General features: G+C 49.1%; 3 protein-coding genes and 2 long non-coding RNA genes across 5 annotated transcripts; 3 read left to right on the top strand and 2 right to left on the bottom strand.

Annotated features, from left to right (window-relative positions):
- Positions 1-13228: 13228 nt before the first annotated feature.
- On the bottom strand, positions 13229-13687 carry LOC136523662 (uncharacterized). The gene has a single exon (XM_066517270.1). It carries the CDS (start codon positions 13685-13687, stop codon positions 13229-13231), a length of 459 nt encoding a protein of 152 aa, XP_066373367.1.
- Positions 13688-23461: 9774 nt separating this feature from the next.
- LOC136521355 (urea-proton symporter DUR3-like) lies at positions 23462-28180 on the bottom strand. Its single transcript, XM_066515086.1, has 5 exons — positions 28049-28180; positions 27781-27979; positions 25783-25890; positions 24985-25647; positions 23462-24898 (listed from the first exon to the last, which is right to left on the bottom strand). Exons 2-5 carry the CDS (start codon positions 27970-27972, stop codon positions 23669-23671), a joined length of 2193 nt encoding a protein of 730 aa, XP_066371183.1. The 5' UTR covers positions 27973-27979; positions 28049-28180; the 3' UTR covers positions 23462-23668.
- A 10671-nt stretch (positions 28181-38851) lies between these two features.
- LOC136523111 (uncharacterized) lies at positions 38852-41349 on the top strand. The gene is made up of 4 exons (XR_010776101.1): positions 38852-38926; positions 39596-39736; positions 39998-40075; positions 40876-41349. It is a non-coding gene; the product is annotated as an uncharacterized lncRNA (long non-coding RNA).
- Positions 41350-41742: 393 nt separating this feature from the next.
- On the top strand, positions 41743-42751 carry LOC136523110 (uncharacterized). The gene is made up of 3 exons (XR_010776100.1): positions 41743-42181; positions 42426-42516; positions 42688-42751. It is a non-coding gene; the product is annotated as an uncharacterized lncRNA (long non-coding RNA).
- Positions 42752-59070: 16319 nt separating this feature from the next.
- On the top strand, positions 59071-59547 carry LOC136523660 (uncharacterized). Its single transcript, XM_066517269.1, has one exon. It carries the CDS (start codon positions 59071-59073, stop codon positions 59545-59547), a length of 477 nt encoding a protein of 158 aa, XP_066373366.1.
- The last annotated feature ends 12120 nt before the right edge of the window (positions 59548-71667 follow it).

The raw sequence follows: 71667 nt of genomic DNA, 5'->3' as shown, positions 1-71667 counted from the left end.
TTGTGATAACTCCAAATCTCATGAGCGGTCTTCATGTCAATGATCTCACCAAATATGCTATCATCCAAAGATCTATACATTATGTCAATAGCTTGAGTGTCGAGATCTAGGCATTTCTCTTGTGCTTGAGTTAGATTATTTTCATCCAACACATGAGAAAAGCCCACATCTACCATCCACCATATTTGAGGGCAAATAAACTTAAAATTACATATCATCCAATTTTTCCACCGAGCAAAGTGTGCCATAAAAAATATGTGGACAATCAACATCTAGCCCATAAGTTGCCATCCTCTCGGGTCGGTGAAGACCACAAATGAGAGACCTAGCTCCGATACCACTTGAAGGGTCTAGACGCTAGACTAGAGGGGGGTGAATAGTCCTTTCTAAAACTTAATTGCACCAGCTAACCGAAACAAGTGCGGAATTAAAACTATCGGTCTAGCCAAGACTACACCCCTCTATCTATGTTCTCTAGCACCTTGCAAAGATCCTAATTAAGCAACTAAGGTGCCAAGCTAGCTAGAGCTCACCTATCTAATTCTAGGAGCAAGGTCACACAAACCTATGCCACTAGTATTTTGCACATCGGGGAGCTCCTACACAATTCTAGTAAGCAAAATCACAAAGCTCCTAAGCTCACTAGCAATGCTCAATAAAAAGGCAACTAATGCCAAATTAGAGAGCGCAAATACTTAGCTACACAAACTAAGCAATATGACTAACAAGGTTACACAAATCAAATTAGCCACGCAAGTGAGCTACTTCTATGCTACACAAGCAAGAAGATAACTAGTGAGCTACACAAGCTAACTAATTGCAAGAGCAACTACACAAGCACAATGTATATGAAAGTAATTACAAGCTTGTGTAAGGGGATTGTAAACCAACGGAAAGAACAATGTTGACACGGTGATTTTCTCCTGAGGTTCACATGCTTGCCAACAAGCTATGTCCCCGTTGAGACAAGCTCTAAGGTTGCCGCCGGTCCTCTTGCTAGTAGTGACCCACAAGTCACACTCTCCCACGTGGAGTGCTTACCACAAGCTCTAGCACTTGACCCAGTCGGACCACTTGTCGCCCTTCGCGTCTCGCTCTACTAGAGTTGCTCTTCGTGGCTCCCGTGGGGCGAGCACAATGCCCCTCACAAAGCTCTTCTCTAGAGCACCATACAAGCTTCTTGCGGGCTTCAACAGAGACCACCACCAAGTCATCTATGAGGTGGCAACTTCTAAGAGTAACAAGCACCACCGGCTTGCAACTTGATCACCTAGTGCCACTCGATGCAACCTCACAATGCAATCGCGCTGGAATCACTCACTCACTCGATCGGATGAACACTATCAATCTCAAGTGAGTTAGAGGGCTCCCAAGCACTACCACATAAGCCACCAAGGCTCTAGTGTGCTTAGCTCTACTAAGCTTATAGCCAAAGGCCGACCAACACTTCTATTTATAGCCCCACGGGCTAAAATAGCCGTTACCCCTTCACTGGGTGTTTTTTGGGACGACCAGACGCACAGGTTGTGTGCACCGGACGTGTCCAGTCACTGCGTCCGATCGTAGCCTAACCACCACGTGTCCATTTCAAATTGTTTAGCCATTCGCGCCAATCGTCTATCACTACGCACAATAATACCACATGATCGGACACGCCGTTAGAAAACGACTAGAAGCGGGAGACATAGCGTCTGGTCGAGTCTAGGGAGCTCCTAGAGCCGCTCTGGGCCGACCGGATGTGTCCGATCACATCGGACCAGATGCTCCCAGTGTCCGATCAATTATAGCACTTAAAACCTGAGACTTACTAGTTCACACCGGACATGTTCGGTGTGGCGACTGGACGCATCCGGTCGCTATCTGCAATCCTGTTTCGAGCAATATCACTTTGACCTGACGCTAAACAGTAAGTCATCAGCGTCCGGTCACTACACTAAGCCAGAGTCCGGTCACCTTGGCAACTTTGCCTACACCTGGCCAGAATACCGGACATGTCCGGTATCTATATTGGACACGTCCGGTCACGTCAGGAATACTGCCATTGAGACAGATACCGGACGCATCTGGTATCTCATATCGGACGCGGACGTGTCCGGTCACCCCGTGACCAATGCATTCAACTCCTTTTCTTCACCAACATCTTCTCCTTTGCAAATGTGCCAACACCACCAAGTGTACAACATCTTGTGCACATGTGTTAGCTTTTCACAAACATTTTTCAAGGAGTTAACCACTGAACTTGTCGCGCCACTCTATCCTAGCAATGATGCAAAGTTAGATCACTCGAGTGGCACTAGATGACCGATATGCAAATAAGTTTGCCCCTCTTGATAGTATGGCCATCTATCCTAAACCCGGTCATAAACTTCTCTACATACTTATGACCGGTGAAATGAAACGCCCGAGGTTATACCTTTGCCTTGCGCATTCCATTCCATCTCCTCCATTGTTGATGCAACACATGCACCAACCAATCACCAAATGATATGATCCACTTCATATCATCTCGTGACCGTATTGGTTCATCGATCTTGACTTCACTTGCTTTTCACCGTTGCCTTCATCCATCGGTGCCATGTCTTGCTCAAGCTTCACTGCCATGTGATCCATCACTCCAAAGCCTTCAACTTGCCTTTCACGCTTGCAACCGGTCCATCAAGTCAAGTCATGTCTTGATCTTCTCCACCTTGATCACATGACTCCATGTCATGTCTCATGTGCAATAAGCTCCTTCATCGTCACATGTGTGAGCTTTGCAACATCTTTGAGCCATCATCACCGCCATGGTATATGTTGCTCACACACATGTACCTATGGACTAATCACCTGTGTATCTCACATAAACACAATTAGTCCACCTAGGGTTATCACTCAATTACCAAAACCAAAAAAGGACCTTTCAGCTAGCCGTCTCGCACATGGGCCGGTGTCGTGTGGGCCGCGCGTGTGGGCCCCGTGGACAGAGTCGCTTTTCGATTTCGTAAGGAATTAGAAATAGTGTTCTAATTTAATTTCTAAGCTAATCTTTGATAATTAATATAAAATCATGTAGGTGTACAAAAATTATGAAACAAATTTTGTTAGGTTCCTAAAATTATGCTCTATCTATTGGTGCATTTAGTTCATGTTTATATGTGTTGACATTAGGGGCTATTAAATCATTTGAGGATGCTTAATAATATTTAGTTAATTATTGAATGAATTTTTGTGGTAAATTGGTGATAGCTTTAGTCCTAAAATTTTTATAGTAGCTTCATTGTATTATTATGTGCTCACTGTAATTTTTACCGGCGAGAGAGGGAAATGATCCCAAGTCTCTGGTGAAAGGAGTGAACAGGTGCTGAGAGCTCGATTGCTGCTCAGCCAAGTGTTCGTGTCATGCTCTTGTGTGGATTTGGATTGATTGGGTCTCGATGATCGATGGATCAGTCCCTTTCATGGGGCGCCCTGCTTTCCCTTTTATAGGCCAAGGGAAAGCGTGGGTTACAATAGAAGAAAATGAGAAGAATCAAAGAAAGAAGAAGGCCTTTAGGATCGCTAGGTCCTTCTTCTTCTTCATGCGGGCCCCGTCGATCCTATAGATGTCAACAGGGACGGCTCCAAGTCATGGCCCTGCTCGTCGCTGACGCCATGCGCAGGCATCGTCTACCGATCATGGCATTCCATTCTATCTCGGTGGACCACATGGTGAACTAACACGCCTGTCATTGTTCGTACGAGGGTTAGGCAGAATAGCACTGGCACACCCAACGCTGTTCTTGATGTGAATTATGAGGTATGGCCCGTCATGGCCATGGGTTACACCGAGTCATGCTAGTCTCTTCCTCGGTGTTAGAGCTTTAACCCAGGCCCATATGCTTGGACCTATAGTGGTTTGGCGGCGGTATGGGTCCCTATCGAGCGAGGCGAAGCCCATGCACCTAGGGTCGGGCGAGGCGGAGCCTGCCCCTAGAGGTCGGGCGAGGCGAAGCTCACCCCTAGAGGTCGGGTGAGGTAGAGCCCACCCCTAGAGGTTGAGCAAGGCAGAGCCCACCCCAAGAGGTTAGGCGAAGCAAAGTTCATAGTCTCGAGGTCGGGCAAGGCGGAGCCTACCCCTAGAGGTTGGGTGAGACGGAGATCGTGCCCTTGAGGTCGGGCGAGGTGGAGCCCACACCCAAGGGGTCGGGCAAGACAGAGATTGTGGCCTCGACGTCGGGCGGGTGGAGCCCACCCCTAGAGGTCGGGTGAGGCAGAGCTCACGCACCTGGGGGCCAGTTGGAGCTGTAGTCGCATTCTTGACTGCTAGAATGAATCAATGTTGATGACCATTAGCTCCTTCTCTTTGGGTACCCTAGTATTGGTCCCCGACAGTAGCCCTCGAGCCTACGGAGGAGTAGAATACTCCTTCGGAGGCTTTTCTGAATAGGAGGACTCTAAGGGCCTTGGCCTTCTTTTGTCGTCCATGGCGTGTCCTAGGGATGGTGATTCCCTTTTGTTGTGATTGGACCCCTCGAGAGTGTAGCCATGAGATTTGGCGGGTCTGAAAAAAGGTCTCTCCTGATTTCGACCCCTACGGGGGTCTATCATTCTACGACCGTGCATTCAGTCTCCTTGCGAGTCCAACTTTCCTCGAGCCCCTACCTATAGTAGGGGTCCGATCGAGGGTCAGCTCATCTTTGTGATCGTCTTCCCTCAAATGTTTTTTTCTGATAAAAATGGAGGGGCTAAGCCATGCTAGGATTTTTAGCTCCATATCCCTCTTACCTGTGACGGGTCGTGGCTTGTTCAAGGAGGCAAAATGTCCAGCATGTTTTCTGAGGGGATGGCTATAGGTTACGTGCACATGCCCCATGACGATACATGGTGACAGGTCATGGTAGACATAGAGATCTTGGTGTGTGGTTGGTTTCCTCGCACCCGTTGCCCCTATAAAACCAAAGGGTTAGCCCTCTGTATTTCATACGCACGTCTGTATCCTTACCTCCGTAGCCACACCGCCGCCACCTATGCTTAGGTTTCTTGCCTTCGCATCTCCACCACCATTGAGCTCACATCCATTCGCCTCCACCTCTAATGGATCCGTGGTGCTGTTCTGACACCACCTTCTAGTGCATGGAGGGCATCATCCGTCATGGTCTTCTCTACACGCAGACCTCGGCTAAGGAGTGGTTGGTGCCCGGCAACGAGGATTTGCCATCGCCACCCGATGGCTATGTAGTGTCATTCGCCCACTTCCATGAGCATGGGCTTGCGACCCCCACCCATAGATTCCTCTAGGGGCTGCTGCACTTCTACAAGATTGAGCTACAGCATCTCAATCCTAATGGGATCCAACACATGGCAGCATTCATCATGCGGTGCAAAGGATTCCTGGGGATCAGCCCCCACTTTGACTTGTGGAGGTATTTCATTGCCATCAACCTCTAGAAGAAGAGGGAGAAGGGCAGAAAGCAGGAGCTACACATGCTGATGGGGTGAACCAGCTTCCAACTTCAGAACAATTGGGTCAACGAGTACCCATCCATACGGCTCTCGACGTCCAACAAGGGGTGGCACTCGTAGTGGTTCTACCTCAAGAATGACGCTGCTGCCCCTCTACCGGAGTTCACCGGGCGCTTGATCGAAGAGGCCTCGGAGTAGTGGAGGAAGTGGGGCATTCCATAGAAGGACAAGAAGAAGATCTAAGACCATATCACTGCCATCCACATCCTAAAGGAGAACGACCTAAAAGGGTCGGGCATCATTGGAGCTTACCACGTGAGGAGGGTGGCGCCGTTGATGACGCACGTGCTCCCACTATACGCGATGGCACCCGAGGCATCGTTCGATGGAACAACGCTTGCCGATGGAATGCTCCACGACTCTGAGATTGCGCAACGCATCAAGAAGGTGATGGAGCCTTTGTGGGACAACATGGGTGCCACCCTCGACTTCGTCTACCCGATGCCGAGGCATCCTCTGATGTGGCCGGAGCTAGGCTACATTGTCCTTGTAAGTTTCCCTTTCTCTTGCCTCCTCTTCAATTGATTTCCCGACCCCATGAGACTAACTTTGAGAGAGGGGGGACCAACCAAGGGACCTCATCCTCATGGATCACCTGGCACCACTGCTAAGGGATTCAGCCGTGAGGGTGGTGAATCACGCTGAGGGCGAGCGGCTAAGGAAGGCGAAGGAGGACAAGAAGAGGAAGAAGCAGTGGAAGCTACGGGTGTAGGAACGAGGGGAGGACACTAACGATGATGATGATAATGATGATGGTGACGATGATGAGGTGATGGAGGGAGAAGAAATGGTAGCTATGATATTGAGTGGAACAACCTAGAGAACGAGGATGCATTGACAGGCATCGATTCATCCTTGCAGGCGTCGAAACTCTTCCTGTTCCATGGAGGGGAGGGTATGTTTAGGAGCCTATGGAGGCAGGCTGTTCCGACGACACCCTAGGAACCGATGGAGGTAGGACATACCGTCGGTCTGCCCTAGGATCCAACAGAGGTGGGCAGCTTTGTTGTAGCACACGAGGTGCTAGCAGAGGCGGGTGGCTCTGCTGTCATGCCCCAAGAGCCAAGGGGAGTGAGGTGTCCTGCCAATATGCCCTAGGAGCTGCCAGGGCTGAGCCCCTCTGCCCAGGAGCCAGGGGCGAGCTTGAAACAGCCTTGTTCTGATGAGGCAGAGCAAGGGTTGGGGGGTTCATCCCCCAAACACATCTACCGCCTGATGGCGCTAAGGTGAGTTATTAATTCCCTAGTTTTTTGTTTTAGTTAGATTTCATCGTGACTTATGTTTTTTGTCCCTTGCAGCGTTGGAAGGCATCGGAATCCTTTGGCGCTGGCACAGAAGAAGAGCATCACCCTCCAATCAGGGCGGCGGCCATTGGCTGGTGTCATGCCCGTTTTGGGCGGGAGTGGTGATAGCGTGACCACATCATCGGTCGATCGAGCGTGGCCCATGATGGTGCCTGTGCCCTCGGCGGGACGGGCAGACACGGGCATTCAAGGGGCGCCTTCGGAGGTCATGGAGTAGCCAATGATGGTCGTGATACCGCTGCCGATGGTGGGGTGGATGAGGCTGCCAACTGCGCTCATGGTGCCGATTGTAGTAGGCGTGACATAGCCAGTCGTGACCCGTCAACGTAGGTGGAGGTGGCGGCGGCCATGGTAGATGGTCACAGCCGAGTGCAACCACAATGTCACCTAAGGCATTGGCATGACCCATGCCATCGGTGGCCTAAGCGGTGGTGCCTAGCATGGGCCAAATAGAGGGGGACACGGCCAAGGGGTCCCCGGGAGACAAGGTGCTAGGAGAGAGGTTCGCGTCCGTACCACTGACCCCTTCCGTAGTCGGAGGGGGTGTTCCGGCGGGGACATCATGGTGAGAGGGGTCGGCGACACTTGGGGAGTCATCCCTGACCCTGACATCAGTGGGCAATGGCTCCCCCGCATAGGACAAGCCTCTGCTCTAGTGGACGGATCCGTAGGATCCAGCGTCGTCGCTTTTTACCCTTGACGATGCCAAATAGAGCATGGAGTGGGAGAGCCTCGACGTAGGGATCGTGTCCGTGCTCGAGGCCTTGGACCACACCACGGGCGCATTCCATGACGTTGTTGTTTGCTCTGGCTGGGTATTGTTTGGTCCTACTTCTTGCCCTTTTCTTCCTCTATATATTTTTTGTATTCAGACCATCGTCTCCCTGTAGTCCCTTATAGCTCGCAGCCGAGGGAAATCTTAGTTCCTTCGTCAATAGAAGGAAGCCTAGGACCACCTCGTTGAGGAGGTGATAGCTCAGCTCATTGCTGCCTAGTAGAGGGTGGTGGAGCTAACTCCCCTCGCCGAGGAGGCAGTCAATCTTCGATCACGGGTGGCCAAGGCCCATCGGGATGCTGATGAGGCCAATAAGGCGTTTAAGGCCCTATCGGTGAGGTCACGGAGGATGACGAAGAAGCCACCAGGGTCAGAAAGGAGTGGGATGAGTTGCTCCAGAAGGACGCCGAGACCCGCCAGCATATCCTTGACCTTCTGGGCGAGGTTGAGAAGGAAAAGGATCTGAAGCTGGGGGTCGAGGATAAGCTCACAACCCTAGGAAAGAGGGCAAACCTGGATGCCGTGGTGGTCGCTCGACTGTGCAAGGAGCGAGATGAGCTAATCTAAACCACGGAGAGGCTCCCCTCAGAATGCGGCATGGCTTGTGAGGAGCACGACTAGGCTTTCCGTGAGTGTGACCAGGCCTACCAAGAGCGTGATGATGCGTAGTAGAAGGTCAGTTCCCTCTAGGCTGAGCTCAAAAGGGAGATGACCTGGAAGCTGGAGGCTGAGCGCGTTTCTGTTGGGCTGGCTGTGGATCTCACCGAGGTGAGGAGAAATCTTTAGGCGGAGAGTGATGAGCTCGGTATCCTAAGCGCCACCCTCTAAATGGTCTACGATGACCTTGAGGTGGTGCGGTCGAAGGGGACTAGCTCGCTCATGGCTCGTGCCGTCAAGATCATGGCTTGGGTGTGCCAGCTTGAAAGGAATGCCCTTTGCGCCAGGGTCAATTAGTCCTTCATGATTGCTCATTCTCATTATGGGGACAACATCGATCTGGAGGCGATGAGCCATGGCTACGCGCTCAGCTATGAAGTCCATGAGCTAGAGGAGATGGAGACGATGATGACTCCCCTTTTGCAGGACCTAGAGGACAGGATAGAAGGCATAGTTCTCCCCCAGAGGGGCTAGTTAGTTAAATAGGCCAGGCGGTTATTTTTGTAATAAGCGGACAAGTTCTGATCCTTCTGTTTTAAACGAGCTTGTCATTTTGTTTCGTTTGAACGAATTTGTTCTTTCCCCTTTTGATGTGAAAAAGGGTTGATGTGTTCTAGCCCTTCTTATTGTTAAGACTATAGAGTTCGAGGTGTGGGCAGGAAACTCTGATCACGCTAGTAAGCAAGAGTTCCATAGCCGCTAGGGTGTAGGTTTCTTGCAGTCTGACTAGCCTTACTCAGTCGTTCGTTTCCGCAAACCTTGCCTCTAGGTTTTTAACGTGAGGAAGGGGTTGGGCATGGCGACTATTTTAGAAAGGGTATATATATACCCTTATCAGCCCTCGAGTGAGACCTGACCCCTTATTGTTGTCGGGGTCGGCTTTCATGAAAGATTGAGGTGACGATAGCGAAACTGGTAGGGGAAAGCTTTTTTTTGTTTTAGAAATGTTATTCTTAGTTTTCATTCATACCCCTCCCTAGGATCCAAGCCATCATCCTATGACCACGCATTCATTCTCCTTGTGAGTCCAACTTTCCTTGAGCCCCCACGCGTAGCGGGGGTCCAATCGAGGATCGACTCCTTTGTGATCATCACCCCATCCATGGTTTCCACAATCAGAGGGGTTTGACTAATGCCAGTTGACTCGATGGCTCGAGTGTCGTGCTTGGTGAGCTTGCTAATGGGTATGTCCAAGTGGAATCTGGGTCCGTCATTCATGACGGGGTCAACATAGCCCACATGTGGCAAACTACTCCTTAACCCACCTCTTGGCAGATGCCCGAGTCATTTCGGAGATCGACTTAGGTGGCCCATTGGCCTCCCCTCGATGGAGATTCTATGGGCATGGCTTGAGGTTAGGATTGAATGAGAAGGTCAAGATGACCCTATCCACTTCTAAGCGGGTTGGGCAAAGGCTGCTGGGGCTCATCTGTGTTTTCTCTCCTGGCTCTGTTCAACATGAGGTGGCCTCAAGCCCTTCGTGGGTTAGCCTTCAAACCTCGTTTGGTCAGATTCCTGAGTTAGGGTCAGGTGACTCGAGCCCCCGAGCCCAGTTGGGCTCATTAGGGGTTAGTCAAGTTTTATGCATCGCCCCGTCTGTGGTTTCCACAACCGAAGGAGTTGAGCTAACGACACTTGCCTTGATGGCTCGAGTGTCGTGCTCGGCGAGCTTGCTAACGGGCATGTCCGAGTAGAATCCGGGTCCATCTTTTTGTGATGGGGTCAGCATAGCCCTCATGTGGCATTCCACTCCTCCTTAACCTGCCTCTCGGTAGATGCCCAAGTCGTTCTAGAGACCGACATAGGTGGCCCACTGGCCTCCCCTCGATGGAGATTCTGTGGGCTTGGCTCGAGGTTAGGATCGAACGAGAAGGTCAAGATGACCCTGTCTACTTCTGAGTGGTTCGAGCAAAGGCCGCTGAGGCTCATCCGCATTTTCTCCCTGGCTCTGTTTGACACAAGGTGGCCTCGAGCCTTCGTGAGCTGGTCTTCAAACCTCGGTCGATCGCCGCTCATATCGAATGAGACGACTACCGCTTCGTGACGCGACACAAAGCGTTGTGATGCAATAATTGCATATGCGATGTTTGGATGTATGAGAATGGATGAATGAATGCTCATACACTAGAAAAGTAAAGTTACCTCGATGGCTTCGAGTGATGGGTTTGGGGAGCTCTTACTAGATATGTTCAAGTGGAATCTGGGTCCATCATTCGTGATGGAGTCGGTCTAACCCACATGGGGCATCCTCCTGCTCCTTACCCATCTCTCGGTAGTGCCCCGAGCTGTCCGATTGACTTAGGCGACCTACTGGCCTCTCCTCGATGGACATTCCACCGGTGGGCCCCTCTAAACCCTTCCTGGGAAGGTAGAGGCTAAAGCTTGGGGTGCAGGCAACAAACTCTGATCACGCTGGTGAGCAAAAATGCCATAGCCTAGGGGCGTAGGTTTCTTGTGGACCGACTAGTTTTACTCAGCATTTGTTTCCACAAACCTTGCCTCTAGGTTTTAGCATGAGAAAGGGTCGGGCATAGAGATTGTCTACTGAATAGACACTCTTGCCAGCCCTCGAGTGAGGCCCGACCCCTTGCCATTGCTAGGTCAGGTGTCACTTAACAGCTCCTCCAAACCCTTCCTAGGAAAGCGGAGGCTAAAGCTTGGGGTGCGGGCAACAAACTCTGATCACGTTGGTGAGCAAAAATGTCATAGCTGCTGGGGCATAGGTTTCTTGTGGTCTGACCAGTTTTACTCAACATTTGTTTCCACAAACCTTGCCTCTAGGTTTTAGTGTGAGAAAGGGTTAGGCATAGAGAATGTCTACCAAATAGACACTCTTGCCAGCCCCCGAGTGAGGCCCGACCCCTTGCTATTGCTAGGGTCGGGTGTTACTTAAAGATCGAGGAGTCGATAGCGAAACTAATAAGAGAGAATGTGCGTGAATTAAGGGTGACCCCTTTCTTGGCAGTGGCCCAAGCCATCTGATTGACTTGGGTGACCCGTTGGCACAGGACTTACCTTGATGGCTTGAGTGGCGGGTTCAGAGAGCTCTTACCGGATATGTCCCAGTGTAATCTGGGACCGTCGTTCGTGATGGAGTTGGCATAACCCGCATGGGGCATCCTACTGCTCCTTACCCATCTCTCGGCAGCAGCCCGAGCCGTTTGACCAACTTAGGTGACCCGCTGGCACAAGACTTTCCTACAAACATAGAGGATGAGATCATCCTCCCTAAGAATTTAGTTAGGGAGATAAGCCAGGCGACGAACTCATAATAAGTGGACAAGCTCTTAAATTTCATTATGGCCAAACATATTTTTATCCCTTCTCCCCTTTTTGTATAAAAAGGTTAATGCATTCCGACCCTTTTTGTTGTTAAGGCCAAAAAGCTCGGGATGCGGGTGAACAAACTTTGATCACGCTGGTGAGCAAAAATGCCGTAGCCACTAGGGCGTAGGTTTCTTGCAGTCCGACCAGATATACTCAACATCTGTTTCCGCAACCCTCGCTTCTGGGTCTTAACATGATAGAGGGTTGGGCATAGAGAATGTTTGCCAAGTGGATATACTCTTAGACGTGTACCGACTCTTTTCCATAGTTAAGACTAAAAAGCTCAAGGTGTGGAAAAAACTCTGATCACGCTGGTGAGCAAAAACATCATAGCCGCTGGGGCATAGGTTTCTTGCAGTTCAACCAGTTTTACTCAGCGTCAGTTTCCACAACCCTTGTTTCTTGGTCTTAACATGAGAAAGGGTCAAGCGTAGAGAATGTCTACCAGATACATATGCTCTTATCTCTTATCAGCCCTAGAGTGAGGCCTGACCCCCTGCCGTTGCTAGGGTCAGGTGTCACTAAAGATCGGGGAGTTGATACCGAAACTGATAAGAGAAAGTGCACGTATATTAAGGGTAAAAGCGACATAGTTGTTTGATGTTCTAGGTATTGATGAAGACTTCACCGTCGATGGTCTTAAGCTTATAGGTGCCTGGTCAGAGCACCGCCATGATGACGTACGGTCCCTCCCATGATGGAGAGAGCTTGTGGCGATTTTTGTTGCTCTAGATGAAGCGAAGCACCAGGTCCCCAACGTTGAAGGCCCGACCCCACACTCAATGGTTGTGGTACCGGCGCAATGCTTGCTGGTACTTGGCTGAGCGTAGGAGGGTGACATCGTGCACTTTGTCTAGCTAGTCCATGACATCCTTGAGGGATGCGTTGGCTCCCTATTTATCATATGCCCTAACCCTTGGCACTCCATAATCGAGGTTGGTCGGGAGGATAGCCTTGGAACCATAGACCATGAAAAATGGTGTGTAGCCGGTGGCTCGACGGGGGACCATCCTCAGGCTCTAGAGCATCATGGGAAGCTCTGCGACCCATTGTCTGCCAAACTTGTTCAATTGGTTGAAGATCCTAGGCTTGAGGCCTTGTAGGACCATGACGTTTGCATGCTCGACCTGCCCATTCATGCGGGGGAGCGCCGTGGTGGCCCAATCGACGCAGATGTGGTATTCATCGCAGAATCAGAAGAACTTCTTTCTGGTGAACTACGTGTCGTTGTCCATGATAATGGAGTTTAGGACTCCAAAGCGATGGACGATGTCAAGGAAGAACATCACAGCTTGCTCGAACTTGATCGCGGAGATCAGTCGAGCCTCTATCCACTTTGTAAACTTGTCTATGGTGACAAGCAAGTGCATATAGCCCCTAGGCACCCTTATGAGAGGTCTGACTAGATCAAGCCCACAGACCACGAACAGCCACGTGATGGGGATCGTTTGGAGTGCTTGGGCCGGTAGGTGGGTCTACCGAGCGTAGTATTGACACCCTTCGTAGGGCACATGATATGTTCAGTGTCGGCTACCGTGGTCGGCCAGTAGAAGCCTTGTCGAAACACGTTTCCAACCAGGGTTCTAGGCATGGCATCATAATTGCAGACCCCACCATGGATATCGCTTAGCAACCACTTCCCTCATTTGATGGGGATGCAGTGCTGCAGGATCCCAGAGTGGCTTCACCTGTAGAACTCACCCTCAATAAGGACAAAGGACTTGGCGCGACACACGAGCTGCTGAGCCTCCATTTTGTCTATCGGCAATGCCTCATAGTGGAGGTAGTCTAGGTAAGGCATGCCCCAGTCGGCCAGAGGGTCGGGCTCTATCGCTGGATCCTCATCAACCTCCATGACTTCAGGGTCAGATGGAGCTGATGGATGGTTAGCCTCCAAGCCCAAGGCAGGTGGCCCATCACTGGCTTGTTCCGACTCCTCGTAGCAGACTGAGGGCTTATATTGATCACTGGCGAAGAGGCCTATCGGCACTGGCTCTCGGCCAAATGCCATTTTTGCTAGTGCGTCGGCCGCCTTGTTGAGATGCCTCAGAATGTGATTGAGCTCGAGACCATCAAACTCATTGTGGTAGCTTGATTCCTTCATGACTTGGTCATTGACCAGCTGGGAGTCACCCCCGGACATCAAGCCGTTGGATACCCAACTCGATGGCGATGCGCAGGCCGTTGATGAGCGCTTCATATTTGGCCACATTGTTGGAGGGGAAATGGATGCGAACCATGTACCTCATGCATACCCTGAGGGGTGAAACAAAGACTAGCCCTGTGCTGGTGCCTTTCTTCATCAGTGATCCATCGAAGTACATTGTACAGTACTCTTGGTTGATGACTGCTAGCGGCATTTGGATCTCGGTCCACTCTACAATGAAATTAGCTAGCACTTGGGACTTGATGGCCATCCAGGGGGCATACGAAATGAGTTGACCCATTAGCTCAAGTGCCCACTTTGTGATTCTTCCTATGGCATCCTGGTTCTAGATGACCTCGCCGAGAGGGAAGGATGTCACGATCGTCACCGGATGTGACTCGAAGTAGTGACGCAACTTCCTCTTGGTGATAAGGACAGTGTATAGGAGCTTCTGGATTTGGGGGTAGCGGGTCATGGAATCGGACAAGACCTTGCTAATGAAGTACATGGGATGCTGCACTTTGAGGGCATGTCCCTCTTCTTCTTATTCTACCACTAGGGCGGCGCTGACCACTTGCATGCTGCCTACAATGTAGAGCAAAAGCGGTTCTCTATTAGTTGGAGGGACCAGGATCGAGGCCTTCATCAGAAGCTGCTTGACCATGTGAAGTGACACCTAGGCCTCGGGCATCCATTCAAAATGGTCGTCCTTCTTCAAAAGCCGATAGAGGGGGAGACCTCGTTCACTAAGGCATGAGATAAAGCGGCCAAGCGTGGCGAGGCACCCTGTAACTCATTGTTCCCCGTTTATGTTCTGAATCAGGCCCATCCTCATGATGGCCAAGATCTTCTCCGGGTTGGCCTCGATGCCATGCTTGGAGATGATAAAACCTAGCAGCATACCCCTTGGGACCCCAAAAATACACTTCTCGGGGTTGAGCTTAATGCCATTTGCTCAAAGTTTCACAAAGGTCTGCTCTAGGTCGGCCATGACCTGGTTAGCCCATTTGGACTTGACCATGATGTCATCCATGTAAGCCTCAACAGTTCGCCTGATGAGATCCCTAAAACACTTGAGCATGCAATGTTGGTACGTCGCCCCTATGTTCTTCAGACCAAAGGCATGGTGACATAGCAGAATGATCTGAACAGGGTGATAAAAGATGTCGCGAGCTGGTCAGACTCTTTCATCGTGATTTGATGATACCCAGAGTACGCATCAAGGAAGCAAAGGGTTTCGGACCCTGAGGTCGAGTCAACTACTTGGTCTATGTGTGGCAAAGGAAATGGATCCTTTAGACATACTTTGTTGAGACCTATGTAGTCAACACGCATTCTCCATTTCCCACTCTTTTTTATACAAGAACAAGATTGGCTAACCACTCGGGGTGGTATACTTCCTTGATGAACCTGGCTACCAAAGCTTCGTAACCTCTTCACCGATGGCCCTATGTTTCTCCTCGTCGAAGCAACGTAGGCACTGCTTCACCAGCTTGGAGCCTGGCCTGATCTTCAAGGCATGCTCGGTGACTTCTCTTGGAATGCCTGGCATGTTCGAGGGTCTCCACGCAAAGATGTCTCTGTTGGCATAGAGAAAGTCAATGAGTATGCTTTCCTATTTGGAGGAAAGTGTGGTGCCAATGCGCACCACTTTGCCCTTAGAGATGCTGGGGTCTATGAGGACCTCCTTGGCGCCCTCCACAAGCTCAAAAGATCTAGCCAACCACTTGGGATCGGGTGCTTCTTTGATGACCTCCTTCCTGATGGTCGTGAGCTCTTCGGAGACGACAATTGCCGCGACGTGTTCACATCACCCGACCTTGCACTCGTAGGCACACTGGAAAGAAGTGCCGATGGTGATGACCCCGCATGGACCCAGCACCTTCAACTTCAGATAGGTGTAGTTGGGGATGGCCATGAACTTCACGTAGCATGGATGTCCTAGGATGGCGTGGTAGGTCCCGTGGAACCCGATGACCTCGAAGGTAAGGGTCTCCGTCTGATAGTTGGTCGGATCCCCAAAGGTGACGGGCAGATCGATCTATCCAAGTGGCACGGCCTGCTTTCTAGGAACGATGTCATGGAAAGGCACCTCAGTCGGTTGGATGCGCGCTCGGTCAATGCCCATGGCATCGAGCATTTCAATGTACATGATGTTGGGGCCGCTGCCTCCATCCATCAGTACCTTAGTGAGCCACTTCATGCTGATGATTGGGTCGACCACAAGCGGATATCTTCCTAGCTGTGGAACACATTCTGGGTGGTCGGTCTAATCAAAGGTTATGGCAGACTCCGACCATCAAAGGGAAGGAAGGCATGGCTGACTCGGCCGTATAGACCTCACGGCGTGCAAGCTTCTAGAGGTGCATGGAGTCATAGGCTACTGACCCTCCAAAGATCTTGAGGCAGCCATCTAGTGCTAGAAATCCACCGTCCTTCCCCTCAGTGTCATTCATGGCCAGCTTGGGGTCCTTCCTGTGCTCCCCCTTGTTGGAGCCTCTAGACAAGAACCGCTTCATGAGACCGCAGTCCTTGTATAAATGCTTGATAGGGAAGGCATGGTTCTAGCATGGCCCTTCGAGCAGCTTCTCAAAGTGGTCCAAGGTACCCTCAGTGGGCTTTTGACCCCCCTTGCGATCGGTGGTGGCCACGAGCGAGCCCTCATGCCACTGCTTGTTCTTCTTCTTATTGCGACGATTGGAGGCGCCTTCACCGGCGTGCTCGTCCCGCTTTGACTTACCCTTGAGGTGGTCAAAGATCGCTCCGACTGCCTCCTCGCTCGAGACGTGGCTAGTGGCAATGTCGAGGAGCTCCTTGGTGATTCACGACCCCTTATATCCTAGCTTGTGAGCCAGGGACTCGCAGGTGGTTTTAGACAGGAAGGCTCCTCTGACGTCGATATCGGTGACGTTGGGCAGCTTGTTGCACTGCCAGGAGAAGCGTTGGATGTACCCACAAAAAGTTTCCTTAGACTTTTATTGGTAGTTTTTGAGATCCTAGGGGTTCCTAGGACGCGCGTATGTGCCCGAGAAGTTTTCCACGAAGATCTCTTTTAGGTTCGCCCAACTTTAGATTTGGTTGGGCGGAAGGTGTTCCAACGACGTTCGTGCCAAATTGGCTTGGAACAATGGAAGGTTGCAGATAATGAAATTGTCATTATCTGCTCCACCGACTTGGCAAGCAAGCTGATAATCCTTGAGCCACAGTCCGGGGTTCGTTTCCCCAGAGTATTTTGGGATGTTGGTCGGCGGTCGGTACCGCGATGGGAAGGCAGCATTGAGGATGTGTCGGCCAAAGGCCTAAGGGCCCAGAAAGTCAGGTCTCGAGCTTTAGTCCTCACCATTGTCGTAGCGTCCACCACGACGAGGGTGGTAGCCATGGCTAGCCCCCTCCCTCGCATCGCCATGGGCACACCTACGGGCATCAAGGGTGTCACGTGCGTCACGGTTGCTGCTGAGACGCTCATGCACCAAGACCGTGGTGCATGGCTTGCCACCTTGCTACGCCTGGTGGACTAACATGTCCATGTTGGGTCGCTCTAAGGGCATGCATTGGCTAGTGTTGAGCTCATGTCATCGAGACAATGAGCTCTTGGCCTGTTGCGCCGCCGCATGCTTGAGTAGCGTGCGAATCTCATGGTGGGCCCATCAATCCTCGGGCGTCGCGGGCCTTGGAAGCCCCCAGAGCAAGGCCACCACAGCAGCGATGTTCTGGCTCACCGGGGTGAAGTGTGGAGGGCTTCATCATCCTCGATGATCCTCCAATTCACGTTGTAGGCCACGGTGCGCACACGCCTGCCATCTTTGTGGTGCTCGATCTCTCACTCAAGGTCCGCATGTTCCTGCTCAAGATGGAGTCGTGCTTCCTCGAGCTCTTGGTGCCGAGCCTTCAGCTACTCCACCCATAGGCAAGGTAGGGCCCTTGTATCCCTCTTGACCTCGTCATCAAAGTTGTTCATTGGGCTAGCCTCTCCCTTGTGGATGCTTTCGACGTGTCTCTTGGGGGTACCTAACATGAAACATTTATGAGAGGGGTGATGGCTCCCCCTTCTAGAGTCAGAGTTGGAGGGCGACACTGATTCTCCTATGAGGCGGTCGTGGAAAGATTCCATGACATATTCTGTCATCCCCATGAACTTGTTGTTCATAGGGGATGAGGGAGTGTGTTGCGCCACAAGGCGGCGTTGTGTAGACCAGACGGGAGCGTCGTCAGGGCGCTCCATACGAGGTATTCCAGGGAGAGCGGTTCTCCTCTAGCAAGCTATGTCATGACATTGGTGAATGAGAAGGTGAGGTGGCGTAGGTCTTCTCGGGATGGTCAGGGTCCCAGGAAGGCGCCGAGCTGGTGCTCTAGCCTCCCATAATCGAAGTCGAGGAGGTGGTCGCTCCTGGGGGCGTGGGCCTTCGGTGCGTGCAGCTATAGCTCCTTGAGTGCCTCAGCAATCGCGTCGAGGCCGGCAGAGTGGAGAGGTTGGACGGTGGTGAGAGCCTGCACCAACTCTCCCTCCATTGTAACGATGAAGTCCAAGTTCCCTAAGCACACGTGCGTGCTTGGGACCCAGTTGACTATGTGACTAGCCATCCGAGGCCTAGTGTCGACATTGAGACATGCAAAAGCCCCCTACCTGGCGCACCAACTGTCGGTTTTTCGAGTTACCACCGATGAGTAAATTTCTAGTATTGTGTGTCTGGCTCGGATGGTGTGCTTAGATGATATGAGGTTTATACTGGTTCGGGCAGAAAGTCCCTACATCTAGTTCATCGCTGTTGCTCATGTTACTATCACTGAAAGTTTGTAGTAGGGGTTACAGATAGGCGAGAGAGGGAAATGATCCCAAGTCTCTGGTGAAAGGAGTGAACGGGTGTTGAGAGCTCGATTGCTGCTCAACCGAGTGCTCGTGTCGTGCTCTTGTGTGGATCTGGATTGATTGGGTCTCGATGATTGATGGATCGGTCCCTTTCATGGGGCGCCCTGCTTTCCCTTTTATAGGCCAAGGGAAAGCGCGGGTTACAACGGAGTAAAAGGAGAAGAACTAGAGAAAGAAGAAGGCCTTCAGGATCGCTAGGTCCTTCTTCTTCTTCATGCGGGTCCCGCTGATCCTATAGATGTCAATAGGGACAGCTCCAAGTCATGGCCCTATTCATCACTGACGCCATGTGCAGGCGTCGTCTACCGGTCATGGCGCTCCATTTCGTCCCGACGGACGTCATCGTGAACTGACGCGCCTGTCATCGTTCGTACGAGGGTTAGGCAAAACAACACTGGTACGTCCGACGTTGTTCTTGATGTGAATCCAGAGGTATGGCCCATCATGGCCACGGGTTACACCGAGTCATGCCAGTCTCTTCCCCGGTGTCAGACCTTTGACCCAGGCCCATACGCTTTGGACCTGGAGTGGTTTGGCGGTGGTATGGGTCCCCGTTGGGCGAGGCGGAGCCTGCCCCCAGAGGTCGGGCGAGGCAGGGTCTGCCCCTAGAGGTCGAGCGAGGCGGAGATCATGGCCTCGAGGTCGAGCAAGGCGGAGCCTGCCCCCAGAGGTCGGGCGAGACAGAGATCGTGACCTCGAGGTCGGGGAAGGTAGAGCTCGCACCCAAGGGGTCGAGCAAGACAGAGATCGTGGCCTCGAGGTCGGGTGAGGCAGAGTTCACGCACCTGGGGGCCGGTTGGAGCCGTAGTCGCGTTCTTGACTGCTAGGATGAATCAATGTTGATGACCATTAGCTCCTCCTCTTCGGGTACCCTAGTATTAGTCTCTGATAGTTTTAGTCCTAAAATTTTTATATTAGCTTCATTGTATTATTATGTGCTCATTGTAATTTTTGTGACTTTAGAATAGACTAAACATTAGGGTAGTTAAATGCTCTTTATTTCAATATACATTAAATCATCAATAGAAATAAAGATATATCCTTCATTTATAAAGCTAGGTGTTTGTTAGTTGAACCCGACACTTTGCTTCATAAAGATGATAGTTAGCTTAGTACCTTGGTCATTAGAGCTAGCTTAGTAGCTTAGCATGCATATTCTTAGTCTAAGAGTTGCTGTTGCCTAAATGCTAAGTGTTGCATCATCATCGCATGCATGTAGAGAATGAGTTGGTAGAGATCATGACCACCGGCGATCACGAGTTCAAGAAGATCATCGAGGAGTACAAGGAGGAGATTCTCGTGTAGGAGAAGGTCCTAGAGCCACCACTGACTGACTTAGCTGACACCGAGCCTGCCCAAGGCAAGCCCCTGTATATAACCTCTATTTTATAATTCACTGTATATAAATGTGTTGTGCATTTACGTTACAGGATTTTTTTAGAAACCACATGCATAGATACACCTGTCCTAAGAGTTTTACTAGTGCAAGTTTGAGTAGATGCTATGCTTAGGTCATCGGTAGCGTGAGTAACATGCCGTTGCTCATAATAGGAGGTTATTATTACTCTCATAATAAAATGATGAAAGAAAATAAGGAGACAGGGCAGGTATATGGTATGGGTATTGGTGGGTGTAACATGTTGTGTCCTACGACCAACAGGGCTTAGCTTGGTTACACTATTTTTCCTATTCTTGTCGATTAAGGACAATCCGTTGCTGTGGATGGTAGTCAGGTCATAGATTTATTATCCTGAGCACATACTTGCTTATGGGAGCGAGAAGGCTCGTTACGCTCTTGTCGTGGGTTTCGGCTCTTTCTAGACCGACTGATTGGAGGTGGAGAAAGGTGGATGTCTAAGCACCATACTGAGACCGGGTCTCAAGTGTGGGGACTTGGAGTCCAAGTTTGGATGGGGACCTAGACCCCGTGACAGGAGTGGAATGGGTTGGTCTTATTTCTGCTTGGGGTACAAACATGACGTGTGTTTCGGGGTACCTAGCTAGGATACATTGGTTCTCGAATTGCCGTTTCCGTGATACGGTATAACTTGGCTATGGTTTAGCACCGTAGTAAGAAGTGAAAGATGAAAGATGGTGAAATGATTCTGATTGCTTAATCCTTGCTTGAAAGTAGAACATGTGCTTACCTAGAATGGTTAGTTAATGAAGTAATCATGACTGCTAATAAAACTTGACTGTAAGGATGAACTATTAGTAATGTTTTTCGCAAACAAAAAGAAAAAAGCAAACACATATTGTCTATCGTATCCTTGAGAGTCGGAAAACTATTTCCACTAGTCGGGTAAGTCTTGCGAGTACATTGTGTACTCAGGGTTTATTTTACCCATGTTGTAGGTGTAGCTCGAGGAGTAGCTCTTGTATGGAGGATTCTTCTGGTGGGCACAAACAGATCATTGTATCGTTTTTGCCAGATGTTTATTTTCATTCCGTTGTTTAATTATCGCACTCGGAACTCGGTATTGTAATAAATAATTTCCAAGAACTCTTGTTATAAGAAATGGACTAAGTATTGTAAGCTCGTACTCATTATTGGATTCTAGATGTAAAACGTGGATTGTTTTATGTTCTCCCTTAGGGTGTGCTCGATGAAACTGTCCGCTGTAGCTCAGTTTCGAGGTGTTTAGTGTCTAGTGGAAGACGAGCGTCTTCGAAAACATGTTATTTCAGGCGGTTCCACCACAGTTAGTTCCGTGACTTTTTTGTGTTTTCTTTTTCGGTTTCTTCTTCTGAAACTTTTGTTTCTTCTATGAAAAACATTGTGCCCGTCCGTGCCCTTCCACAATTCGTTTTTTGTTTTTCTATTTTCAACTCCTATTTCCCCTTTCCCTTTTAGTTCCATAACTTTTGTGTTTCTTCTTTTTTCCTCCTGTTTCTTCTTACAAATAGAATAAATAAATAATAAATATTGTATTATAGGTATTTGAACTCTTTATTCTTCTCGGTCCTTCCCTAATTCCCTTTTTTCCATTTCCCTTTTCCTTGTTAATTCCGTGATTTTTTGTGTTTTCTTTTTTTTTTTTGGTTTCTTCTTCTTATAAATAGAGTAAATAAATAATAAATATTGTATTTTGGTATTTAAACTCATTATTCTTCTCAAATAAATAAATATTTCAATCGCTAAGTTGTTATAATATAAGTTTGGTTAGGAAAAAAACTTATTACTATTATAACCTAATCAACCAATAGTCTAACTAATTAAATCATTACTGAAATCTTGAGCAGTTTATCATCCAGTTTAATCTATATCTATGTACATATATTTACATATAGAATATTAAAGAATGAAAATTTCTTCTTCAGTTCTTTCTAGAAACTCACCTCAGGTCCATCTCCATATGTAAACTAATCCAAGTCCGATAAGACACCTCTACCCTTCCCTTACACCTTCTATGTCACATAAGTGACCTAGACTCAAGATCTGTATTCATGAGTTAGAACAACTTGCGTCTAGGTCAGTCTCAGTTGGGGTTTCATGTCCTAGCTTCCAACACATCCATATTTTAGAAACATTGCAGAAGAGTTTCATTCCCATAAAACTCTCTCTACTCCTATGAAATTTTTATCATCTCTCTCTTCATCAGTATGGTGCATATTTAATGCCTATAAAGCTCTGATGAAAACCCTGTTGAGACTGGCCTAACAATAGTATGAAGTATCAAGAAGTATCATGTTCCATTGCAACGCACGGGTATGTTTGCTATTTTCTATTTTATCCACATCCACCACCTTTCGGTTCTAAGTTCTTCTATTTTTTGTGTTTTTCTTATAAATGCCAAAAACAAATAATAATAATAAATATAATACCATGGATCTTTGAATCCTCTTTCTTAAAAAACAGAGATTTTCACCACCAATACATGTAATTTGAAATTTTAATTAAAAACTTATTATAATCTGGTTTAGCCATGGTCCAACTAATGAAATGTAAACTGAAAGCTTGAGCAATTTGTTATTCCGTTCGGTCTGGTACAATTCCCAATGAGGGCTAGCATGTGAAAAATGGAGTGAGAACTCCAGTTGTAATTATCAGCGGACAAACAAGTTTTGAGTTTTGACACGTCAACAACTAACTTCTTGCTGATTTTGATCCAATATTAGAATTGTAACTTTTTATGGGTCTACAAAGAAGTCGTGAAGTCGTGGAACTCATATATTAACTGTACCTGCATATGGATATTAAGAAATTAAAATTATGATATATTTACAAGTAAATATTTCTCTGCTTTGTAATAGGAGAAAAAAATATCAAAAATATATTTTAAATTTGATATTGGATTAATAGGACAATGTCATATTATTGCCAATATTAACTTATATTATTGATGTAATACTCATCTTAAAATAAACTATAGCTTTAAAATTTTGTGCATACACATAAATAGGTATGTATCATTCCGATCACTGTTTTTTCTTGAATATTTGATAGTTTTTTTCTTCCGTTGCAACCCACGGGCATGTTTGCTAGTCTCTGCCAAATGCAAGAATTTTTTCTTTAGAAGTACTTAATGCACGAATCTCAAGATAAAATATTGTGAGTTTGTGACGATAAACATGTATTTTACTGAAGTTGCCTTCGGTTTACACTTTCCCAGACAACATATATGCTGGGTGGGTACAAGGATTTTTGTGTGCAGCTCCCCCGTGTGCCACAGCTGGATGCCTGGATCCATGACTCGTCACTTGGAGTTGGAGGTGACGACCCTGTACAACGCACCCTCCACGCCTCGTCTGGGAGCACGAGTTGTCATCCTCGGCCTGCTCCTAGCTTTGCAAGGAGCTTCTTTGCAAAATGCGTGACATAGCCGTGTTGTACGTGCACTGGACTCCATAGGTCAAGGTCGCACTGGTGGACTCCATCCATCAAGGTTGTGACGTTAGCCAAATATAAGAGCAAGAATATAGACAAGCTGGCTATAGTACAAACTAATCAAACAAGTTTATGGTTCGTTCAGTTCGAGATTTATTGCCTGTACAAACACTACGCCGTATGAGATACACAAAGCTAGCTTCCGCTAGCCTGATACTGATATAGATATATACTGAATCTGCGAATTCATCAATACGGAAGAATATAATGTTAATATTTGATCTTAAGCCCGCGAAAGATCATCTCCATCGTCCTTGGCGACCATGGACGGGCGGTTACTGGATGCAGGATGCACCATCTCCATGGCGCCAAGGCCCTTCTTCTGCATCTCCTGGTAACGCTCCTCCGCCTCGGGCATGTCCGCCATGATGGCCTTGAGGCGCAGGTTCATTTCGTCGAGGCGCTCGTAGACAGCGTCGTTGGTGAACATGCCCTCGCACACCTTGCAGATAGTGTCCCAACTCTCCACCAGCGGCAGGAAGATGATCACCGCCGACCCGACCGTGCCCCACGCGATGGCGATGACAGCCCACAGCGTGAAGTAGCCGGCGCTGTACCTCCCCGCCGGTAGCGACAGCACGGGCCACACCACCGCGATCACGGCCGTGAACGCCACGCCCCACCTGATGACCCACCGCTTCGCGTGCACCAGCCGCTCCTCCTTGAGCTCCTCCGCCAGGTCACTGTCGGCGGCGACGCTCTCTACCGTGGTGATCTGCCGGCTGCTCTCCCAGTCGTAGTGTTGCGGCCACGCCAGGCTGCACGCCGCGTGGACCGCCCCGCCCACCAGGATGGACACCAGGTTCCCCGCCAGCATCGGCGCGTTCCGGCCGGTGCTGTCCAGGTCCACGCGCCCGTACTGCACCTTGGCGACCGAGAGCCAGACGGTGACGCCGAGGACGCAGCCCGTGACGGCGCCGAGGATGGCACCCAAGGCATTGGCCTTTCTCCACAGCAGCAGCAGCGCGATGGGGATGACGGCGGAGCCGATGATGACGCCCGTGGCCAGGTACATCCATCCGAGGGAGACGCCCACGAGATTGAGGATGACGGCCAGGACGCCCATGAGGCAACCGAAGGCGAAGATGACGGCCCTGGACACGCGGAGGATCTGCTCGCCTGAGGCGTCCGGGTTGATGTACGTCCTGTAGATGTCGTAGGTGCAGAGGGAGGAGACGGCCACCAGCTCGGCCGAGCCGGCCGATGTTACAGCCATGAAGAGCATGGTGAGGAGCAGGACGGAGCCGGACTTGCCCATGAGCGCGGTGGAAGTGGCGGGCGGGACAAGCCCCTTGGCCGCCTCGGCTGCCGTGATGGGGAGGTCCAGAGCGAGCGCGCCGAGACCCAGCGAGGTGGCCAGGGAGAAGGGCACCGCGAACCATACCAGCCCACCCAGCAGGTACCCCTTGTGCGTCGACGACGGACGGGCAGCGATCGCGCTCATCCAGTAGCCCTGCACCGCGAGCATGACATTACACAAATGGAATTGATTCGTACGTACCATATCCTGATTCCTGAATGTATGTAGATTAGGCTTACGTTGTCGACGAATACGGTGCCAAAATTGCCGACGATGTTGATGATGCCGAAGACGAGGCCTCCGGAGCTGAGCATGGTGAGGTAGGAGCCCTTGAAGTTGCCGTGCACGGGGCCGCACGCCTGGTCCGAGTGCGAGAGCGGGGCGGAGCAGTCCCGCGCCGCGCTAGCCACGACGGTGAGGTGGTCGTGCACCACCCGGGGGCTGCCGAGCCGGTGGCTGGAGGTGTAGACGAGGAAGACGAATACGACGAGCACGACGTGCACGACGACGGAGTGGATGTAGCTGGCGAGGAACGTGGCCTTGAGCCCGCCCGCGAGCGTGTACACGACGACGCCAAGCGGGATGAGGAAGCTGGCGGCATAGACGTTGATGCCCGTGAGCGCGTTCGCCACGGCGGAGCCGCCGAGCAGCAGCATGGCCGTGACGATGACGTTGGTGGCGAGGCAGAACACCAGGAACACGGCGTGCGCCGCTCGTCCCCACCGTGCGCGAACGATCTCGCAGACGGTGTGCGCGTTGGGCGCTTTGCGCTTGATCTCGATGGCCATGACTCCGAACAGGAGCACCTGGATGGTGGCGCCGCTGGCGTACCAGAAAGGGCCGCTCACGCCGTACTGCCACGCCACGTTCGAGCTCTGCAGGATTGTTGCCGCCCATGTCCACTGCTCGATTCGACGCGTGATCCATTGATCCATTCCATGAATTCATTAGCTAATTCCAACTGCTAGTATGTGACTGAAACTGAAGACAAACAAATCAAGGGAAATGAGCATGTGTCAGTAGAGTGAGTATGTTACCTGGGAGACGATGACGCTAGCGATGAGGCCAGTCTTGACACTCCGTCCAGCCGTGTTGAACCACTCCGAGGTGTGCTGCGATCCCACATACCGCTTCTCTAGCCACACCTGCAGGAGCACTGGGTTATAATCCTATAAATTGCATGCCACTCGTACATGCATTATTTTTCCTTCGAAATCAAATAATTTGGGATCTTCTTTCTTTTACCCTTATTTCCATAACAAATTGGGCCCTGGATGGAACACATTAATTAGAAAAGAAAGACACACCCAGATAAATTCTTCTGTGAGGTTGAACCTCATCTTATAAATTCTATAAAAAAAAAATCTCGAATACATAAAAGATTTACGCATTATTGTAATTAAGATAAGAATTTAAAAATACAAACAATGCGCTTTTATCGAGGAAATTGTACAGATTCATATGGAAAAAAGTCTCCCATAAGAATCTCATGAGTTTCAAAGGTTCTATCCTTTGTCCGAAGTCAAAACGGTTCTTAAAACTTCATGAGTGACCTTTTGCAGTCTGGGACTCAGAAACATATATGAAACATATTTGTCATTCTTCTGGAATACTACTTTTAACATCTTACCATGATCAAATATTTGTCTCATAAAGCAAGTATAAACAAGTGCCCAAATACCGATGCTATATGAGTTAGAGTAGCGTGTCCAAACAAGATGTAGAGTTTGATCCTCAAACAAATTGTCTCACAAAAAAAAAAAGATCCTCAAACAAATTGGAATATGAATGTTTTCATGGTCCGCACTGTAGTGGTCGTACGAGTTAGCAGGCATGATGCAGAGTCTAATTGCAAACCAAATTGAAACGCATGACACAATCATTAAATAAATCTAAGTCTGTCATACCTATACATATACGAGTTAGAGTAGCGTACATCTACGCATATCGCATAGTACCAAGTTCAGTTGTAAGATAGATTAGAATGCTTGGCATAATCGTTAAAACTTTAAGCCGTTAGTCATCTACATAATTGAGCAAAGTTTTAATTCCGTTGTAGGATAAATTAGAATGCATGACATGATCGTTAAATCTTTAAGCCGCTAGTTATCCATATAATTGAGTAAAGTTGTAAGTTCCACTGTAGCGTACGGACACATTTGCTATTATATAAAAAAGTCCTAGTTACAAAAATAAAAGGAATTCGTGCGTCAGTTATATTTTGTCTGTAACTCTCGAAAGGGACGCGACGGCGAGGACAAACGCAATTTCTGTACGATAGTTTAGCTTTCGTTCTCACACAGTCAAACTTTGATTAAATCTCTTATGTATAGTTGGTGCATGGTGCTTAGGCATATATCATATCACGGTCACTGTTGCGGAAAGAAAAACCAAACTTGACTTTAGGAAACGAAAAATAATCCAAAGTCAAATCGGGCGCACGTGCAACTTGGTGCTTCATTCAATTCCGCACACGCATGATCCTGCCCATATTTTCGGTAAAACGGAATCAGGCCACATCGAAATACAAGTCATCAACTGTTTATTTTCTAAGCTCAAATTGCAAAGTCGGCGCCTTACATTAGTAGTGGATTAGAGTTAGTTTCGCGTGCAAAGATGAATATTCATTGCATCTCCCACTATTTGAGTTCGTGCAAAAACGCCCCTTAAAGTATCTCTAAGATGCTTTTCTAAATATCACTCTCTAAATCATCATTTCGAGAGTCATTTGTATAAAAATCGTTTTCTATATAGAGTTTTTTCAAGTTGCTTTTATTGACCTAGGCATTACGAGTGGTAGATTTTCCGAATTTTTCGTGCAAATTCATGCTCTCATTGACATAGTTTTTTTTTTTTGAAAAAAGAAAAAGAAAAATTACCACCACACCAATCATGCAAGCTAGCAATGGTCGTTGTGTGTGAAATGCAATGCGCACGCCAAATAGCACCAGAGAAGAATCATCAAGCGAGAGTCTCGCACGCGATGGAGACGTTCATCAGTCATCAGTGTGGGGGGACAAAGTAAATAAAAGTACCAGGAAGGAGGTGAAGAGCGCGAAGAAGGCGCCGAAGCCGAGGACGACGGCGTACCCGACGGCCTGCGCCAGCACCGGCTTCCCGCCAAAGAAGCTGCCGTCGCGGCTGCACACGCCGTCCACCACCGAGTAGTACTCCCCGCCGAAACCCAGCCCCGGCGGAGGGCACGCGCCGGCGCCGCCAGCGGCCATCGTCGATCTGCGGCGTGTGTGAATGATTGAATGAACACACACATGAAGGCATAGTACAGAACCGGCGAGAACGTACAGGCCCGCGCGCGGCGAGGAGACGAGGAGGAGATGGAGGCGGCGGCGGAGCCTCCAAGCGAAGCAGATAACGGACGAACCGCCCGTCGTCTATAAGGGACACAAACAAAGGCCGCGCGATCGATCGCTGTCGCGACTTCTCGCCAACAGCTCCAATTGCGGGAATCTTTGACTTGGTTGATACTGTATTCTGCTGAGCTGTTGTTTCTGCCGAGAGAAAACGGGAGCGAGATCCCGCACAGCCCAGCGGGATGCGCTCTTTTCTCTATTGGGCTGTGGAGGTTCGGTCTTCAACGGGCTTGTTGCAAAATCTTTCCTCGACAGTCCTACACGATTCTTGCAGCCCAAAAGCAACTGTTTCTTTTCTGTCTCTTCTATTTATCGATTCTTTCTAAGTGGAACAAATCTACCTCTATATATATATATATATATATATATATATATATAGAGAGAGAGAGAGAGACGTCTCTAAACGTGGCGACTTAGCTACAGTGCTCTTCCGATTCCCTCTCACAGATCACTAGTAGCCCCCCTCCCCGAGGTTGCGCCCATGCCGCTGGTAACCACGGCGCCGTCGCCGCCACAGAAACGCCACTCCGTCCTCGCCGGCTCCGATTCGTGGCGCGCTCAGATACTACTAGCGCTGCGTGCTCCAACCCTCCTCTTCCCGGCTCCGGGGCGACCGATGTTGTGCCGTGCTAGCACGGGAGCCCCATCGCGGGCAAAACCCTAGCGTCGTAGCCCACGTGCCGGTGCGCGCGAGGCCTTGCCCGCCAGCAAATCCTGGTACTGTCGTCTCTGCCTTCCTCGGACACCCATCCCTCACCTCCCCTTCCTCACCCGCAGCATCCAGGCCAATCTCCCAAGCGCCCTGCATCGTCCAGCAAAGGTGGGCTTCCGTCGTCTGCCCTCCCTCCGTGCCGTGCCCAACCACATCACCATGCCATCTGCATCTTTACCATGCAGCGGCTACGTACCATGGCTTTTGTGAAATCCCATTATTTTTATAGATTTATTTTGGGCAAAAGTTTGCACTGCATAGGTCCTTGCTCTATGTATTATGCTTCTTGTTAGAATAAACTACTGCTTCCTTGTGTGAACACACAGCAAGGGAAGACGGCACCGAACTGGCTCCCTGCTGTGATACTGTAGCCGCTGCAGGTGCAGGTGCAGGCGCCGTACGGCTCACATGCACCACTGTAGCCACATGCAGAGGTCGACGCAGAGTCAGTCCTTTATGTTATCTAGTTACTGTTACAGCATGTGCGCTGTATTAGGACTAGATGGATAGAGTTGTATAAATAAACTACCACGACAACTCAGTAAAGAGAGTTCATATTTGTCATCTCTTAGACAGGGCTTCGGCCAACGCTAGTGTCTTGTACTGTGTGTGCATGTTCTGTTCTCCCTTCTTCAAGCTCTAGCCATAGTGCGTGGGGACGGACAACGCTTGTTCGTGGTCGGCACGGCTAGTGGGTGCTCGGCAATACTAGCGGGTGCTCGACAAGACTGGTGAGTGGTTCACTCACCTAAGCCGGTGATCCTGTGGGCCAACAAGTGGTATCAGAGCCATACAAGTGTCGTCGCCAAACTAACCGCTGGCGATGATGGGTGGTTCAGAGATGGGCGACAACAGTGACACTGTTGTGGCTGTCTAGCCATGACCGGAGGTCGTTGTTCGCACGGTGCAGGAGGTCAGCGGCACCAATTGTCCAACGCTGACTCGCACCAACTATGGAGAGTGGTCGATGACCATGAAGGTCAAGCTCAGAGCCCGATGGCTTTGGAATGCTGTTGACAAGGGCATCGACAATGAAAAAGATGACATGTCAGCGTTGGAAGCTATCCTCACTGCTGTACCGATGGAGTACAGTGAGCCATTGGGGGTGAAGAGCTCAGCTAAGGAGGCGTGGGAGGCTATTGCGGCGATGCGTGTTGGTTTCGACCGCAAAAAGAAGGCAACGACCCACCTTCTGAAGCAGAAGTACGCCAACCTCAAGTTCAAAAATGGTGAAACGGTGGAGGAGTTCTCCCTCCACCTACAGATGCTCATTAGCAAGCTGAAGAGCCACGGTGTCACCATCGACGAAGAGGAGGTGGTCTCCAAGTACCTCCACTCCGTGCTGGCAAAGTACATCCAGATCGCTCTCTCACCCTCACCATTGAGGATGTGACAGGCCGTCTGCGGGCGGTGGACGAGCGCCTGGAGCAGACGACAGCAACGAAGGACAGCGGGAAACTCCTGCTGACGGAAGAGGAGTGGGCTGCTCGGAGGAACTCCGGGAAGGCAGCCTCCTCCAGCCGTGGTGGCGATGGCAAGCGCCGTGGCAATGCTTCTTCGGAGAAGAAGCAGGTCGACCCCAACGCCTGCCGGTGTTGCGGGAAGATGGGCCATTGGGCACGGAAGTGCCCAAACCACAAGTAGGAAAAGAAGGCTCAGACTCACCTAGCGCAAGCCGATGATGAGGATGAGGCCACTATCCTGATGGCGACGTTCTGTGCACTGCACGACGTCGAGGCCGAGGAGAGAGAAAAGGCGATGACGGTGGAAGGACCTGGGAAGGCCATGAAGACTGTCAACCTCGATGAACCACGTGTCCAAGTCCACCTCAGACGTGTGGGCGCCTACCAGGAGCAGCGGTGGTATCTAGACTCTGGTGCCAGCAACCACATGACAAGCTCCAAGGAATCCTTCTCCGAGCTCGACGATGATGTTACCGGTACGGTGAAGTTTGGTGACGGCTCATGGGTGGCAATCCAAGGGCGCGGCACCATCATCTTCAGGTGCCAGAACGGGGAGCACCGCGCGCTAACGGATGTATATTACATCCTGTAGCTGTGTTCCAGCATCATCAGCATTGGTCAGCTAGATGAGCGCGGTAGCGAGGTACTGATCAAGGACGGGGTCCTTAGGATCAGGGACCGGGAGCAGCGACTTCGCGCCAAGGTGAAGAGGTCCCTGAACCGGTTATACCTGCTCGACCTAAAGGTAGAGCAACCGGTGTGCCTAGCGGCAAGGCACTCCGAGGAACCTTGGATGTGGCATGCCCGGTTCAGACATCTCAGCCTCGACGTGCTTGGTCGGCTGGAAAAGATGGTCCAAGGGCTACCCCACATCAAGCATGAAGGCGAGCTGTGTGATAGCTGCCTGGCCGGGAAGCAGAGGCGGCTACCATTCCTAAAGGCGGCCAAGTATCACGCGAAGGACGCTCTCGAGCTTGTCCACGGCGACCTTTGTGGGCCGATCATGCCTGCTACAAATGGTGGTCGGCGGTACTTCCTCCTACTCGTGGATGATTATAGTCGCTACATGTGGCTACAACTCCTGACGAGCATGGATGAAACGGCGGCGACGATCAAGAAGTTCAAGATGCACGTGGAGGCCGAGAACGGCAAGAAGCTTCGCGTGCTGAGGACTGATTATGGCGGCGAATTCACTTCGGTGGAGTTCGCTGCGTACTGTGCGAATCATGGTGTGGTGCGACATCACACCGTGCCATACTCGCCACAACAGAATGGCATGGTGGAGAGGCAGAACCAGACGGTGGTCGGCATGGCTCGATCCATGATGAAGGCCAAAGGCATGCCGATAAGGTTCTAGGGGGAGGCAGTGACCACGGCGGTGTTCATCTTGAACCACGCTCTAACCATGGCCCTGATGGACAAGACGCCATTCGTCTGCATCGGCCACGTCAGGAAGATGAAGCCAAACCTCACCAAGCTGGAGGACAGGAGCACACCCATGGTGTTTCTAGGCTACATGGAGGGTACCAAGGCGTACTGGCTCTACAACCCACACGGAGACAAGGTGCTTGTCTCGCGCGACGCCATGTTCGAAGACAAGGCAGCTTGGGACTAGAGCAGTCCGAGCACGGGGGAAGCTAGTGGCTTCACCAGCACCTTCGTCATCAAACACTTGGTCATCCACAGTGGTGGAGACACTGGGGAAGAGGTGCCAAGCACTCCAGGAGGAGCGCCGAGCACTCCAACGGCAGAGCCGAGCACTCTTGGGGCAGTGCCGAGCACTTCGGGAGGGATGCCGAGCACTCCTGGAGGGATGCCGAGCACGCCAGGAGTGGTGCCGGGAGGTTCTGCAGTGGTGGCGACCACTCTAGGGCGGGTGCCGAGCACTCCCGTGGCGGAGCCAAGACATCTTGCAGTGGTGCCGACCACTCCAAGACTGAGGCTGAGCACTCCTACAGTGTGGCCGAACACTACAGGAGTTATGATGAGAAGTCCAGAAGTAGTGCCGAGCACTGAACCTTGGGTGCTGAGCACTTCAAGTACTGTACCGAGCACTCTGGTGGACACAGGGAATTCCGTCAACGCTGACCGAGTTCGCCTTACCTCCAAGTGACATCACTGAGTTCATGGACGTCTACCACAAAGGTGAGGAGGTGTGGTTCTGCAGGCTAGATGACATCGTCAGTGGCACAGAACCCTCAGGACTGGCTGGTCGGCTGCTCAATGACGCAGAGCTACTGCTCGTCAGTGCAGAGGAACCAGCCACGGTCGCACTGGTCGAGCGGGACGGAAACTGGCGATGGGCGATGCTGGAGGAGATGAAGGCGATCGAGGAAAATGAGACATGGCAGCTCGTCGATCCACCTCCAAGATGCCGTCCGATCAGCCTGAAGTGGGTGTACAAGGTCAAGTGGGACGAGCTCGGTGCCATTGTCAAGCACAAGGCGCGCCTTGTCGCCCGAGGCTTTGTTCAGCGCGAGGGCATAGACTTCGAGGAGGTCTTTGCGCTAGTAGCGCGTATGGAGTCGGTCCGTTTGCTACTAGCCTTAGCAACAGCAAAGGACTGGCGCATCCATCACTTGGACGTTAAATCGACCTTCCTCAAAGGCGAGCTGGCGGAGACGGTCTTCGTCAGGCAACCTCCAGGTTTCACCGTAAAGCAGTGTTTTCCTAAACGCTAAACGGTAAATAGTCGGTCACCTACCGTTGAGCCATTATTTGGACAAAACGTCCCATTAAACGGGCTAAACGGCCAATTAAACGGGGTAAACGGGTGATTAAACGGAAACGGCGGACCACCGTGTAGCGTTTACACGGTGTTTAAACGGGCTAAACGACAAGCCCCAAGAGCATGGAACACCAAGTTTGACGCCACGCTGGGCGAGCTTGGGTTTCAGCGGTGCGCAACCGAGCACGCGCTCTACACGCGGCGACAGGGGAAGAAGGAGCTCGTCGTCGGTGGGTATGTGGATGACTTAATCGTCACCGGCGCGCGTACGGAGGACATCAACGGCTTCAAGCGTGAGATAGTGGCTCAGATGAGCGATCTTGGCGCACTCTTCTACTACCTCGGCATCGAGGTGAGACAGGGGAAGGAAGAACTCACGCTCGATCAGAGCGCGTATGCCTCCAAGCTGTTGGAGAGGAGCGGCATGGCTGAGTGCAAGCCATGTGTAACTCCGGTGGAGGTGCGGCTGAAGCTGACGAAGGCCAGCACCGCGGCGAAGGTGGATGCAACACTCTACCGGAGCATCATCGACGGTCTACGCTACCTAGTCCATACGAGGCCGGACATTGCGTTCGTCGTGGGCTACATCAGTCGCTTCATGGAGGATCCTAGAGAGGATCACTGGGCTGTAGTGAAGCGGCTACTATGCTACGTCAAGGGGACGGTAGATCAGGGGACCATCTTCCCAAAGACCGGCAGGAGTAGGCTGCGGCTCACTGTGTTCAGCGATGCAGACATGGCGGGGGACATCGACGAACGACGGAGCACCTCTGGCGTGCTCGTCTTCCTCGGGTCGGCCCCAATTTCATGGTTGTCGCTGAAACAGAAGGTGGTTGCGCTATCTACGTGCGGGGTAGGGTACGTAGCGGCGTCCACAGCGGCGTGCCAAGTTGTGTGGCTACGCCGGCTGCTGGGCGAGCTGACCGACGTGGAAGCTCACCCACCAGCACTGATGGTGGACAACCAGCCCGCCATCGCCCTCGCGAAGAATCCGGTTCTGCACGACCGGAGCAAACACATCGACGTGAAGTTCCACTTCCTCAGGGACTGTGTCGATGGAGGACAGATCGTCATCGAGTTCGTCGAAACTGGTCGACAACTCGCGGACGTCCTCCCAAGCTGCTCAGACGTCTTCGACTCACGGAGCGGAAGGAGATGATTGGCATGGAGGGCGTACAAGGGATAGCAGTAGGTTTAGGGAAAGAATTGTTAGAATAAACTACTGCTTCCTTGTGTGAACACACAGCAAGGGAAGACGGCGCCGAACTGGCCCCCTGCTGTGATACTGTAGCCGCTGCAGGTGCAGACACCGTACGGCTCACCTACAGCACTGTAGCCTCATGCAGAGGCCGGCGCAGAGTCATCCCTATATGTTATCTAGTTACTGTTACAGCATGCGCGCTGTAATAGGATTAGATGGATAAAGTTGTATAAATAGACTACCACGACAATTCAGTAAAGAGAGTTCAGATTTATCATCTTTCAGATAGGCTTCGGCCAACACTGGTGTCTTGTACTGTGTATGCATGCTCTGTTCTCCTTTCTTCTTAAGCTTACTTGCTCCTTCTATGATGTGTTGGAACATAAAAGGCCTTTTCCATCCTTCGTACCTTCGTTTTTTTATTCGGTGCGACCAGATTGACTTTCCTGGGACAGTTACATGATTTTTCTGGGAAGAGTTACATTATCCATTGATGAGCCAGCTCCCACATACAAGATTTATCATGGTATACATGTCAAAGGTGGAATGGTATGACAATCATCAAACGTAAGGATTCCATTGCATTGGGTTTCTGTGGATTAGTTTCAGTATTGAATGGCGACCTCTTCATTATGTTTATGTTCATAGATCAGTGTCATAAATTATTGAGCTCTGAATTGTTGCTACTGTTTCAGAGTCCTAATTTACATCACCTTGGCTACCCAGGGCATAGTAAGAGACACCATCAGTGTCAAACCTATTTAAGCATCTGCTGGTGGTCCCAGTCCCGCAAATCCCTTGGTTTTCCTATTTTGACTCATAGGTCATGTTTCACAGCAAAGCTCAAGTTTGAGTCCTGAAAGTGGCAACCAAAGGGAATTGTTATGTAATGAAAAAATAGCAGAAAGAGGACACTACTCATGGGTAGAGTAACCTCAGGTGAGTGGCATTACAAAAACAGTTTTTAAGTACTATTCCTGGCATAAAGTCATGCACTGCTCATTTGTATATTTTTGGTTGTCTGTTGGAAATGACATCTGTGGTCATACATGCTCATAACGTTTCATAACATATTGCTGAAAACATTTCTTGCAGTTACTTGCATTAAGGGTTGCTCGAAGCTACAGCAGAGGTCTTAAAAGCTGTGAAGGGCAATGGTTACAGTAACTGTCTGTTACAGGGATTTCAAGGTATGGTTGCTTCTTCACCGGTCTCTCCTACCGTGTATGTTTCCTGTCTGTGCATACAGCTTCATGTACCTCCCTGCCAATGAATTGGTGTTCTTTTCCTTACAAAGATGGACTTCGATGGACTTCCTCAGGTCGTTCTGATATTAAGTTTCGGAAAGGATCATTGCTTCATGTCCCACAAATTAATTACATGTCAGTCACCATTCTCTATGATAAATAGAATCTCTGTCTATATTTCCACTGCACATGTAAACAACAGTGGTTGTCAGTTAAAAAAAAGCCTCCATATTTCCCCTCAGAGATTAAATCCACTACCAGAATGTTTCCGTGCAGGTTTCAGTAAGGTTCTACATATGTTGTGAATGATTAGCTGCTGTGATTCCCATCCATGCTTAGACTCTACTTATTGTTTTGGTGCTACACATATAAGCTTATATTTCCTTCATGCTTAGATCCCAATTTAATGTTTTTCAAGCTCGCAAAAACCACGTTGTATTCTATGATGACAAGATTGTGAAATGTGATTACATGTCAGAGCTGCCAAAATCTGCGAATACTGACGTGTCAAATGTATTTTGCCGCTATTTTAATGAGTAAACTTATGTGGTACAGCTTCGAGCCCACGCAGTTCCGCAGGGACTCTTCATCTGCAGCAGCCGTCTCCCTTGCACATTTACCTAGACAAGCCCGCGGTGGTTTCCCGACAGAACCTCTGTCCACGTCGCTCTAAATGTTCCTGGCCATCGGATCTTCGGTTCGATGGTCCAGATCGTTTGAAGCAGATTCTCGCAAACGACCGATTCTCTTGATTCTGGTTGGCTTCTTCCCCTTATACTCCGCTTCTCCCGTTTCTCGTCCGAATCCGGACAACCGAATATATACTACGGCTTCAACTTCTTCTAGAGTCTTCCCTCCTCTCTCTCTCTCTCTCCATCGTTCTCTCCCTCTCCATCCCGACGCGAACACGGCCACGGGCGCGACCGGGGTGCGGCGGTGTCGGACGCCCTCCTCCTCCTCCGCCGCCGCTCTCCCTCGCCTGCCTCTCACCTCCATCTCGCCCTCCCCTTCCTCTCTCTCTCTCTCTCTCTCTCTCTCTCTCTCTCTCTCTCTCTCTCTCTCTCTCTCCCCCCTTCCCTCCTGATGCGGCGGAGGGCGCGAGAGCCGGCGGCGGGTGCCAGGCGACGGCGCCCCTGCGGGCGGTGCGCCGGCGCGGGTGGGGCCTGGCGGCACTTCTACCTCTCCCCCATCCTCCTCGACGTCGCCCCGTAGTGCCGTGCCTTCTCCTGTGCTCCATGAAACCCTAGGTGCCTTTCTCTTCCTCTCTCTCTCTCTCCCTCTCCCTCTCTCTTGATCTGTTGAACAATCGCTGTCACATGTCGGCGTCTTCGACGAAACTGTGCTAGGTCATGCGTGCTTACTTCTGATTTTGGATTCTATATGTCCAGGATCTTTTCCTTTTGTATTGATTCAATCTTTGTTTTCGCTATTGATTTTTGTTTCCAACGATCTAATGGGGATGTGCTGTCTATTTTTTTTGGGTGTGTGCCAACTAATGTGCCTAGGTGCCTTAGTGATGATGCCGGCTCCCCCTTCCTCCTCTAGAAATTGTCACATTGATAATTGCTACTTTATCCATTTATTCTTTTTTATCCCTATCTTGATTATGTCCAAAGAGACCACAGTGCATTGTGGATTGTGGTGGCCGTGTATGCTGATTGGTTTTTGCAAGTTCATTGACAGGGATGTACTGAGAAAAAAAAATTACACGTTGGTTTCATGGGCGAAACATGTTAGTATTACCATTATATACCTTTGTTACACCTAGCAAAAAGATTCAAGGCCAACATCGAATTAAATTTCTTTTTAGGCATGGTCCACGTTTTTCCCTACCTGTTACTCATCATGTGTACCATAGGTAAATACAACTGCTTGCTTCATAACTCATTACACCTCAGGTAGTCTTGCTGAGTAAGTTTTAGTCCCCCCTAATCTATCGCCACTTAATAACTTAATTAGTACATATCAGTTTTTTTACAGAGTATCGGTTTGTCTTTATATATGGATGTCCCACTGATAACTTGCTAATACCGTGACCATGTGACCCCTTCTCTGTAGGTATGATGTCCTACAGAGTGTCCTCATGATTTTTGATGACATGTCTACATGGAACTATTACACACAAATGTCAAGACACTAAGGTGTACCATCTTTGCTTTGCTCGTGCTATTAGTTTTGATGTCAGTTTCAAAGGTAAGATATATTAGTGTCACCATTATATATCTTTTTTTATGGCTAGCAAAAAGATTTAGGGTCTTGATGCAGTTTTAAAGGCAACACATATTAGTGTTAGCATTATATATCTTTTTTATGGCTACCAAAAAAGATTTAGTGCCGACATAGAATTAAACTTTCTTTTGGGCTTACTTCATGTTTTTTCCTAGCTGTTACCGACCATGTGTACATAGTTAAACAGAGCTGTTTAACTTCATAACTGATGAAGGTTAGACAGCTCTGCATTCTCTCCTTTGACCTTTCATTTGTATTTTGGCCTTACCAGGAATATTCATATTTGCCTTAACAGGATCTGTTGTTTCATATCATATTTGTCTTTTTCTGCAGTACACCGTGTGTCTCTGTCACAGTTGTGCTTATAGATGGTTTTGGTTTTGTTATGAAAATGCATTAACTAGCTAGAATATGAATGGATGGTTACAGTTTCCTAATATTAGATCAATATCAACTAATGAAGATACATTCTGTTGCTTTACGGTCTTAAGAGTTCTCTTACCATGAATATGATTATATGAGTGTGAGTTGCTAGCTTATTCTAAATATATGTGGTCACAGGTTACTTCTGTTGCCATGAAAAATATGTTCCAGCGATGGTTTAAGAATGTCCCTTTGGTTATTTTGTTACAAGGTTGGAGTTTCCGAGCATAAGAGGTAGTTGGCAAACATGCATCAAGGAATTTAGGGGTGCATGGTACATGATCCAGAGCTGAATTTTACAGTTGCATAACTAGGCTATTTGTTCTCTCAATTAGTGCTCAGTCCCACACTTTTTTAGATGTAGCTAACCACACACAGTTACGGCTTTAGTTCTATACCCACATTTTATTTACTTCTGTTTCCTCTCAATTGCAGCTTCAAATAACTTGGAACTCATTACCACTTCAGTTACTGAATCTGTTCTCTCCTCATTCGTTATATTGTAACCCCTTGCCAAGTTGCCACAAATATTTGTCCAACACTTGCACACATGTTGCTATGTGTGCTTTCTCGAATGTGCACACATGTTACTTTAGTGTGCTGTTAAAGTAGGGGTCTCTGTTTTTTTCAGTTAACGATCCTTTTCCCTATTTTAAAATGAGTTTCAGTCTTCTGCCAACAAGCTAAGAAATCCTTTTTTTTTTGGTTACATAAGGTTGTTGTCATTATTCAGATTACTCTATGGGGAATAAGGAGTGCTTTGCCGACTCCAAGACGCAGACGATGCAGCTAGGTGGACATTACATGGTCAACGCCTATTTCTTTCTTTGCTTAATTTTCTGAACGCTGAAATGGATATTTGAGAGTTCAAAACAATTTTCTGCATGATGGACCCTGTCAAAATTTCTGCTACCTTTATTTTTTTAGTCACTTCCGCCTTACCCTCCTCCCTTTAAAATATGATGCTGAATGAAAATAGTGCAGATTAAAAACAGAACTGTGTTAGGATAAACCATAACACGGTTGCTTCACAGGTTGGCAACTTGCCAGATGGCTCATTTATAATAAGGAATGTTTCTTTTCGGTGCATGGAGCAGATACTGAGTCTAGAAAATTCAGTCTCAATCTCTTTTCTGCATATCTCAGTGCCAGTGTATGTGTTTTTGTTTTTTGAACCAGCCATATTATAACACTAAGATGTCAATAATCTTGCGCTATCAAATTTGGTCTTTGTATACGGGAATCATACTAATAGCATGTTGTTACTGTTACTAAGATCCTAAGTTTTGTATATGCCATGCTACACTATTCATGTCTATGGTCATTCCAGATATAGCAGTCCACATATTTGCCTCAGAAGTTAACTTTAAATATATGTGCTAATACTCTAGAGAGCTTGATAAGCTGCATGCTTGCCACCCAAAGTTTAGCTTATCAATTCCTAATGGTCTTAGTTCACCTTCCTTTTGTCTTCAGGTTCTCAGGTAATATGTGGTTACCTTTTCTCAGGTGGCAGCTGCCAACGCAGGCCTCTCCATGACAAAATTTGTTCATGCCGGTTTTCATTGGAGAATTTGATGATTTCAGAGGAAGATTGTTCATGTTTCTTGATTATTGGTATTTTCGCACCATCTCCTTTATCAGTTCTACCTATTTCACGATACATTTTCTATGCAACTGCTTGCTGTCTAAGATGATGCAACCAAATTGACTAATTGGACAATGTCCGTATACTGTACAATTAAAAAGTGACAAAATGTATCCAGTTAGTCCTTCGCTCTATCGTGTACCTCAAAAAATGCACAAAATGAAATCAAAAGATATTTGTTGTGTCATCATATTTTTCAACGCCAATTCTAATATGGCTCTATTTTGTAGGTTGGGCTCCCTTAATCATCCAGGGGGAACACCTACTCAATCCTCGGGAGGACACCTAGGGTTCAGTTCATCGTTTTGGTATGTTATCCTCTTCCTCTGCCTCCCTTAGATGTTAGTTTAGATTATTTCATAATAATAGATCGAAATGCTGCCTACTTATGTACTCATATATATGTCCTTTCCTTTGTTTTCTGTGTTCAAATAAGGTGTAATATGTGTTCAGATGGCGTGAAGATATTCAGAATCAAATTCCAAATTGTTTTGGATATCTTATTGGATTTCGCAGTTTCCTGTTCCTCTAATTGAAGATGGTATCAAGTTTGAGCTGGTCCAAATATGCTTATTTAACTATCGTGCAGTACATGCTCCTTGCTGCTGCCGACCCACTTATGACTTATCTCGACATATACGCTGTATAAATAGTTGTACAACAATACCACTATTGTTTATTTATAGCTCACTGCTTTCCTGCAAATTTGCGTCAATGTGAGCTATAGGATTTTGACCATCTAGAATGAACCATGCTGCCATTAAGGGGCCCACTATGCATCGTTGTTCTATTTGTCCTATAAAGTCAAACAACTGTAAGGCCTTTTTCTTTTATCATGCATTATATTACCTTACAATCATTCCAGTTTATTACATCACACATGCTAGCCATTCCATGCAGGACAGAACCAACATCTACTTGGTTTTTCGGTTGCCATGCATAGTGTTTTTATTACATGATAATTGAATCAATGTTCTGTTGCAAGCGACAACATTTCCAAAAAATCGTCGGCTACTACAGCACATGTGCTTCGAATTCAGTAGTATAGTTGAAATGTTTAGAGTTTTCATAAATACAGGTCTAATGAGCTCCTGATTTTATTTTCTAGCTTCCTCCTCTATACCGCTCAAGGTTTGTTTAGCTGATCACAGATGTCAGCTGCTACCCTGCTGCCTAAAGGTTAATTTTCTTTATTGTTTTTAATTTACTTCAGTACATGTGTCTTTGGTTCTCCAAATAGGAGGTCTTTCGTTTGCTTCCATACGTCATGATTTCAACTTCCTATTTCTGCTCCCTATCCCAAAATGATGTACAACATAAATGAGTATGAGTTCCCTAGCTGAACTTATTTTCTAACTTATCTCTGTGTTTCGTTTTGCTTCACATAATGTTTGCAAACTACAGCCGACCTGCACATGTTTTGTGGGCATAGTTTCTAAGAAAATATGCTAGATAAGGGGAAGTCAGCTGATGATCGATTCATCAGCAACATTAGTTGTTGCTCTAAATTTACGTACTCCATGTATTTCAGTTGAGTTGTTTGGTTATTAGATAATTGAGACATCAGAATCCATTGCCTTTGACTTTGATAGATCCTAGAACTCATGGATTAGTTTGTTTACGAATATTTGACACTCCTACAACATGTTGTATAGAATATGTGTGCATGTAGATAGATAACTACCTCAGGAACCTTAGTTAGCTAGGTGGACTGAAAGGGCCACCAAGTTTGATAAACTCTGTTAAGTTTCAGCCATCAATCATGGGCTTGGTGCTAATAGAAAATCAAGCCGATCATCCTGCATATATAGCTTTGCCTGTAGTAATTATAGATATTGATAGAAGTTATTAGTTTAAAATTCAACTAATGATGATGATAGTGGACTCAACAGTTTATAGTTCGGTTTAGATAATAGTCATAAATGGAACTGCTGCTAGAAAACTGTTGTTGGTGACTGTTGGAAACAATACAGATTCTATTCAAGGATTGGAAACTAAACAGGGAATATAAAATGTTTTCCTTTCATTGGTTGCTGCATCGGCCAAGCTCCAACTGCGTCCAAAGGTCACGCTTCTATTGCACCCGTAAAAATGTATTCTCATTCCCCAAGCCCCTCCCTAGAACCCTCCTCTTCTTTCTTCTATTGTGTTGCTGATTGGTGTTGGCCTGTGTTTGCTCCACCAGGTACGCCCACCCTTTCGCTTCCCTTCCTGCTGTGCCAAGCCGAGCACCCAGACCCGAGCCTAATCCGTTTGTATTCGGATCTGATCTAATTACAGCCTATTGTGCCTACTAATCTCACACTTTGTTTCAATTCAGTTGTTATACGTCCTGGTGCCTAGGGATCAAGTGTACATGCAATTCACACTACTGCCTAGGCTTATTTCATACAGAGAGGGTTATGGTCATGAAGGTGAGCCATTTATTTACTTAGTGTGTCATAGTTCTTCTCAGCAGTAGTTTCCTCTAAGATCTTACTTTCGGGTGTTGTTAGTTTTTCTACAGCCTTGCAATAGTCCATGCCAACAGCTGCGCATATATATAGTGTGAAGCCGATTTGTTCTTAGTAATTCTATTACATGAAATCTTTCCCAACAAATGCATCTGTATCCCGCTATATGAATCGTTACCTTTGTTTTATGGATACCTGGTTTTAGGCAAAGCTCTTTTGAAGATAAAAACAAGGATATCATACTAATGGAAACAGAGAAAGCCTACGGAGTGGTACTGAATGCTGTGCTCGAATAGGTGGGGATCAACATGAACCTAACCTCTTTTTATGATTCCAATTTCAACCAACCTGCACATATATGGTACTGCTTATAGTGTTTCTAAATCTGAGGTTTGTGCAGGTTAGTTCAACAATACCCTTTGAGTATGGTAAATGCATCCAAAAATTGTTTTCATTCGTTGCTGTAGCTAAATCCTTAACTGTACCCTCCTATGATTGTGTCTGATGGATGCCTGTGATTTGAGATTTTTGAATATTGGTTGCTCAGGTAAATTTGTTAGGGTTCTTTACTGCAATATATACTTACTGCTTCAGTAACTTCGCACAGATTTTTTGCACTCTTATTATCTTTAAAGCTTCTCACTTATTCATATATTCTAGGATTAGATTGATCTGAAAAATGGGAAAAGAAGTGAACAACCATAATCCTATATCACAAAGCAACTGCTGATATACGATGAATGGAATATGATTTGTGAATGTTAGCTTGTCTTAGAAGGGGAGCCTTGGCGCAGTGGTAAAGCTGCTGCCTTGTGACCATGAGGTCACGGGTTCAAGTCCTGGAAACAGCCTCTTGCAGAAATGCATGGAAAGGCTGCGTACAAAAGACCCAAGTGGTCGGACCCTTCCCCTGACCTTGCGCAAGCGGGAGCTACGTGCACTGGACAAATGACAGTTCTGGTACTCTAATTAGTTTCAACTAATATTAATGCCTTTCGAAATCCAAGTCACCGATGTGCTTAATGAACACTTCTGGTTCATTTAAACCTTAAACGTTCATAACTTGACTTTCTTTTTACATAGTGCATAACCTGCTACAAATTAAAGCAAATGTTCCCATCAGCTATTTTTATTTTCTGAGGAAAGTTCCGCTTCACTAAATAAGATAGCAAATGAGGTCAATCAAAATTATTTTGTCTTATCATAGAATGAATCCATGTCTCAGTACTGTATTCAAGCAAATCACTCTTGACAGTACTGAGACAAATGCATCGTCTACTGCATGTATCTCCGATCATATCTTCATGCATAGTTTGAGGTGGCCACATACTTCTACAGTTAAGCTATAGTATTTCCCTTTCCTTAAAGAAAAGGCTTCCCTTCTTGCTAATAACACACCTAATTACTATAGTTCCAGAACATAGGTTGAAACACAATAGTGTCTTGCTGCCAGACAGGTGAACCATTAGCATTGTAGCCCCAAAAAATATGATCTTTTTTTACTGACATGTCATCTATTGACATATTCATATAATATCTAATGCATATTACAGGCTTCAGCCACACCTGTTCAAAGCACGGTACATCCATCGGTCCTCTGTGGAAGCACCACAAAACAGCAAAGGTACTACGTCACCATCGTATGCCAATTATCTGTACCCAATACAAAGGGTACATCATGAGTTACCATCGCCATTAACCAATTTCAGATACACATCAACAATACACAGCCATTGGAAGACTAACCGCATACAACATGCACCCAGATGAAATTACAAAAGAGATTGCAGTACCATTTAACTTATATGTCGCCATTTTCAAGGTAACATATATACCACCAAAGCTTTATCGTCCATTTAAGCAAAGCGAATCTACAAGCAAATCTGCTTTCACAGCATACGCTCCATGCAGCGAGCTTTGACTTGGAGATGTTACCGTGATGCAAACAGCATGAATTGGCTCATCTACCGTGGATGGCAGGTACATTCACCATGCCATAAACTGACACAGCTAACAGTCATCATGCTCTACATTTATCTGCAAAACTGTGACTTTTTCTGCTATAATTTGGAGTGCTTTTTAAACAAGTATTTTTTTTACAGTAGATAGATCCAAACTTAATGTTTCGGCAACCATTTTCCCTATTGATTTCAGATTGATTGACATTTTGTTTCCACATCCTAGGCGCCTGTGTGGCTCCAGCCTTCATCTGTGCCACTTCAATAGGTATGTTTCTCTTGCACACAAACAGAAGGCGTATGCCTGTCCCTTCAGCATTCCACTTCATTTGGTCCTCTGAACCCCCATTCTCTGCTTTTGTTTCGTACCAGAATATGTGCTCCTTACAGTGAACAGTGCATAAAAACAACCAAACGCCAACATCTACAACCCGTTTTGTTGGTCTGGATTTGTATGGGATTAAGCTCTAAGGACTCTTTGGATCATGAATCTAGCACATGATAATTGTACATGAATGTGTAACTTTGAAATTAGTTGAGACACCTGCATTTGTTACCTTAGGTTCACATAATGACCACATTTACTTTGCTTTGTTACGAAGCTGTAGTTGGGCCTTAATGAATTGTGAAATATCGATCGGATGATTCATGTTGTCTTTGAGGTTGTATGGAGAGAAGATAAGACAGTTGTAAACATTGCCAAGACATGTTTTCTATTTACAGCACATACACTTACCCGACGCGCGCAAGGGCGCGCGCATTCCACTAGTTTACCCAAACAAGCCGGAAATGGTTTCCCGACAGAACCAACGTCCACGTCGCCCAAAATTTTTCTGACCGTCTGATCTTACAGTCGTGCGTCCCAGATCCCTTGGAGGGGATTCTGTCGAAAGCGGATTCTCGTGCTCCTCTCTGGCTTCTCCCGGTCCTCCTCTGCTTCCTCCGCTTCTCTTCAGAATCTAGAGAAGCAAATATATATCCCAGCTGCCGCTTCTCCATCTAGCTTCTAGCCCCCTCCTCTCTCCTCTTTGTTCTCTCTCGCTCTCCCCATCTCCCTCCGACGTGGCTAGCGCGATGGTGCGAGCGGGCTACGGCGGCGGCGCCCCTCCTCCTCGTTCTCCTCCTCAGCCCTCCTTCACCTACCTCCGTTTCTCCCTCCCCTTCCTCTCTCTCTCTCTCCCCTTCCCATCCGAGGCGGCGGCGGACGCGACGCAGCGGCGCCCCTTGCAGGCGGCCCGCCGGTGTGGGTGGGGCCCCGCAGCCCCCTCCCTCCCCCATCCTCCACGCGCGGCCTCCTCAACGCCTCCTCCCCTCCCTCCCCCCCATCCTCCGCGCGTGGGCTCCTCAACGCCTCCTCCCGCCGGGGAACGTGTGCTCCTCTGGTTGCCGAAACCCTAGCTACCTATACGCATGCTGCAAATTGGTTACATGCTTGCCACTTCTTCTGATCTGGTTTCGTTTTTGTTTTTTCGGATTGCTTTCAGCATCCTTGCTTCTCTTCCTTAGGGTTTGTCTACGATTTAGGTACAAAGGAAGGGAGTTTCGTTGTGCTGTTGTTGTAGCCTTTTCAACATATATACGTATATGCCTAAGCTGCTGATTTATTTATTTTCTACTAAGCATATGCCATTGCTGATGATGTAGCTATTCCAATTTCAGTGTATGACAATGTGTATGAGGTAACCTGACCATATTTCCATGCCATTGCTATTTTGCATTTTCTGTCCACCATATTTCAATGCCATTGATGCTAAAAAAATACATGCAGTTTGTTTAAAGATAAGCTTGCGTTGTCATGAACAATGATTTTTTTTTTCAAACATGTGCTTACTCTTTGTGTTCTTAACGAAAAAAAAATCCAAGTGCGTACGTTTAGGCCTCTCAATTTTAGCTTACATATGTCGACGTTGTTTATTTTCCATTGTTTTCCCATTACTGATGAGCCATGACTATATTTTGTTCAAAATCGGCTTTGCATTTGTTTATATCTGATCAGCTTCGCTTATCAGCCTTATATAGATCTCATTTGTGTAAACCTGTAATTTAAGCACCATAGCTCTGGCCTTCATTTCATTGTAGTTTGGTTTCAAGTTTTCGTTTGTGCTTCGCCTTTGCTCCTCTTTTTTACATCCTTATAATTATCCTGCCCTGTCTCTCTTCACTTATTCAACTGAACCTTACATAATCAATTACTCCACTAGCTTTACCATGTTTCTAATTTAAACCATCAGGCAATCGTTCTGCATGTTCATCGGTTTGTCAAAGTTGAGGAATTGTGGAGAATCACTTTTGATAACTGCATCTGAGTGTTGTTAAATTGGACGGCAGCATATTTTCCAAACTAGGTGTATCCTCTAATTGGCTGAGGCAAATTTCAGAAATGAAATAACCAAAAATTTATCACCATGCTTAATCCCAGATGTAAGTTACCTGTTGCTCAGACCCTAAGGTCATCAGGATGGCAACCCTACTGCCACAACTATTTGAGAAAGACTATTCCCTGACACCACCTTGTTGGTTACTTACGAGGCAAGAAAATAATAACTTTGTACTTAAGTAGCGTTCTCCCCTACAAAAACTGAGGAGAAGCAGGGTCCACGTCACCCGTGCCAGCCGGACCAGCGCCGCCGGCTCACGGCGCGAGGCGCTGGCGGGCCGCGACGGCGCTCCCAGGTTGTGCTGCGGCGCCGTGCCTGGTCCTTTTTTTTTTCTTTGTTCAGCCTGTGATGAAAAGTCCTTGCCTGTTGCTCCGGGATATGATATGATGTTTATTCGCTTGTGAGGTACTGGGCATGACCTGTTACTTATATTATGCAATTGCTGAGAGTGGCTAATTTCTCGGCATGCCTTGAAGCTCCAGGTCGATGAACAAATGATCATTGGCATGTTTTTGAGGCTTTTAAACATCCTGTTTTCATTGAAAGAAATTCTTACCTTCTCCATTACTGCGATAGAAAGTTTACAAACCTTTAAAAGAACATGTTGGTTTACAGAGAAATGTCACTGCAAATTGCTATTATTTATCTAGCATTCTACACTGTATTTTTTGCATCTCCTTTTACCTAGGTCAATTGGTTATTCCTGTTTTTCCCCATGTCTTCCTACCTATTCTCTTTTATGTATTTTTTGGAAGGCGCCAATGAGAGTTGTTATTTGTTGCCTATTCAGTCACAGACTATGAAGCTAGAACTACCTCTTACTTATGAAATCTGAACTCCTAAGGTCGTTGCCTGTGATGATTTCCTCATTTGTCTAATCTGAGCTCTGCCTTTCCTATTTCATTGCATACTTGCTTACATTTTTTCCTTTCTTCGGCCTGTGATAAAAAGTCCATGCCCGTTCCTCCAGGATATGATCGGATGTTTATTCGCTTGTGAGGTACTGGGCATGATCTGTTAGTCATATCATGTAATATCTCAGTGTAACTGATTCCTTAGCATGCCTTGAAGCTCCAGGTTAATTAACAAATGATCATTGCCATGTTTTTGAGGCTTCTAAAAATCCTCTTCTCATTGAAAATAAATTCTTACCTACTCCATTACTGCGATACAGATTTTGTAAACCTTTAAAAGAACATGTTGGTCTACAGAGAAATGTCAACGGGAATTGCTATTGTTTATGTAGCGCTCTGCGCTTTTTTTTTGCATCTCCTTCTACCTAGGTCAATTGGTTATTCCTGTTTTTTGCCATCTTTTCCTATCTATTCTGTTTTCTGTATTTTGGAGGCACCAATGAGAGTTGGTATTTGTTGCCTATTCAGTCGCATACTATGCGGTTAGAACTGCCTCTTACTTATGAAATTTGAACTCCTGAGGTCGTTGCCTATGATGACTTCCTCCTTTATCTAATCTAAGCTTCGCCTTTCGTATTTCATCGCATATTTACTTATTATTTAGGTAGTTTTACCGCATCAGATATGTGTGTTACCTTCACTAAAACATAGATCAGAGTAGTCTTAGTTGTATAGGCTGTATTAGCATTTGTCTGACTGAGAATTGAGAGAATTTTTAGACTACACAGCAAAACAGAGGCTGGCTATGCTCCCTATGATATGTTAGTTTATTTGTGTTATCATATTTGATGATCTATTGATCTGTCCTTCAATTTTTTTGTTATTTCTGGCTGTGCTCTCGTCAAAACTGTGTCACCTCCAGTTTTCTTGGTAACCTTTCCTATCCGTGTGACTTCAGGTACGTTGCAGTGGTGTATTCTGCATTCCAGTTTTCTTGGTATTGTTTTTGCAATTTAGTGACCATCTGCTACCTCGGAGACATAAGGCATTGCAAAATCTTGAAACTGCCCCACTTCAAATTGATTTCGAACATATTTTTTTTAGTTTACAAACCATCGACGTTGCCATTATCCGGTGCAATCTAACATTAGCTCGAGTGTGCTCATAGTCACAACAAAAGACATTTATATAATCTACATGCACATGTAGGTCAAAGTGATAGCTGACAAGGGTGACCCAATAATGAATCTGCTACCACAGTGAGGTTGGACTCCTATGGAAAGGAAGAAAAAAAAGATCTGGACGAGTACCTAGGTAATCCCTTGGTCATCTCTTTCATGTTCCCTTTGTCTGATTTAGTGATTTCACAGTTTGGTTCGCATTTGTTTGGCAGTGGAATTTCTATCAGTTTGTAGTATTTGGTTGCTTCAAATAGATAAGTTTCTGCAACGTCCTAAACAGTTCCCTAAGTATTGACAACTTTTTCTAAGGGATAGTGCAATGTATAACTGATTTTTTTTCTGCACAGAATGTCGGCTTTTCTTGTGCTCCCTTTTGTTTGTCAAGTATCAGGCTTTATCTTAGATGGTCATGATGATTGATCAACAATGGACTCATGAGGGAATACCTAAAGAGCTAAAATCTATTATGTTAGCAGATTGGAGATAAGTAACAGTGATTGTTCTCTAGCTTATCAGTTTTCAAGAATACTTGACTGCACACTGTAGATGTTCAGCAGAGTCAAATTAGGAAGTGTGCTTGCATGCTTTGTATTAGGTGTTTGCATCAGTTGATATTCAAGGGAAATGCTTGTGGCTGCAGTATATGTTATGTTTTAGTAATAACGCAATTTGATATCACAAAAGGCCAACTACACTACGCTTATCAGGTAGTCAAATTTGGCAATCGACGTCTCAGTGACATACTTTGGACATGTGTTCATTTCCTCCCTTTAGTTTCCCATCATTGATTCCCACGTCTTTTTAAGTTCTTTTCGTTACGATCTCAGTGTGTCATATATAAATGTCTCAGTTTGAACTGTACCTTGATGATCCTATTTTAACTTATTGGGATCATATATCTATTCTGATTGGTGTTTCAATTCTGAGGTCCTGTTCGATTACTTTTTCATATTTGTATTTACACTGATTTTCTATAGCTTTCGATTTGCTGTGTGCAACTTGATATTTTTGGGTGAACCAAATGTTCTTTGCAACATGTGTAAGTTATTATTGCATATGGTCCTATTTTCACAAATTTATATTCTAATATGAGCTATAAGAAATTTATGCAGGCTTAGATTTTCTTCAAGAGTAATCTGATCTAGGCTTTTGGTTTTCTTTTCTACCAACAGTCAACAATAGCGCAATTATACATAGCAAAATGAAAGCTCCTCTAGAAACAGCAAAACTACCCCAGAGAGGAGTAGCTTCCTGATGGCCACGACCAAGAGATGGCAAATAGCCTACAACCTTCTTCCCCACCTACCACCCTTTCTGCGAGTGCTATCAGTGGGAACCGGGGTAACGTCCTCAACTTTTAGGATAGGTAGTAAATGATGTAGAAGTTTATGGAAAATTTATAGAATTTCAAGACACATACCAGAGAGCATTTGCGTCCGAACGGTGCTCATAGATAGCATAATCACATCAAATCCCCAAATAAGATATCTAAATATACGGAGTTATTTGTTAAAACAGGTGGTCAGTTAACAGTCTATAGTCTGTTTATGCTTGATGGTTTTGTCATATATTTCTTTTTTTATGTAGTGAAATCAAATTGGAGGAGGCTGCTATTCTGCATTACACCTACACATAATTCTCAGACCTAACCTCAATGAGGGATAGGTGTAGCTACAAGCCAACTAAAGAAGATGTGAAGCATGTCTTATCTTGGAATTTGACCATTTGGTGAGCTGTCTTTTCTTCCCTTTCTTGTATCTGCATGGCATCTATTGTTTCCCTATGGGTACAGACCACCTTGTCAAGATCATAAACTATTTTCTGGCAGAAATGTTGAAATGGTACATTTATTCCATTAAAGTGATATGATGTAAAGAATGAGAGGGGAAGAAAAATGGCTAGATGGTTTGTTTACCTTAGAAATGCCTGTGGAAACTGTTGGGGGTGGAAACAATTCCAATTTTCCCAATATGCATGTACTATCTTCTTTAAACTAAAATGGATGTAATTATTTTTAAAGCAGATACAGAGGTGCTGGGACATTGCTCAAGCACAACATTGTACCCTTGTTTGTGTGCCATATGCTAATCACATAAATACTTCCCGTGGTCCATTCTCCATTACACAATGTATAGCCAGCCATGCCATATAACCATACAGCTGTCTTTTGAATGCCCCTCTTTCTTACTCTGATTTTGCCAACTTCTTTAGCTAAAGGACCAATTTGGTCATTATCCCGAAGTTCTTAGCTATACATTTGCCAAAAAAGAAAAGAAAAAGAAAAGGAAATTGATATGCCTCTTATTAGGTAGCATTATGCATAGGTAGCTAATTGGGTAACTAACTTGGGAGCGCTAATGAATCCTGCATTGTGCTCTGCCATGGCAGGCCTCTATAATTGCATCAGCAGTGACTGAGGAGGAGATGAGGAACTGGTAACACTCTTAGCCCTCTGCTTCTGTTTACCAAGCACCAACCATTCCTCCCTATCCTACCTGAATTAAGAGAGATCACGCTGGTCTAACTACCTACTATTTTTAAACTGATTGTCTTTGCTGCTGCATAGAGTGACAACATGGAACAAGATGGCTGCTTCGTCATTTGGCGAGATGTGCGAGGTTATATTTATCACATCAGACGCGGCCGTGATTGCCTTGCCATCTCAATCCTATGTACATATATACCAACGGTTCCTAGGAAACACACACCAGTCTCTTTAGAAACTTAGTCGTGTCACTCTGTATATACTCATTATGTCGCTAATTCAACTATGCTTAATCTACTATGGCTGTGTAATGTTACCAACTACTTACCTATCTATTTGACTGCTAACTCGGTTTCTACATTGAAAGATTCAATATATATTTTCGAATGTGAACTTACCTATGTCTACCAACGCGCGCAAGGGCGCGCGCCTTCCACTAGTGTGATTCTATTGTGCAGCAACTCGCCCCTGCCTACGGCTCTCTTGCATGGCAGGTAGAGCAACACCGTCCCCCTGGAAACTGGGCAGCAGGTATGCTCTCTTTTTTAATCCTGTTGCATCTCAATTGATCGAATAATCATCCCATTTTGTTTTTTAAGGAAAATGGACGCTAGACCCATTTACTTTGGATTTTGGTGTTTGATGACCAACACAATCAAATTAGACTAATGAATTTGCAAGTGGTTGTTTTGTAGTTCAATAGGATGCAAGACGTGACTCGGACGAAGACGACGTGATGATATGATGATCAACACCACAAGCAAGACCTTAGGAGCACAAGGGAAGACCCAAGATATTAAGCAAAGTCTAAGCACGAAGATATGAACTAGGCCGCACGTAAGATCGCGAAGAAACGAGCTCACAGAAGTGACCGGACGCTGGACCGGACGCCGGAGGAAAGTGACCGGACGCTCTGATCAGTGGCTCAGCAACAGCAGGCGTCAGCAGCAGTGACCGGACGATGAACAAGTAAAACGACCGGACGCATCGATGACACTGTTCATCAGCCCGGCAACACACTCAGCATTGACCGGACGCTGGCGGCAAATCGACCAGACGCAGGACAACAACGTCCGATCGAGTACAGAGAGGTTCCAGAGCGGCGAAATTGCGACCGGACGCGTCCGGTGGCAAGTGACCGAACGCTAGAAGCGTCCGATCAGTTGTTCGCGGCTCCAACGGTCGGGACGACCGGACGCGTCCGATCAGGACGACTCTAGCGTCCGGTCAGTAGCAGAAAAGCGGGATTTCATCCCCAACGGCTACTTTCTCAGTGGGGCTTATAAATATAACCCCCAACCGGCCATTTGGTATGCGTGGAGCTAAGGAAACATACCAAGGGTGTTGATACACCATTTTAGTGATCTCCACTTGCATAGTGCTTAGTGTTTTATTAGGTGATTAGCATATGTGCTTTGCGAAGTGCTTAGGTTGATTAGACCACCGCTTATGCGCTTGCTCTAGGTTTAGGCCTAGTGTTTAGTGAGGTTTGCATATCTCTTACCACTCGGTGCTTGCGCGCACCATTGTTGTACATCGGAGGGGCTTGTAGTCTTGCGAGATCACACCAACCGTGTTTGTGGTGTGGCCGCCACCGTGTACCGGAGGGAACAAGGTCCGCGGCGTTTCGGCCGGAAGCTTGATAGTGAAGACGGCGGGGAGCATCCGGGAGAGGCTTACCGAAAGGCATGTCAGAGACCCACTTGCGCGTGGGGAAGGCCCGAGGCTATCCACGGAGTTACCCGACCAGGAGCTTGGCCCTTGCGAGGGATTTCTTGCAAGGGGCTCCAACGAGGACTAGGGGAAGCTTGCACGCTTCTTGATACCTCGGTAAAAATACTGGAGTCGTCGACGGGAGTTTGCATATCTCTACCTTGCTCTTTAGCTTCCGCATTTACATTGAATGCTTTACTCCTTTTGCGGTAGAGATAGCAACACACTAGTAAAACTGTAGTTGCACATTTAGATAGTTTATCTTTTACATAGATTTTGCTAAGGTTAGAAAAAGAGTTCATAGTTTAAAAGTTATAATTTTAAGTTGCCTAATTCACCCCCTCTCATAGGCGTCACGGTCCCCTTCAGTTTTCCTAGCCATGTCTGCAAGCCTGCAACCGTAAAGCCCTTTAGCTTAACCAAATGATTTTCTTTGCCTTATTATTTCACAACTATGTTAGCTGCCAACTAATTAAATAGTTCAATCCTTGCCATTGGTAATGCTATGGATCATGGACGAGAGGGTAGGCTACCCACCTGTTCTATTATTCCTTACTGATGGTCGTGACGGTACCTAAATCGATACATTTTTTTTGTTCTTAAGGCTAATATCAGGTGTCTGATCTTGCCTGCACTGAGTACCTGATTACTGATAATCTGATCCACTGCCGTCTGTGTATATTCACCAACGAGTAAAATAGCTTCTACCTTCAGTTGGTACCCTCTGTTTTCAGTACAAAGACATTGCATTTCCAGAGCACATGAACAATAATCCAATTGCCTCTCAATTGATGAAATAGTTATCCCTTTTGGTTTTCTTGGTGATGCACCGCAAGTCTGCAACCGTAAAAGCCTTTAGTTTAGGAAAATGGTTTACTTTGCCTTCTTAACTCAGTCCAACGTCAACTGCAAACTAATTAGATAGTCCAATCCTTCAGCTTACATATACAACTGCATTATTTGTCAATACTTGATCAGTAGCAATGTATTCAAGTGCTGGCAAACATATAATACTCTCTTCAATGCTTCAGTCGGCACAAAATGAGTCTCCATATACAACTGAAATAGCACTGCACTATGCCAACAGTATCCGACCGAATGAGAGTCCATCTGTAACTAATTTTACTAATATTTTTTCCCATGTATAGTTGTATGATGTGCTATAATTCTGGCTTACTGGCCCGTGCCGCACGGGGATACCTGCTAGTTATAACTATACAAGGGCATGTATGATCCAGAGACAACTTGCCGTCCGTACGATGATGTCACACCACATATAGACGACTAAACAGACAGCTTGTACAGTATGGTTGTCTGTTTAGTTATCTGTTAACTAATGTTTGTATGTAGCCATGATCAAATGCAAATATGATTCATATATATCATTGTGTTGCTTATATTATTGTTAAAAAGATCAAACATAAATAAGATGATCATGGTTACAATATATAGAAATACTATGTTGAAAATAGATCAAGCATAAATATATTAAAAATAGATGAAAAGTAAAAAGAAAAAGTATATACAAATACTATGTTGTCCCTTATATCTTGTATGATGTACTTCTGTTCACTCGCGACTTAGAGATTCTTAGAGCATCTTCAACTGTCTCCCTTTTCTAACCCCAATAAAAAAAACTGTTATTTTGAAGATCTTATAGCTTCAGCAGTTCCCTAAACCTAACCCTAATGAGATTTTTTTCTCAGTCCTTAAATCATAGCCTCCTACCCCTCAAATAAAAGGGAGACCTCTCCTCCCCTAATCCACTATTTTTCTCATTGGAGATTGGATTTTCTCGTTCTGCTGGAGAGAATACATTCAAAATCCCAAAACACGTTTTGTATCTCTCCCAATAACTAGTTTTTTGGAGTTAGAGTTTTCTTCTATTGCTGGAGATGCTCTTACCTCCTTTGCTTTTTCTCTCCTTATATCTCTTCTGTATTCTCTCTCCCACATCTTATCTCTCCCAGGATAGGCAAAAATCCATGGCTGGGCCTGGCCCCGAGTTCCTCAAGGCGGCAAAGGTGGCAAGGGTGTTTCATCCATGTTTTATTTCGTTCTATATTACATGACAATTTTGCAAACAACATCATGAAACTACTCATTGAGACTGGCCTAGGGCCAGTTTTAATTGGGGGTCATGAGAATTTTACGAGTATTAAATAAGCTGATGTGACATAATATTGGTGAAGAGAGTTATGATAAAAGTTTCATAGGATGAAACTTGTCTACACTATTTTCAACATGGGAGTCGAGACTAGCCTTATTGCACATCTCCTAAAACTCTATATAGATATCTCCTATTATTAGTAATATAGCATTTTCTTCTCTCCCAACATATTACCAATTATATTTAAAGTGGATAGGGAAGAAGAGTGGATTTTTAAGTAACTACTTAAAACTTTTAGGTATTGATGATAGGATGAATAATTTGTTGGAGCAACCACAATCTCTTATATTGGATATTTGTAGTTATGGGGATGGAGTAATCCGTTGGAGATGCTCTAACACAATGTCACCACCCCGTCCCACTTGGTCCCAACAGCTAGAAGTGGAAACGGTTGTCCATGTGGGGCTTGATCTCCCCCATCATATTGTCGCAAGGAGCCAAAGACCCAGAGCTGCCATAGCCCTCCTCCCCCAAAATATTTCCTCCATGGATACACTTAAAGGATAGCCTAATTTCGTCTAGAGGTAAAAGATGATTACAATTTACAAATTTATGATATGCAAGTTTCACATTGTCGGGGACCTAATACTGGGGTACCCAATGAGGTGGAACTAATAACCATCGAACGTTGACGCTTCCGATCAGACAAGAACGCTACTACGCTTCTTGCCCGAACGACGAAAGATTAGCTCCACCTCGCCAGACCCCCAAGGGCTGGCTCCGCCTCGCCCGATCCTCGAGGGCCGGCTCCGCCTCGCCTGACCCCCGAGGGCTGGCTCTGCCTCACCCGGCATCCAGGGGCGGGCTCCGCCTCGCCCGACGTCTGAGGACAGGCTCTGTCCCGACCGATGGCTGAGGGCTGGCTCCGCCTCGCCTGATGACTACACCCAGCACCTTCATGCTGACAAGCACAGGGTACGACAGGACATTCGAGTCAACCGCCATACCAAGGACCATGCCCTGCACGCCTGTAGGAAGGTATCGTCAGGATACGATGGGACGGGCACTTTAAGCCCTTTTCAACCTAACAGTGCTCAAATAGTGTTGTAGGCGCCGACTTTTGTCCCACAGTGTTGTAGGCGCCGCCATCAGCCCCCGGGTGCGGATACTAACACAGGCATACGACAACCACTACGGTCCAGGGAGAGACTCGCACCATCTACAGTGACGGATGTACTGTCACCGCGCCGTCCACTCCCCACAGGGCCATAGGCCAACACCCTTGTCCAACACGCCACCCGGAGGGGCGGGACGGGACGCGGCCACTTGCTGATCCGGTAAGGGCATGGCGTCACTAGGACACGGGCACCCGGCGAATGTGCCACTCCCTGACACCGTCTGGCGGTGTCAGCAAGGCTGGCTCAGCGGAAAAGGAGGGCTCAACACCTTCGGAGGGGCTTCTTGGCCCCTGGGTCTGTAACCCCTGCTCCCCCTTGGTCTATAAAAGGGAGGGCAGGGCCCCCCACTAAGGGGACTGACTCTTGAGGGATAAGTTGAACACACATGACATACACAGCTAAGCAGCGACCAAGCTCTCGGCAACCTTTTCGATCATTCCATCAGAGACTTGGGACTCATCCCTCTCTCAACTGTTTTGTACCCCCTACTACGAACCATTTTTGGTTCTAATAACACGAGCAGCAGCAGCAAATTGGACGTAGGGACGTTCAGCCCGAACCAGTATAAACCTCGTGTCCTTTAGTGCACCATCGGGGCCTAACGCGCAATAATCATAAATTTACTAGCCGGTGTTTGTTCGAAACACTGACAGTTGGCGCGCCAGGTAGGGGAATTTGCGCATTCCAAATTAGGCCTCGGATGGCTAACCACGCAATCAGCTGGGTCCTAGGCGCACACGTGCGTTTCGGTGACCTAGACTTCATTGTCACACTGGGAGGAGAGTTGGCGCTGGCCCACGTGGCCGTCCAGTCTCTCCCCTCCGCCAACTTCAGCTACCGGAGGCTTGAGGGCTAGCCCGGCGTCTCCCGTGGACCCCAGCCGTCCAGGGAGGCCCCACGCTGCATCACCCTCTCTCCAGAACGCTCCACTCGGTGCGCCTCGATGGTGTTTCCATTCGGTCTCCGCAACACCGCGGCGACCGTAAGCCACCTTGTGGCCCAGCGCGTGATCCCGTTTCCCGCGAACAACGAGTTTGTGGGGATGATCGAAAGCGTCACAGAATCCCTCCACGGCCTCCTCGTAGAAGACCTGGGGTCAGACTCTGGTTCTGACTCTGGTAGGGGGAGCCATCATCCCTCCCGGGAATGCTTCATGGTAGAAACCTCCAAGGGACACGTCGAAAGTGCCTCCGAGGAGGAGGTCACCCCGGCAGGCAACCTCGGCGACAGGGCCAAAGGGGGAGCAGCGGCCCCACCTCACGTAAGGGTGGAGCAGCTAGAAGCCTGAAAGCCGGAAATAGACAAAACCGGACAGCAGCTTATTCGGGAGTATAAGAGGATTGACGAGGAGATCAGGTGCCGCGGAGATGGAGGGCACGCACGCACCATGGCCCGCGATGTGAACCGAAGGATCATCGCCGATGATGAAACCCTTCCCCGCTTTGCTCGTGCGAGCCAGAACATCGCCGTCGTGATGGCCCTGCTTCATGGCCTTCCAGAGGCCGCGACGCCCGAGGATCACCGCGTCCACCATGAGATTCGCACGCTACTTGAGCGTGCGGCAGCGCAGCAGGCGGAGAGCTCGATGTCTCCGCGACATGAGCCCGACGCCAGCCAGCGTACCCCCTTGGTGCTCCCCGCCAGGGATGCATCGGTCCACCAGGCATCACAAGGCGATGGGCAGCGCACTGCAATCCTGGTGCATCAACGTCTCGGCCACAACCGTGATGCACGCAGCACCCTCGATGCCCGCAGATGCGCTTACAGCGACCCAAGGGAAGGAGCCCACCGTGGCTATCATCCTCGATGTGGCGGACACTACGACAGTGGCGAAGACCGGAGCCCAAGCCCCGGCCTGCCAGGCCCTTAGGCCTTCGGCCATCACATCCTCAATGCTGCGTTCCCACCAAGGTATCGACCACCTACCAACATCCCTAAGTACTCCGGGGAGACAAACCCCGGACTTTGGCTTGAAGACTATCGGCTTGCCTATCAAGCCGGTGGTGCGGATAATGATGACTTCATTATCTGCAACCTTCCACTATTCCTTGCCGAATCGGCACGAGCGTGGTTGGAGCACCTTCCGTCCGACGCCATCTAGGGTTGGGCGGACCTAAGGGAGATCTTTGTAGGGAACTTCCAGGGCACGTACAAACGTCCTAGGAACCCTTGGGACCTCAAGAACTATCGCCAGAAGACCGGCGAAACCCTCCGCGGGTATATCCGACGCTTCTCCCGATAGTGCAATGAGCTCCCTAATGTCGCCAATGCCGGCGTGATAGGAGCCTTCCTGTCTGGGACAACCTGTGAGTCTTTGGTTCATAAGCTGGGACGTAAGGGCCCGCGGACCACCAAGGAGCTCCTGGACATCGCCACCAGCCATGCCTCAGGAGAAGAGGCGGTCGGAGCAATCTTCGACCATTCCAACAGCAAGGCAAGGCAGGACGAGGGTGCCGGCGAAGGCACCTCTAATCGTTCCGCCAAAAGGAAAAACAAAAAGCAACAGCGCGAGGACCCACTCATGGCTACTGCTGACCACAAGGGTGGTCGGAAGCCCACGGAGGGCGCTCCGAACCACTTCAAGAAAATCCTCGAGGGGCCGTGCCCGAACCACGCCTTCCCCGTAAAGCATCTACTCAAGGATTGAGGCCTCATGCGGAAGTTCTTGGCCGGAAGCGCCAACAAGGGGGAGCAGGGGAAGGAATCTACCCCCACTGTCGACGACGCCAAGGAGAAGGATGGCGGCTTTCCAACGCCGGACGGCTACCTCATAATCTTTCGAAGGCTCAACGGCCTATGACTCCAAACGTCATCAGAAGGTCACACGCCGCCAAGTCTACACGGCCCAGCCGGCCACACCTCTCTTCCTCCGGTGGTCGGAGTCCGCCATAACCATCGATCGGACCGACCATCCGAATGCCATCCCACATCCGAGAAGGTATCCGCTTGTCGTTGACCCGATCGTCGGCCCAAAGCGCCTCACCAAAGTTCTGATGGACGGAGGCAGCGGCCTCAACATGATGTATGCAAAGACGCTCGATGTAATGGGCGTCGACCGAACGCACCTCCGCCCAATCCGAGCGCCTTTCCACGGTGTCATCCCCAGAAAGCAGGCCACGCCACTTGGACAGATCGATCTGCCCATTACCTTTGGGGATCAGTCCAATTATAGGACTAATACCTTCACCTTTGACGTGGTAGGATTCCCCGGAACCTTCCACGCCATCTTGGGACGACCATGCTACGCGAAGTTCATGGCCATCCCCAACTATACATACCTCAAGCTGAAGATGTTAGGCCCACACGGGGTCATCATCGTCGGCACCTCCATCCAGTGGGCTTACGAGTGCGAAGTCGAGTGCTGTGGCCACGCCATAGCAATCATCGCCTCCAGGGAACTCGCTGCCCTTAGGAAGGAGGTCGTTGAAGAAGCGCCCGACGCAAAGAAATTGACTGGGTCGTTCGAATAGGCAGAGGGCTTCAAAGAGGTCCTCATAGACCCTAGCAGCTCCGAGGGTAAAACGGTACGCATAGGTACCACACTCTCCTCCTAATAGGAAAGCGCGCTCATCAACTTCCTCCACGACAACAAAGACATCTTTGCGTGGAAACCCTCGGATATGCCAGGCATCCCGAGGGAGGTCGCTGAGCATACCTTGAAAATCCACCTAGGCTCCAAGCCGGTGAAGCAATGCCTGCGCTGTTTCGACGAGGAAAAGCGCCGGGCCATCGGTGAAGAGATAGCAAAACTGCTTGCCGCCGGATTCATTAGGGAAGTACACCACCCAGAGTGGTTAGCAAATCCTGTTCTTGTACGAAAAAGAGTGGGGAATGGAGGATGTGTGTCGACTACACAGGTCTCAACAAGGCGTGCCCAAAAGACCCGTTTCCTTTACCACGCATCGACCAAATAGTCGATTCCACCTTAGGGTGCGAAACCCTCTGCTTCCTTGACGCGTACTCCGGCTACCACCAAATCGCAATGAAAGAGTCCGACCAACTCGCGACATCTTTTATCACCCCCTTTGGATCGTTCTGCTATGTCTCAATGCCGTTTGGTCTGAAAACGCTAGGGCCACTTACCAGCGCTATATGCTCAATTACTTCGGGGACCTCATCGGGCGGACCGTTGAGGCCTACGTCGACGACATCGTAGTTAAGTCCAAATGGGCTGACCACTTTGTCGCCAATCTTGAGCAAACCTTTGTGAAACTTCGGGCAAATTGCATCAAACTCAATCCTAAGAAATGTGTTTTCAGGGTCCCGAGGGGCATGCTGCTCGGCTTCATCGTCTTTAAGCGTGGCATCAAAGCCAACCTAGAGAAAATCTTAGCCATCACAAGGATGGGTCTGATCCAGAACATAAAGGGGGTTCAACAGGTCGCAGGGTGCCTCGCCGCCCTCAGCCGATTCATCTCATGCCTCGGCAAATGAGGACTCCCCCTTTATCGACTTCTAAAGAAAGCCGACCGCTTTGAGTGGACAGCCGAGGCCTAGGAGGTGCTTGACATGGTCAAGCTACTTCTAACAAAACCCCCGGTCCTAGTCCCTCCAAGCGATGGAGAATCCCTCCTGCTATACATAGCAGCCACCACACAAGTGGTTAGCGCCGCCCTGGTAGTAGAATGGGAAGAAGAGGGGCACGCCCTCAAGGTACAGCGCCTGGTGTACTTCATCAACGAGGTACTATCCGACTCCAAAACCCGCTACTCCCAAATCCAGAAGCTCCTATACGCCGTCCTCATCACCAAAAGGAAGCTACGCCATTACTTCGAGTCACACCCTATGATAGTAGTGATGTCGTTCCCCATTGGAGAGGTCATCCATAGCTAGGATGCCACAGGAAGAACCACAAAGTGGGCACTCGAGCTGATGGACCAAGGCATCGGGTATGCCCCCCCTAACGGCGATCAAGTCCCAGGTGCTGGCCGACTTCATCGCGGAGTGGACCGAGGTCTAGATGCCACCGGCGGTCATCAATCAAGAGTGCTAGATGATGTACTTTGATGGGTCGCTGATGAAGAAGGGCGCCAGCGCGGGGCTAGTCTTTGTATCACCCCTTGGGATTCGCATGAGGTACATGGTTCGGCTCCATTTTCCCTCATCAAATAATGTGGCCGAATACGAGGCACTCGTTAACGGCCTACGCATCGCCATCGAGCTGGGCATCTGATGCCTCGACATTCGGGGTGACTCTTAGCTGGTTGTTAACCAAGTCATGAAGGAGTCCAGCTGCCATGACACCAAGATGGCTACATACTACCAAGAAGTCCGACGGCTAGAGGACAAGTTCGACGGCCTCAAACTTAATCACGTCCCGAGGCGCCTCAATGAAGCGGCCGATGCACTCGCGAAGGCGGCATCCGGTCGAGAGCCGGTGCCAACGGGCATCTTCGCTAGCAATCAACACAAACCCTCGGTGCGCTACGAAGGGTCAGAGCGGGCCAAGGATGGCCTGTCTGATCCGGCCCTGAGGGCTGACCCGCCGACTGCTCCGTTCGACCCTAAGGTCATGGAACTTGAAGAGGGTTCGGCTCCAGAGCTTGACCCTCTGGACGACTGGAGAACACCCTACCTCGACTACCTCCTCTACGACACACTGCCGATAGACAAGACGGAAGCTCGATGGCTCGCACGTCGCGCAAAGTCCTTCGTTCTTGTAAAGGGCGAACTCTACAGACGGAGCCACACTGGGATCCTACAGCTCTGCATCCCTAGTGAACAGGGAAGACTTTTGCTGAGCGACATCCATGGTGGGGTCTACGGTCACCATGCTACGCCGAGGACCTTGGTTGGAAACGCATTCCAATAGGGCTTCTACTGGCCCACTGCAATAACCGATGCCGAGCAAATCGTATGCACCTGCGAAGGGTGTCAGTACTACGCTCGGCAGACTCACCTCCTGGCCCAGGCACTCCAGATGATCCCCATCATGTGGCCCTTCACGGTCTGGGGGCTCGACCTGGTTGGGCCACTCAAAAAGGTGCCCAGGGGCTTCACCCACTTGCTTGTCACCATAGACAAGTTTATGTAATGGATCAAAGCTCGGCCGATCTCCACGATCAAATCCGAGCAAGCCGTACTATTCTTCCTCGACTTCATCCATCGCTTTGGAGTACCGAACTCCATCATCACAGGCAATGGCATGCAGTTCACTGGTAGGAAATTCATTCGATTCTACGATAAATAACACATCCGGATCGATTGGGCAGCCGTCGTGCACCCCTGGACGAATGGGTAGGTCGAGCGTGCAAATGGCATGCTCCTACAGGGCCTCAATCCTAGGATCTTCAACCGGTTGAACAAGTTTAGCGCGCGCTGGGTCACCGAGCTCCCGGCGGTGCTCTGGAGCCTAAGGATAACTCCCAGCCAGGCCACTGGCTACACACCTTTCGTCATGGTCTACGGTTTCGAGGCCATTCTCCCAATGGACCTTGACTACGGAGCGCCAAGAATCAGAGCATACAACGAATAGGGGGCCGAGGCATCCCACCAAGACGCCATGGACCAGCTAGATGAAGCCTGCGACATTGCCCTCCTCCGTTCGGCCAAGTACCAGCAGGCGTTATGATGGTACCATAGCCAACGGGTGCGGGACCGAGCCTTCAATGTTGGGGACCTTGTCTTCTACCTTGTGCAGAGCAACAAGGACCGCCACAAGCTCTCCCCACCCTGGGAGGGGCCGTACGTCGTCGCGGAAGTACTCCGCCCAGGCGCCTACAAGTTGAAAACCATCAACGGTGAGGTCTTCACCAACACTTGGAACATCGAGCAGCTATGTCATTTTTACCCTTAAATAAACGCATACTTTTTTTTTATCAGTTCTTGTCTTTACAAATCCCCGGTCTTTAGTGACATCCGACCCCTGCAAATTGTGAGGGGTTGGACCTCACTCGGGGGCTGATACAAATGATACAAGTACGTTTATCTTGCAAACACTTCCTGTGTTACCTTTGTAAACATTCTCTAAGTTTTCCACTCTTCCCATAATAAGTCCTAAGGGCTTGGATTTCGGGAGCAAATTCTGAGTACAACTCGTAGGATTGTGGGAAACCCACGTTCCAGTGGCTACGACCTCCTTGCTCACCAGCATAATCAGAATTAGTTCACCTGCACTCCTAGTTTTTTGCAACTTGAGCCATGGGAAGGGTCGGAGAGCACCAAAACCTCTTCTACAAAAAGAGGAAGCTGAAAAACTGTTTGCCGTAACAAAGGATGAAAATTTATTCATTCTTTGCACAAATTCACCACTTACAAAGTGATTTCATCATGAAAAAGACTACTGTACTCTTAAATTCGAAGGACTGTTCACTCGGGGGCTCCCCCTCAAACTTATTCAATTACAGTCTCTACCTAGCTTTGCTATGAGTACTACTACAGCCACCGCGCCACGCTCTCCATCGGCAAGGTCTGGCCATTCTGATTCAATATGAGCTCGAAGTCACGAAGTGGCAGCCACCTTATTCAATATGAGCGGCGACCGACCGAGGTTCGAAGGTCGGCCCACGAAGGGCTCAAGGCCGCCTTGCGTCAAACAGAGCCAGGGGAGAAAAACAGAGACAAGCCCCAGTGGCCTTGCTCGACCCCGCTCAGAAGCGAACAGGGACGTCTTGACCTTTCTCGTTCGATTCTAACCCTGAGCCAAACCCACAGAATCTCCGTCGAGGAGAGGCCAACGGGCCACCTAAGCCTATCGAACGGCTCAGGCATCTGCCAGGAGGCGGGTTAAGAAGTAGTGAAATGCCACATGAGGGCTCTACCGACCCCATCAGCGAATGATGGACCCGGATTTCACACGAACATACCCGATAGCGAGCTCATTGAGCGCGACACTCGAGCCATCGAGGCAAGTGTTGTCAACGCAGCCCCTCTGATTGCGGAAACCGAGGACGGGGTAACGTGCAAAAACATGGCTGACCCCTATTAGACCCTAAAGGGCTCAGGGGCTCGAGCCGAGTCGGGAGACCGAGGTTCCAAGGCTGACCCACAAAAGGTCCGAGGCCGCCTCGCGTTAAACAAGAGCCAGGGGAGAAAACATAGATGAGCCTCAACGACCTTTGCCCAACCCGCATTAAGGCGAATAGGGTCATCTCAACCTTCTTGTTCAATCCAGCCTCTAGCCGAGCCCATAGAAACCCCATTAAGGGGGAATCTATTGGAAGGTGGGCCAAGGAGCAATGGAACGCCACCCAAGGGCTTTGCCGACCCTGTCGCGAAGCAAACGGGATTGGATTCCGTCCGAACATCCCCGTTAGTGAGCTTATAAAGCACGTCACTTGAGCCATCGAGGCAAGTGACATCGCCTTAACCCCTTCGGTTGTGAAAAACCGATGATGGGGCGATAGTCACGAACGAGCCGGCCCTTAACCGAATCCCCACCACGCGCGGGGCTCGGGGAAGGCTGGACTAGCGATAAGACCGAACGCACGGTCACGCAGCGATCACCAAAGTCCTAGGTAAGGGGTACGTACGAATACAAACGCAAGTTCACTACACTCGCTCCGGTCTCCAGTAACATCCAAGCCCAACAACCATAGGGGGTCAGATCTCACTCGGGGGCTAATAAAGGTACGAGTACCCCCTATTCTTTTTCTTTTTTTCAAAACAGTCATTACATCAGACCATCTCCTCGCGTCGAGACAGGCGGCAAGGTTAGAGGGAACAGATAGGTAAGGCTATAAAAAGCCCACGCCCAGACGGCTACAGTAATTTTTGCTCATAGCACAATCAAAATCTCCCCTAAATACCTCGGGCCCTACAGTCTTAAACAAACGGAAGGGTCAGATCGTGTAAATCTTTTCTCATTGCAAAAAAGGAAGATGGTAAGATCAAACAAATAAAACAAAAGTGTGAAACAAAGTCATGAATCCGCTTTCAGACACAAAAGTACCGACACTTGTTCACATATTACAGATAAGTGTTTATCAAACTTATTCAACTAACTACTTCCGTGGAGGGAGAACCGATTCTTTTAGCCTGTTCGCCAGGTCCCGCGTAAGGGGAGTCACCACCTTTTCCATCTCGTCCAGCTCAGCATCTTCAAAGACAGGCGTGAAGCCTTGGCTCATTACCTCCAGGTTGATCTCCCGATCATAATGGGAACGGGCGATAGCGAAGGCTTAGGTGATCCCGGCGTGAAAGGCGTCCTCCTCAAGTTGGCCCACCCGCGTCGTGATACCCACGGCACGAGCCACGAACGAGCTGGTTTCCACCAGCTACGCCACCCTCAAGGCATCGATGACCACCCCGACAGCGGCTTGTAGAAGGTCGTGCTCATCACTCTCAGTCTGAAGGATCCCTTGCACTTTAGTAAGCTCCTTGTCCAGCCTGGCGGCGATGCTCTCGGCGTCCAACCTTCAGTTCACCGCGGCTCCAAGATCCACTCAGAGGGACTCGACCACCCGACGCTCCTCGTTGCGCTCCCGGATGGCCCGGTTGCGATCCTCATGGGCTGTGCCGCGCTTCGAACGAAGTCTTTCCTCGGTCCGGCGTAGCTCGTCCCGCTCCTTGCGCAACCAGGCGATCACCTCGGCGTCCCGGTCTGCCCTCTGCTGCAACACCGTGGACCTCTCCTCAGCCTTTAGCTTGAGGTCCTGCTCCATCTCCAGCTCCGCCAGAAGCTCGACGGCCTGCTCACTGGCCGCATTGTCCTTCTGTAGTAGCTCGTCCCGCTCCTTTCAAAGCCTAGCGGCCGCCTCCTCGTTACCCTCGGCGACAAGTCCTCGAACATCCCATGGATCTCCTTCGCGTCCTAATGCGCCTCGGTCTCCCGCTGCTGGGCGGCAGCCAGCTGCGCTCCCACATCTCCTCGCAGCCGGGCATCCTCGGTAAGATGGTCCCATTCCGCCTTTTGCTCATGGAGGAACCGGGACTTGTTCCGGCTACGAGCAACAATACACTAAAAAGAAGATCGGTATCAAAAAACACGAAAACACGAAAATACGTGAAGCAAGAAGAAAACGAGGGAGAAGATCAAGCGGATACCCGGCCATTAGGAATGAGGATTTCGCGCAAGGCACCACTGGCCTGCCTCAAGGCATCCATCATAGCCGAGAACCCGATGTCAAGATTTTCCTGCTCCAAGCTCTCGGCAGCATCGTCAAGCAAAAAAAGAACTAACGTTGGGTCCTGAGCGGCCATCCACTGGAGCGGTGGCTCGCCCCGCGTGGGGGAGCGACTGCCTCCTGACAATAGGGCCAAAGGCGGCTCCCTTCTGGTCCTCCCCACCAGCATCACAATGCCCAAAGACCCTTCGGCCATGTCCTCCTCCATCGGGCCCACCTCAGGCACCGCGGCCTGGGCCGCCAGTGGCGCGGAGTGCGCCGCTCCCTCGGGCGCCGCCATGGCGACGTCCGCCCCCCCCCGTCCAGCCCGCGTCAAACACCGTCGTTTGAGCCATCGGAGGCACGGACTGCGCCGGCCCCTCGGGCACCACCATGGCTATGTCCAGTGGCTCCTGGTTGGGCGCGGTCATGACCACATCCGCCAGTGATACCGGACCCTCGGTTGGTGGGGTCGCGCTCGCCATGGAAGACGTCGGCTGCTCGGCAACCACCGAGGGCACAGGCGCCGCCGGATCGGCCAACGAGGCCGCAGCGTCAGCGGCGCTCTTGCCCGAAATAGGGGCGACGTCGGGCAGCGTGGTCTGCCCAACCTAGAGGGCAAGGCTCTTCTTGGGCGCCAGCCCCAGAGAACGGCCCGTCTGCAAGAATCTACACGAAGGTGAAGGGTGTAAGGTCAAAGCGGTAAAATAAAAAGGAGGAAAAATAGGGGAATCAGTGGCTTACTCTGGCGCCTTTGGGCAGCGAGAACATTTTGGGGACGAACCCCCAGACCCCCTGACTCATCTGGGCAGGCCCGCTTTGAGCCTGCCCTTGCTCCCGGGCAGGGGAGCTCGTCTCCCTTATCTCCGAGGGTGCGGCAATGGAGCTGCCCCTCTCCGTCAATGCCTCGGGCGGGGCGGCAGCACCACCCACCTTTGTCATCTCATGGGGCATGGCAACATAGCCACCTCCCTCCACCAGCACCTTAGGGGCAGTGGCAGGTTTGCCTCCTCCCACCCACCGATCGTCCACCCGCACCCCACGCGAAGCGGCGGACTCCTCGGCTCCCGCCGGCCCTGAGGACGGGCTAGAGGTTCAGCCCACCTCGGTCAACCTCATGAACTCGCTTCCCTCCGCGTGGAATGGGAAGGGCCCCTGCATGGATGGGTGGGCACTTGTCAGCATGTCCTCGTCCTCCAGGACGTCCCAATCCACGTCGGCAGCTACCTCATCATCATCGTCGTTGTCATCGTCGTCGTCGTCATCACTGCTTACCTCCTCTCCTCGATCCCGTGCCAACTGCTTTTGTATCATCTCCTTCTTCTTGAGCTCCCTTGTCCTCTTGTCCCACTCGGCCACGGTGCGATTCGCCGCCACCAGGACCTGGTCCTTTGGCACCAAGGCCAAACTCTCCTTGAAGTAAAGTCCCCTCGGCTGGTCCCGCCATCCCAAAGTTAGCATCAAGGGGTCAGAAATTCAAGCGAAAAAAGGAGCGTGAGGAAAGAAAGCTTACAAAGTAAAAAAACCCCGATTTTGACCGCATTGGGGGATGCCCCGGCACCGGATACACATGATCGAGGATGACGCTGACAGAGTCCTTTGAAGGCTCCATCGCCTCCTTGATGTGCTGCGCCACCTCGGAGGGAGGAAGCGCTTCATCGACGAGCACCGTCCCTTCAAACGACACTCTAGGCACCATCCGATGCAGGGGAAGCATGCGCGCCATCAGCGGCGCCACCCTCCTCGCATGGTAGGCGCCAATGATCCCCGACCCCTTCATGCCTTGGTCCTTCAGAGTGTGGAGGGCGGCAAGAAGGTTGGTGATGTGCTTCTTCTCCTTAGTCAGGACACCCCACTTCCATGACTCTAGGGCCTCTTCGATGTGGCGCCCTAAATACTTCAGCAGGGGGGCATTCACGTCATCCCTGACGTAAAACCACTGCGAATGCCACCCCTTGTTGGAGATCGACAGACGCATCAACGGGTAGCCACTCGCCCGGGTATGGCGTAGATGAATGCTGGCACATCCCATCGGCACACTCACCTCCTTCCCCCCAACCCGCCTCTTCGACAGGCTAACGATGAAGAAGTGCCGCCACAAATCGAAGTGGGGATCGATCCCCAGGAAACCTTCACATAGGGCAACAAATGCTGCCATATGTTGGACCCCATTAGGAGTAAGATGCTGCAACTCCACCTGGTAGTAATCCAATAGCCCCTGAAGAAATCTATGCGCAGGTACGGCGAATCCCGCTCATGGAAGATAGCAAAGGACACGACATACCCTTTGGGCGGCGACAGCTCGTCCTCATCACCAGGCAGTAGCCACACCTCAGCAGCGGCCGACGGGTGGAGGAGGCCACGACGGATGAGGCCCTCCAAGCGCCGAGGGGTAATGCCGGATCTGCCCCATAGCTCCATTGAGGCATCGCAAAAAAAGGTGGGTGCGAGCTCGATGACGGCTGCAACGCGGGCGCGAGCTTGACGACAGCTATGACGCGGATGCGAGGCTGACAATGGCGGTAGTACAGACACAGGAGGCTAAGGCGATTGCGGCGGAAGAGTCAAACGCGAAGGCGAGGAGGCAGAATACGGAACCCTGGGGGCGAACCCCGTGATTTTATAGGGGCAACAGATGCGAGAAGAACAACCGTCCGCCTCGATCTTCGAGCCTGCCACGCGCACCGCCACATCACCTCACGGGATATGCTCCCGCGATCCCTATCCTTTCCCACCAAAACCGCGCTGGACGGTTCGCCTTCCCAAGTGGACCGGACTCCTTTCCCATAGAGGGGATATGGGTCAGAATGCTTCTTCTCTGGCCCACCTGGGCCTGGAACGTCCAGGGATCGGCCCAACGGTCTCGACGACCATCCCAACAGAGGATGGGCCCGTAAGCAACCAGGACCTAGGTACACGAGCGTCAGTAGGGCCTCGATCCAAAGTCGAGCCCCAGCCAGGCTGACCCTAGACAAAATCCCCGCGAACAGGACACCAGGGTTCCCTTAAAGCTTTTCGGTTGATGAAACCAAACCTCATAGCCTTACCCGCAAAGGGTCCGAAGCACCTCCTGGGCGATTCCACCCAAATCACCCGGGGGCTCGGGGGCTACACCCATCGGGTGCGCTCGCGCATACCCTCTGGCAAATCAAAATACCCCCCGGGTGATTCTGCTCAAATCACCCAGGGGCTCGGGGGCTACTATCGGGGACCTAATACCGGGGTACCCAATGAGGTGGAACTAATAACCATCGAACGTTGATGCTTCCGATCAGACAAGAATGCTACTACGCTTCTTGCCCGAATGACGGAAGATTGGCTTCGCCTCGCTCGACCCCCAAGGGCTGGCTCCGCCTCGCCCGACCCCCGAGGGCTGGCTCCGCCTCGCCCGGCGTCCAGGGGCGGGCTCTGCCTCGCCCGACGTCTGAGGACAGGCTCCGTCCCGACCGATGGCTGAGGGCTGGCTCCGCCTCGCTCGATGACTGCACCCCGCACCTTCATGCTGACAAGCACAGGGTACGACAGGACATTCAAGTCAACCGCCATACCAAGGACCATGCCCTGCACGCCTGTAGGAAGGTACCATCAGGATATGATGGGATGGGCGCTTTAAGCCCTTTCGAACCTAACAGTGCTCAAATAGTATTGTAGGCGCCGACTTTTGTCCCACGGTGTTGTAGGCGCCGCCATCAGCCCCCGGGTGTGGATACTAACACATGCATACGACAACCACTACGGTCCAGGGAGAGACTCGCGCCATCTACAGTGACGGGCGTACTGTCACCGCGCCATCCGCTCCCCACAAGGCCACAGGCCAACACCCTTGTCCGACACGCCGCCCTGAGGGGCGGGACGGGACGCGGCCACTTGCTGATCCGGTAAGGGCATGGCGTCGCCAGGACACGGGCACCCGATGAACGTGCCACTCCCCACAAGGCCACAGGCCAACACCCTTGTCCGACACGCCGCCCGGAGGGGCGGGACGGGACACGGCCACTTGCTGATCCGGTAAGGGCATGGCGTCACCAGGACACGGGCACCCGGCGAACGTGCCACTCCCTGACACCGTCTGGCCGTGTCATCAAGGCTGGCTCAGCGGAAAAGGAGGGCTCAACACCTTCGGAGGGGCTTCTTGGCCCCTGGTTTTTCTCCTTTCTCCCATATGTAACCCCTGCTCCCTCCTTGTTCTATAAAAGGGAGGGCAGGCCCCCACTAAGGGGACCGACTCTTGAGGGATAAGTTGAACACACACGACATACACAACTGAGCAGCGACCAAGCTCTCGACAACCTTTTCGATCATTCCATCAGAGACTTGGGACTCGTCCCTCTCTCGACTGTTTTGTACCCCCTACTATGAACCATTTTCGGTTCTAATAACACGAGCAGCAGCAGCAAACTGGACGTAGGGACGTTCAGCCCGAACCAGTATAAACCTCGTGTCCTCTAGCACATCATCGGGGCCTAACGCGCAATAATCATAAATTTACTAGCTGGTGTTTGTTCGAAACACCGACACACATCACCCCTACTACCACTCAACCTACATGTGCCTTGCCCCTGCAAGCTCCGCCCTAGCATCTATCACTGCTTAGCCCGCGTCAACTATGTCACCCTTAGAAACTCCGCCCTACTACCTAGCTCGTGCCGCCTTGCCCCTACAAGCTCCATCCCACCCCTACCGCCACCGCCACCCATCTCGCGTCGCCCACCCTCGCCCTTGGCCAACCCGCACCGCATAGGCCCGTAGATGTGCTGACTGAGCTCACCTGCAACCAGCAAATGCACGCGACATATTGCATCTAGAGTATATTTCTCTCAAAGTACGACTCTACCATAGATGCTGTTAAACCAAACATCAAAACCAAGTGAGATACTTCACTCCATACTTTCTCCTACCCTAGAACAAATGCATCCTAAACTTGTATCTTGAATCCACCCTGCCAACGACAAGTTCGAGTCACCGTCGCCGGTGTTGACTAGCCACGGCCACGGGCAAACAGAGCCCACGTAATAGACGCAAGAACTCAAGGAAAACGCCACCGCACCCAATGACATCGCTGGCCCAGCGGGCCCGCTTATCGGTGGAGAGCTTACCGCGAGGCAACAAGCCGGTGGTTAAGGCCCTGTTTGGTTCCAAATAAGTCACCTACTTATAAGTTAAAAAGTGAAATAAGTGACTTATTTTGCCAAACACCACCAACTTATAAGTCACCCCTACTTATAAGTTTTAAGTTGGTTCACCCCTACTTAAAACTTATAAGTCACCATTTTCTGCGTGGGGCCCACACCTTTAATAAACTTATAAGTCATATACCATCAAACAACCATGACTTATAAGTCACTGGTTTTCAGTCACCTGACTTAATAAGTCACCTGACTTATGGAAACCAAACAGAGCCTAAGAGCTTTCCCAACGCTCCAGGTTGGCTAGTAGCCCCAGCCTCCAGCTGTGCACCTGATGTCCAACTTGGCTTGGGTATATGCTTCGCAGGGCAGGATAGGAGCTTGCAGAGGCAATATACGCTTACTCTGACAAAAGATTGAA

Source organism: Miscanthus floridulus, chromosome 18 (assembly GCF_019320115.1).
Source record: "Miscanthus floridulus cultivar M001 chromosome 18, ASM1932011v1, whole genome shotgun sequence".
Lineage (NCBI taxonomy): Eukaryota > Viridiplantae > Streptophyta > Magnoliopsida > Poales > Poaceae > Miscanthus > Miscanthus floridulus.
The sequence above is the reverse complement of the archived record's forward strand: the minus strand, read 5'-3'. Positions and strand labels throughout refer to the sequence as shown.

Bases quoted from the DNA above. Each gene is read 5' to 3' on its own strand.
- LOC136523662 (XM_066517270.1), bottom strand. From the start codon at position 13,687: ATGTCCGGGGGTGACTCCCAGCTGGTCAATGACCAAGTCATGAAGGAA.
- LOC136521355 (XM_066515086.1), bottom strand. From the start codon at position 27,972: ATGGCCGCTGGCGGCGCCGGCGCGTGCCCTCCGCCGGGGCTGGGTTTC. The intron at 25,648-25,782 runs GTAACATACTCA...CGAATCGAGCAG, and splicing joins CTAGCGTCATCGTCTCCCAG to TGGACATGGGCGGCAACAAT. The intron at 24,899-24,984 runs GTAAGCCTAATC...CTCGCGGTGCAG, and splicing joins GCACCGTATTCGTCGACAAC to GGCTACTGGATGAGCGCGAT.
- LOC136523660 (XM_066517269.1), top strand. From the start codon at position 59,071: ATGGACGGAGGCAGCGGCCTCAACATGATGTATGCAAAGACGCTCGAT.